The following is a 72,089-nucleotide window of genomic DNA, read 5'->3' as shown; positions in this document are numbered from 1 at the left end:
ACCGGAAACTACTACTGGTCTTCCAGGGAACGATCAAAACGTAGACTGTGGGAGACATAACTCCCATGGCGGAAAGTGCGCATGGTGACTGTTGTATTCAATCCCGTTGCAATTTCTGTGTTTCATCAACACTCTGATACTCCACAGATTACAGAATGCCTCCACATGTGCATCTGAAACTGCTACTGGTCTTCCAGGGAACGATCAAAGCGTAAACTAATTGAAACATTACTCCCATGGAGGAAAGTGCGAATGGTGACTATTGTATTCAATCCCGATGCAATTTCTGTGTTTCATCAACACTCTGATAGTCCACAGATTACGGAAAGCCTACACATGTGCATCGGAAACTACTACTGGTCTTCCAGGGAACGATCAAAACGTAGACTGTTTGAGACATTACTCCCGTGTAGGAATGTGCGCATGGTGACAGTTGTATTCAATCCCGATGCAATTTCAGTGTTTCATGAACACTCTGATACTCCACAGATTACAGAATGCCTCCAGATGTGCATCGGAAATTACTACTGGTCTTCCAGGGAACGATCAAAGCGTAGACTGTTTGATACATTACTCCCATGGTGGAAAGTGCGCATGGTGACTGTTGTATTCAATCCCGTTGCAATTTCTGTGTTTCATCAACACTCTGATATTCCACAGATTACGGAAACACTCCATATGTGCTTCGGAAACTACTACTGGTCTTCCAGGGAACGATCAAAGCGTAGACTGTTAGAGACATTACTCCCATGGAGAAAAGTGCGCATGGTGACTGTTGTATTCAATCCCGATGCAATTTCTGTGTTTCATCAACACTCTGGTAGTCCACAGATTACAGAATGCCTCCAGATGTGCAATTGAATCTACTACTGGTCCTACAGGGAACGATCAAAGCGTAGACTGTTGAGACATTACTTTTATGGAGGAATGTGCGCATGGTGACTGTTGTATTCAATCCCGATGCAATTTCTGTGTTTCATCAACACTCTGATACTCCACAGATTACAGAATGCCTCCTCATGTGCATCGGAAACTGCTACTGGTCTTCCAGGGAACGATCAAAGCGTAAACTCTTTGAAACATTACTCCCATGGAGGAAAGTGCGCATGGTGATTGTTGTATTCAATCCCGATGCAATTTCTGTGTTTCATCAACACTCTGATAGTCCACAGATTACGGAAAGCCTACACATGTGCATCGGAAACTACTACTGGTCTTCCAGGGAACGATCAAAACGTAGACTGTTTGAAACATTACTCCCGTGTAGGAAAGTGCGCATGGTGACTGTTGTATTCAATCCCGATGCAATTTCAGTGTTTCATCAACACTCAGATATTCATCAGAGTACAGAAAGCCTCCAGATGTGCATCGGAAACTACTACTGGTCTTCCAGGGAACGATCAAAGCGTAGACTGTTTGATACATTACTCCCATGGAGGAAAGTGCGCATGGAGACTGTTGTATTCAATCCCGATGCAATATCTGTGTTTCATCAACACTCTGATACTCCACAGATTACAGAATGCCTCCAGATGTGCATCGGAAACTACTACTGGTCTTCCAGGGAAGGATCAAAGCGTAGACTGTTGAGACATTACTTTTATGGAGGAATGTGCGCATGGTGACTGTTGTATTCATTCCCGATGCAATTTCTGTGATTCATCAACACTCTGATACTACACAGATTACAGAATGCCTCCACATGTGCATCGGAAACTGCTACTGGTCTTCCAGGGAAAGATCAAAGCGTAAACTCTTTGAAACATTACTCCCATGGAGGAAAGTGCGCATGGTGATTGTTGTATTCAATCCTGATGCAATTTCTGTGTTTCATCAACACTATGATAGTCCACAGATTACGGAAACACTCCATATGTGCATCGGAAACTACTACTGGTCTTCCAGGGAACGATCAAATCGTAGACTGTTAGAGACATTACTCCCATGAAGAAAAGTGCGCATGGTGACTGTTGTATTCAATCCCGATGCAATTTCTGTGTTTCATCAACACTCTGGTAGTCCACAGATTACAGAATGCCTCCAGATGTGCAATTGAAACTACTACTGGTCTACCAGGGAACGATCAAAGCGTAGACTGTTTGAGACATTACTCCCATGGAGGAAACTGCGCATAGAGACTGTTGTATTCAATCCCGATGCAATTTCTGTGTTTCATCAACACTCTGATAGTCCACAGAGTACAGAAAGCCTCCAGATGTGCATCGGAAACTACTACTGGTCTTCCAGGGAACGATCAAAGCGTAGACTGTTAGAGACATTACTTTTATGGAGGAAAGTGCGCATGGTGACTGTTGTATTCAATCCCGATGCAATTTCTGTGTTTCATCAACGGTCTGATAGTCCACAAAGAACAGAAAGCCTCCAGATGTGCATCGGAAACTACTACTGGTCTTCCAGGGAACGATCAAACATAGACTGTTAGAGACATTACTCCCATGGAGGAAAGTGCGCATGGTGACTGTTGTATTCAATCCCGATGCAATTTCTGTGTTTCATCAAAACTCTGATAGTCCACAAATTAAAGAATGCCTCCAGATGTGCATCGGAAACTACTACTGGTCTTCCAATGAAAGATCAAAGCGTAGACTGTCTGAGACATTGCTCCCATGGCGGAAAATGCGCATAGTAACTATTGTATTCAATCCCGATGCAATTTCTGTGATTCATCAACACTCTAATAGTCAACAGAATGCCTCCAGATGTGCATCGGAAACTACTACTGGCCTTACAGGGAACGATCAAAGAATAGACTGTTTGAGAATTACTCCCACGGAGGAAAGTGCGCATGGTCACTGTTGTATTCAATCCCGATGCAATTACTGTGTTTCATCAACAGTCTGATAGTCCACAAAGAACAGAAAGCCTCCAGATGTGCATCGGAAGCTACTACTGGTCTTCCAGGGAACGATCAAACGTAGACTGTTAGAGACATTACTCCCATGGAGGAAAGTGCGCATGGTGACTGTTGTATTTAATCCCGATGGAATTACTGTGTTTCATCAACACTCTGATAGTCTACACATTACATAATGCCACCAGATGTGCATCAGAAACTACTAGTGGTCTTCCAGGGAACGATCAAAGCGTAGACTGTTTGAGACATTACTCCCATGGAGGAAACTGCGCATGGAGACTGTTGTATTCAATCCCGATGCAATTTCTGTGTTTCATCAACACTCTGATAGTCCACAGAGTACAGAAAGCCTCCAGATGTGCATCGGAAACTACTACTGGTCTTCCAGGGAACGATCAAAGCGTAGACTGTTTGAGACACTACTCCCACGGAGGAAAGTGCGCATGGTGACTGTTGTATTCAATCCCGATACAATTACTGTGTTTCATCAACACTCTGATACTCCACAGATTATAGAATTTCTTCAGATGTGCATCACTAACTACTACTGGTCTTCCAGGGAACGATCAAAGCGTAGGCTGTTTTAGATATTACTCGCATGGAGGATAGTGCGCATGGTGACTGTTGTATTCAATTCCGACGCAATTTCAGTGTTTCATCAACACTCTGATAGTCCACAAAGAACAGAAAGCCTCCAGATGTGCATCGGAAACTACTACTGGTCTTCCAGGGAACGATCAAACGTAGACTGTTAGAGACATTACTCCCATGGAGGAAAGTCCGCATGGTGACTGTTGTATTTAATCCCGATGGAATTACTGTGTTTCATCAACACTCTGATAACCTACACATTACATAATGCCACCAGATGTGCATCAGAAACTACTAGTGGTCTTCCAGGGAACGATCAAAGCGTAGACTGTTTGAGACATTACTCCCATGGAGGAAAGTGCGCATGGTGACTGTAGTATTCAATCCCGACGCAATTTCAGTGTTTCATCAACACTCTGATACTCCACAGATTACAGAATGCCTCCAGATGTGCATCGGAAACTACTACTGGTCTTTCAGGGAACGATCAAAGCGTAGACTGTTTGATACATTACTCCCATGGAGGAAAGTGCGCATGGTGACTGTTGTATTCAATCCCGTTGCAATTTCTGTGTTTCATCAACACTCTGATATTCCACAGATTACAGAATGCCTCCAGATGTGCATCGGAAACTACTACTGGTATTCCAGGGAACGATCAAAGCGTAGACTGTTGAGACATTACTTTTATGGAGGAATGTGCGCATGGTGACTGTTGTATTCAATCCCGATGCAATTTCTGTGTTTCATCAACACTCTGATACTCCACAGATTACAGAATGCCTCCACATGTGCATCGGAAACTGCTACTGGTCTTCCAGGGAACGATCAAAGCGTAAACTCTTTGAAACATTACTCCCGTGGAAGAAAGTGCCTATGGTGATTGTTGTATTCAATCCCGATGCAATTTCTGTGTTTCATCAACACTATGATAGTCCACAGATTACGGAAACCCTCCATATGTGCATCGGAAACTACTACTGGTCTTCCAGGGAACGATCAAAGCGTAGACTGTTAGAGACATTACTCCCATGGAGAAAAGTGCGCATGGTGACTGTTGTATTCAATCCCGATGCAATTTCTGTGTTTCATCAACACTCTGGTAGTCCACAGATTACAGAATGCCTCCAGATGAGCAATTGAAACTACTACTGGTCTACCAGGGGATGATCAAAGCGTAGACTGTTTGAGACATTACTCCCATGGAGGAAACTGCGCATGGAGACTGTTGTATTCAATCCCGATGCAATTTCTGTGTTTCATCAACACTCTGATAGTCCACAGAGTACAGAAAGCCTCCAGATGTGCATCGGAAACTACTACTGGTCTTCCAGGGAAAGATCAAAGCGTAGACTGTTAGAGACATTAGTCCCATGGAGGAAAGTGCGCATGGTTACTGTTGTATTCAATCCCGATGCTATTACTGTGTTTCATCAACACTCTGATAGTCCACAGATTACAGAATTTCTTCAGATGTGCATCAATAACTACTACTGGTCTTCCAGGGAACGATCAAAGCGTAGGCTGTTGGAGACATAACTCCCATGGCGGAAAGTGCGCATGGTGATTATTGTATTCAATCCCGATGCAATTTCTGTGTTTCATCAACACTCTGATAGTCCACAGATTACAGAATGCCTTCAGATGTGCATCGGAAACTACTACTGGTCTTCCAGGGAACGATCAAAGCGTTGACTGTTTGAGACATTACTCCCATGGAGGAAAGTGCGCATGGTGACTGTTGTATTCAATCCCGATGCAATTTCTGTGTTTCATCAACACTCTGATAGTCCACAAAGAACAGAAAGCCTCCAGATGTGCATCGGAAACTACTACTGGTCTTCCAGGGAACGATCAAACGTAGACTGTTAGAGACATTACTCCCATGGAGGAAAGTGCGCATGGTGACTGTTGTATTTAATCCCGATGGAATTACTGTGTTTCATCAACACTCTAATAGTCAACAGAATGCCTCCAGATGTGCATCGGAAACTACTACTGGTCTTACAGGGAACGATCGAAGAATAGACTGTTTGAGCATTACTCCCACGGAGGAAAGTGCGCATGGTCACTGTTGTATTCAATCCCGATGCAATTATTGTGTTTCATCAACACTCTGATAGTCCACAGAGTACAGAAAGCCTCCAGATGTGCATCAGAAACTACTACTGGTCTTCCAGGGAACGATCAAAGCGTAGACTCTTGATACATTACTCCCATGGAGGAAAGTGCGCATGGTGACTGTTGTATTCAATCCCGATGCAATTTCTGTGTTTCATCAAAACTCTGATAGTCCACAAATTAAAGAATGCCTCCAGATGTGCATCGGAAACTACTACTGGTTTTCCAATGAAAGATCAAAGCGTAGACTGTCTGAGACATTGCTCCCATGGCGGAAAATGCGCATAGTAACTATTGTATTCAATCCCGATGCAATTTCTGTGTTTCATCAACACTCTGATAGTCCACAGAGTACAGAAAGCCTCCAGATGTGCATCGGAAACTACTACTGGTCTTCCAGGGAACGATCAAAGCGTAGACTGTTTGAGACACTACTCCCACGGAGGAAAGTGCGCATGGTGACTGTTGTATTCAATCCCGATACAATGACTGTGTTTCATCAACACTCTGATACTCCACAGATTATAGAATTTCTTCAGATGTGCATCAATAACTACTACTGGTCTTCCAGGGAACGATCAAAGCGTAGGCTGTTTTAGATATTACTCGCATGGAGGATAGTGCGCATGGTGACTGTTGTATTCAATCCCGACGCAATTTCAGTGTTTCATCAACACTCTGATAGTCCACAAAGAACAGAAAGCCTCCAGATGTGCATCGGAAACTACTACTGGTCTTCCAGGGAACGATCAAACGTAGACTGTTAGAGACATTACTCCCATGGAGGAAAGTGCGCATGGTGACTGTTGTATTTAATCCCGATGGAATTACTGTGTTTCATCAACACTCTGATAACCTACACATTACATAATGCCACCAGATGTGCATCAGAAACTACTAGTGGTCTTCCAGGGAACGATCAAAGCGTAGACTGTTTTAGACGTTACTCCCATGGAGGAAAGTGCGCATGGTGACTGTAGTATTCAATCCCGACGCAATTTCAGTGTTTCATCAACACTCTGATACTCCAAAGATTACAGAATGCCTCCAGATGTGCATCGGAAACTACTACTGGTCTTTCAGGGAACGATCAAAGCGTAGACTGTTTGATACATTTCTCCCATGGAGGAAAGTGCGCATGGTGACTGTTGTATTCAATCCCGTTGCAATTTCTGTGTTTCATCAACACTCTGATATTCCACAGATTACAGAATGCCTCCAGATGTGCACCGGAAACTACTACTGGTATTCCAGGGAACGATCAAAGCGTAGACTGTTGAGACATTACTTTTATGGAGGAATGTGCGCATGGTGACTGTTGTATTCAATCCCGATGCAATTTCTGTGTTTCATCAACACTCTGATACTCCACAGATTACAGAATGCCTCCACATGTGCATCGGAAACTGCTACTGGTCTTCCAGGGAACGATCAAAGCGTAAACTCTTTGAAACATTACTCCCGTGGAAGAAAGTGCCTATGGTGATCGTTGTATTCAATCCCGATGCAATTACTGTGTTTCATCAACACTATGATAGTCAACAGATTACGGAAACCCTCCATATGTGCATCGGAAACTACTACTGGTCTTCCAGGGAACGATCAAAGCGTAGACTGTTTGATACATTTCTCCCATGGAGGAAAGTGCGCATGGTGACTGTTGTATTCAATCCCGATGCAATTTCTGTGTTTCATCAACACTCTGGTAGTCCACAGATTACAGAATGCCTCCAGATGAGCAATTGAAACTACTACTGGTCTACCAGCTGATGATCAAAGCGTAGACTGTTTGAGACATTACTCCCATGGAGGAAACTGCGCATGGAGACTGTTGTATTCAATCCCGATGCAATTTCTGTGTTTCATCAACACTCTGATAGTCCACAGAGTACAGAAAGCCTCCAGATGTGCATCGGAAACTACTACTGGTCTTCCAGGGAAAGATCAAAGCGTAGACTGTTAGAGACATTAGTCCCATGGAGGAAAGTGCGCATGGTTACTGTTGTATTCAATCCCGATGCTATTACTGTGTTTCATCAACACTCTGATAGTCCACAGGTTACAGAATTTCTTCAGATGTGCATCAATAACTACTACTGGTCTTCCAGGGAACGATCAAAGCGTAGGCTGTTGGAGACATAACTCCCATGGCGGAAAGTGCGCATGGTGATTATTGTATTCAATCCCGATGCAATTTCTGTGTTTCATCAACACTCTGATAGTCCACAGATTACAGAATGCCTTCAGATGTGCATCGGAAACTACTACTGGTCTTCCAGGGAACGATCAAAGCGTTGACTGTTTGAGACATTACTCCCATGGAGGAAAGTGCGCATGGTGACTGTTGTATTCAATCCCGATGCAATTTCTGTGTTTCATCAACACTCTGATAGTCCACAAAGAACAGAATGCCTCCAGATGTGCATCGGAAACTACTACTGGTCTTCCAGGGAACGATCAAACGTAGACTGTTAGAGACATTACTCCCATGGAGGAAAGTGCGCATGGTGACTGTTGTATTTAATCCCGATGGAATTACTGTGTTTCATCAACACTCTGATAGTCTACACATTACATAATGCCACCAGATGTGAATCAGAAACTACTAGTGGTCTTCCAGGGAACGATCAAAGCGTAGACTGTTTGAGAGATTACTCCCATGGAGGAAAGTGCGCCTGGTGACTGTTGTATTCAATCCCGATGCAATATCTGTGTTTCATCAACACTCTGATAGTCCACAAATTACAGAATGCCTCCAGATGTGCATCGGAAACTACTACTGGTCTTCCAGGGAAAGATCAAAGCGTAGACTGTCTGAGACATTGCTCCCATGGCGGAAAATGCGCATAGTGACTATTGTATACAATCCCGATGCAATTTCTGTGTTTCATCAACACTCTAATAGTCAACAGAATGCCTCCAGATGTGCATCGGAAACTACTACTGGTCTTACAGGGAACGATCGAAGAATAGACTGTTTGAGCATTATTCCCACGGAGGAAAGTGCGCATGGTCACTGTTGTATTCAATCCCGATGCAATTACTGTGTTTCATCAACACTCTGATAGTCCACAGAGTACAGAATGCCTCGAGATGTGCATCGGAAACTACTACTGGTCGTACAGGGAACGATCAAATCATAGACTGTTTGAGAATTACTCCCATGGAGGAAAGTGCTCATGGTGACTGCTGTATTCTATCCCGAGGCAATTTCTGTGTTTCATCAACACTCTGATAGTCCACAGATTACAGAAAGCCCCCAGATGTGCATCGGAAACTACTACTGGTCTTCCATCGAACGATCAAAGCGTAGACTGTTTGTTACATTACTCCCATGGAGGCAAGTGCGCATGGTGACTGTTGTATTCAATCCCGATGCAATATCTGTGTTTCATCAACACTCTGATATTCCACAGATTACAGAATGCCTCCAGATGTGCATCGGAAACTACTACTGGTCTTCCAGGGAACGACCAAATCGTAGACTGTTGAGACATTACTTTTATGGAGGAATGTGCTCATGGTGACTGTTGTATTCAATCCCGATGCAATTTCTGTGTTTCATCAACACTCTGATACTCCACAGATTACAGAATGCTCCATATGTGCATCGGAAACTGCTACTGGTCTTCCAGGGAACGATCAAAGCGTAAACTCTTTGAAACATTACTCCCATGGAGGAAAGTGCGCATGGTGACTGTTGTATTCAATCCCGATGCAATTTGTGAGTTTCATCAACACTCTGATAGTCCACAAATTACGGAAAGCCTCCATATGTGCATCGGAAACTACTACTTCTCTTCCAGGGAACGATCAAAGCGTAGACTGTTAGAGAAATTACTCCCATGGAGTAAAGTGCGCATGGTGACTGTTGTATTCAATCACGATGCAATTTCTGTGTTTCATCAACACTCTGGTAGTCCACAGATTACAGAATGCCTCCAGATGTGCAATTGAAACTACTACTGGTCTACCAGGGAACGATCAAAGCGTAGACTGTTTGAGACATTACTACCATGAAGGAAACTGCGCATGGAGCCTGTTGTATTCAATCCCGATGCAATTTCTGTGTTTCATCAACACTCTGATAGTCCACAGACTACAGAAAGCCTCCAGATGTGCATCGGAAACTTCTACTGGTCTTCCAGGGAACGATCAAATCGTATACTGTTAGAGACATTACTCCCATGGAGGAAAGTGCGCATGGTGACTGTTGTATTCAATCCCGATGCAATTACTGTGTTTCTTCAACACTCTGATAGTCCACAGATTACAGAATTTCTTCAGATGTGCATCAATAACTACTACTGGTCTTCCAGGGAACGATCAAAGCGTAGGCTGTTTTAGATATTAATCGCATGGAGGATATTGCGCATGGTGGCTGTTGTATTCAATCCCGATGCAGTTTCAGTGTTTCATCAACACTCTGATAGTCCACAGATTACAGAATGCCTCCAGATGTGCATCGGAAGCTACTACTGGTCTTCCAGGGAACGATCAAAGCGTAGACTGTTGGAGACATTACTCCCATGGCGGAAACTGCGCATGGAGACTGTTGTATTCAATCCCGATGCAATTTCTGTGTTTCATCAACAATCTGATAGTCCACAGAGAACAGAAAGCCTCCAGATGTGCATCGGAAACTACTACTGGTCATCCAGGGAACGATCAAATCGTAGACTGTTAGAGACATTACTCCCATGGAGGAAAGTGCGCATGGTGACTGTTGTATTCAATCCCGATGCAATTACTGTGTTTTATCAACACTCTGATAGTCCACAGATTACAGAATTTCTTCAGATGTGCATCAATAACTACTACTGGTCTTCCAGGGAACGATCAAAGCGTAGGCGGTTTTAGATATTAATCGCATGGAGGATAGTGCGCATGGTGACTGTTGTATTCAATCCCGATGCAGTTTCTGTGTTTCATCAACACTCTGATAGTCCACAGATTACAGAATGCGTCCAGATGTGCACCGGAAACTACTACTGGTCTTCCAGGGAACGATCAAAGCGTAGACTGTGGGAGACATAACTCCCATGGCGGAAAGTGCGCATGGTGACTGTTGTATTCAATCCCGTTGCAATTTCTGTGTTTCATCAACACTCTGATACTCCACATATTACAGAATGCCTCCACATGTGCATCTGAAACTGCTACTGGTCTTCCAGGGAACGATCAAAGCGTAAACTAATTGAAACATTACTCCCATGGAGGAAAGTGCGAATGGTGACTGTTGTATTCAATCCCGATGCAATTTCTGTGTTTCATCAACACTCTGATAGTCCACAGATTACGGAAAGCCTACACATGTGCATCGGAAACTACTACTGGTCTTCCAGGGAACGATCAAAACGTAGACTGTTTGAGACATTACTCCCGTGTAGGAAAGTGCGCATGGTGACTGTTGTATTCAATCCCGATGCAATTTCAGTGTTTCATCAACACTCTGATACTCCGCAGATTACAGAATGCCTCCAGATGTGCATCGGAAATTACTACTGGTCTTCCAGGGAACGATCAAAGCGTAGACTGTTTGATACATTACTCCCATGGTGGAAAGTGCGCATGGTGACTGTTGTATTCAATCCCGTTGCAATTTCTGTGTTTCATCAACACTCTGATATTCCACAGATTACGGAAACACTCCATATGTGCTTCGGAAACTACTACTGGTCTTCCAGGGAACGATCAAAGCGTAGACTGTTAGAGACATTACTCCCATGGAGAAAAGTGCGCATGGTGACTGTTGTATTCAATCCCGATGCAATTTCTGTGTTTCATCAACACTCTGGTAGTCCACAGATTACAGAATGCCTCCAGATGTGCATCGGAAACTACTACTGGTCTTCCAGGGAACGATCAAAGCGTTGACTGTTTGAGACATTACTCCCATGGAGGAAAGTGCGCATGGTGACTGTTGTATTCAATCCCGATGCAATTTCTGTGTTTCATCAACACTCTGATAGTCCACAAAGAACAGAAAGCCTCCAGATGTGCATCGGAAACTACTACTGGTCTTCCAGGGAACGATCAAACATAGACTGTTAGAGACATTACTCCCACTGAGGAAAGTGCGCATGGTGACTGTTGTATTTAATCCCGATGGAATTACTGTGTTTCATCAACACTCTGATAGTCTACACATTACATAATGCCACCAGATGTGCATCAGAAACTACTAGTGGTCTTCCAGGGAACGATCAAAGCGTAGACTGTTTTAGACATTACTCCCACAGAGGAAAGTGCGCCTGGTGACTGTTGTATTCAATCCCGATGCAATTTCTGTGTTTCATCAACACTCTGGTAGTCCACAGATTACAGAATGCCTCCAGATGTGCAATTGAAACAACTACTGGTCTACCAGGGAACGATCAAAGCGTAGACTGTTTGAGACATTACTCCCATGGAGGATAGTGCTCATGGTGACTGTTGTATTCAATCCCGATGCAGTTTCTGTGTTTCATCAACACTCTGATAGTCCACAGATTACAGAATGCGTCCAGATGTGCACCGGAAACTACTACTGGTCTTCCAGGGAACGATCAAAGCGTAGACTGTTGGAGACATAACTCCCATGGCGGAAAGTGCGCATGGTGACTATTGTATTCAATCCCGATGCAATTTCTGTGTTTCATCAACACTCTGATAGTCCACAGATTACAGAATGCCTTCAGATGTGCATCGGAAACTACTACTGGTCTTCCAGGGAACGATCAAAGCGTTGACTGTTTGAGACATTACTCCCATGGAGGAAAGTGCGCATGGTGACTGTTGTATTCAATCCCGATGCAATTTCTGTGTTTCATCAACACTCTGATAGTCCACAAAGAACAGAAAGCCTCCAGATGTGCATCGGAAACTACTACTGGTCTTCCAGGGAACGATCAAACATAGACTGTTAGAGACATTACTCCCATGGAGGAAAGTGCGCATGGTGACTGTTGTATTTAATCCCGATGGAATTACTGTGTTTCATCAACACTCTGATAGTCTACACATTACATAATGCCACCAGATGTGCATCAGAAACTACTAGTGGTCTTCCAGGGAACGATCAAAGCGTAGACTGTTTGAGACATTACTCCCATGGAGGAAAGTGCGCCTGGTGACTGTTGTATTCAATCCCGATGCAATTTCTGTGTTTCATCAACACTCTGATAGTCCACAAATTACAGAATGCCTCCAGATGTGCATCGGAAACTACTACTGGTCTTCCAATGAAAGATCAAAGCGTAGACTGTCTGAAACATTGCTCCCATGGCGGAAAATGCGCATAGTGACTATTGTATTCAATCCCGATGCAATTTCTGTGTTTCATCAACACTCTAATAGTCAACAGAATGCCTCCAGATGTGCATCGGAAACTACTACTGGCCTTACAGGGAACGATCAAAGAATAGACTGTTTGAGAATTACTCCCACAGAGGAAAGTGCGCATGGTCACTGTTGTATTCAATCCCGATGCAATTACTGTGTTTCATCAACAGTCTGATAGTCCACAAAGAACAGAAAGCCTCCAGATGTGCATCGGAAGCTACTACTAGTCTTCCAGGGAACGATCAAACGTAGACTGTTAGAGACATTACTCCCATGGAGGAAAGTGCGCATGGTGACTGTTGTATATAATCCCGATGGAATTACTGTGTTCCATCAACACTCTGATAGTCTACACATTACATAATGCCACCAGATGTGCATCAGAAACTACTAGTGGTCTTCCAGGGAACGATCAAAGCGTAGACTGTTTGAGACATTACTCCCATGGAGGAAAGTGCGCTTGGTGACTGTTGTATTCAATCCCGATGCAATTTCTGTGTTTCATCAACACTCTGATAGTCCACAAATTACAGAATGCCTCCAGATGTGCATCGGAAACTACTACTGGTCTTCCAGGTAACGATCAAAACGTAGACTGTTTGAGACATTACTCCCGTGTAGGAAAGTGCGCATGGTGACTGTTGTATTCAATCCCGATGCAATTTCAGTGTTTCATCAACACTCTGATACTCCACAGATTACAGAATGCCTCCAGATGTGCATCAGAAACTACTACTGGTCTTCCAGGGAACGACCAAAGCGTAGGCTGTCTGATACATTACTCCCATGGAGGAAAGTGCGCATGGTGACTGTTGTATTCAATCCCGTTGCAATTTCTGTGTTTCATCAACACTCTGATATTCCACAGATTACAGAATGCCTCCAGATGTGCATCGGAAACTACTACTGGTATTCCAGGGAACGATCAAAGCGTGGACTCTTGAGACATTACTTTTATGGAGGAATGTGCGCATGGTGACTGTTGTATTCAATCCCGATGCAATTTCTGTGTTTCATCAACACTCTGATACTCCACAGATTACAGAATGCCTCCTCATGTGCATCGGAAACTGCTACTGGTCTTCCAGGGAACGATCAAAGCGTAAACTCTTTGAAACATTACTCCCGTGGAGGAAAGTGCGCATGGTGATTGTTGTATTCAATCCCGATGCAATTTCTGTGTTTCATCAACACTATGATAGTCCACAGATTACGGAAACCCTCCATATGTGCATGGGAAACTACTACTGGTCTTCCAGGGAACGATCAAAGCGTAGACTGTTAGAGACATTACTCCCATGGAGAAAAGTGCGCAAGGTGACTGTTGTATTCAATCCCGATGCAATATCTGTGTTTCATCAACACTCTGGTAGTCCACAGATTACAGAATGCCTCCAGATGTGCAATTGAAACTACTACAGGTCTACCAGGGGATGATCAAAGCGTAGACTGTTTGAGACATTACTCCCATGGAGGAAACTGCGCATGGAGACTGTTGTATTCAATCCCGATGCAATTTCTGTGTTTCATCAACACTCTGATAGTCCACAGAGTACAGAACGCCACCAGATGTGCATCGGAAACTACTACTATTCTTCCAGGGAAAGATCAAAGCGTAGACTGTTAGAGACATTAGTCCCATGGAGGAAAGTGCGCATGGTTACTGTTGTATTCAATCCCGATGCAATTACTGTGTTTCATCAACACTCTGATAGTCCACAGATTACAGAATTTCTTCAGATGTGCATCAATAACTACTACTGGTCTTCCAGGGAACGATCAAAGCGTAGGCTGCTGGAGACATAACTCCCATGGCGGAACGTGCGCATGGTGACTATTGTATTCAATCCCGATGCAATTTCTGTGTTTCATCAACTCTCTGATAGTCCACAGATTACAGAATGCCTTCAGATGTTCATCGGAAACTACTACTGGTCTTCAAGGGAACGATCAAAGCGTTGACTGTTTGAGACATTACTCCCATGGAGGAAAGTGCGCATGGTGACTGTTGTATTCAATCCCGATGCAATTTTGTGTTTCATCAACTCTCTGATAGTCCACAAAGAACAGAAAGCCTCCAGATGTGCATCGGAAACTACTACTGGTCTTCCAGGGAACGATCAAACGTAGACTGTTAGAGACATTACTCCCATGGAGGAAAGTGCGCATGGTGACTGTTGTATTTAATCCCGATGGAATTACTGTGTTTCATCAACACTCTGATAGTCTACACATTACATAATGCCACCAGATGTGCATCAGAAGCTACTAGTGGTCTTCCAGGGAACGATCAAAGCGTAGACTGTTTGAGACCTTACTCCCATGGAGGAAAGTGCGCCTGGTGACTGTTGTATTCAATCCCGATGCAATATCTGTGTTTCATCAACACTCTGATAGTCCACAAATTACAGAATGCCTCCAGATGTGCATCGGAAACTACTACTGGTCTTCCAGGGAAAGATCAAAGCGTAGACTGTCTGAGACGTTGCTCCCATGGTGGAAAATGCGCATAGTGACTATTGTATACAATCCCGATGCAATTTCTGTGTTTCATCAACACTCTAATAGTCAACAGAATGCCTCCAGATGTGCATCGGAAACTACTACTGGTCTTACAGGGAACGATCGAAGAATAGACTGTTTGAGCATTACTCCCACGGAGGAAAGTGCGCATGGTCGCTGTTGTATTCAATCCCGATGCAATTACTGTGTTTCATCATCACTCTGATAGTCCACAGAGTACAGAAAGCCTCCAGATGTGCATCAGAAACTACTACTGGTCTTCCAGGGAACGATCAAAGCGTACACTCTTGATACATTACTCCCATGGAGGAAAGTGCGCATGGTGACTGTTGTATTCAATCCCGATGCAATTTCTGTGTTTCATCAACACTCTGATATTCCACAGATTACAGAATGCCTCCAGATGTGCATCGGAAACTACTACTGGTCTCCCAGGGAACGATCAAAGCGTAGACTGTTTGAGACATTACTCCCATGGAGGAAAGTGCGCATGGTGACTGTTGTATTCAATCCCGATGCAATTACTGTGTTTCATCAACACTCTGATAGTCCACAGATTACAGAATTTCTTCGGGATGTGCATCAATAACTACTACTGGTCTTCCAGGGAACGATCAAAGCGTAGGCTGTTTTAGATATTAATCGCATGGAGGATAGTGCGCATGGTGACTGTTGTATTCAATCCCGATGCAGTTTCTGTGTTTCATCAACACTCTGATAGTCCACAGATTACAGAATGCCTCCAGATGTGCATCGGAAACTACTACTGGTCTTCCAGGGAACGATCAAAGCGTAGACTCTTAGAGACATTACTCCCATGGAGGAAATTGCGCATGGTGACTCTTGTATTTAATCCCGATGGAATTACTGTGTTTCATCAACACTCTGATAGTCTACACATTACAGCATGCCACCAGATGTGCATCAGAAACTACTATTGGTCTTCCAGGGAACGATCAAAGCGTAGACTCTTTGAGACATTACTCCTATGGAGGAAAGTGCGCCTGGTGACTGTTGTATTCAATCCCGATGCAATTTCTGTGTTTCATCAACACTCTGATAGTCCACAAATTACAGAATGCCTCGAGATGTGCATCGGAAACTACTACTGGTCGTACAGGGAACGATCAAAGCATAGACTGTTTGAGAATTACTCCCATGGAGGAAAGTGCGCATGGTGACTGCTGTATTCTATCCCGAGGCAATTTCTGTGTTTCATCAACACTCTGATAGTCCACAGATTACAGAAAGCCCCCAGATGTGCATCTGAAACTACTACTGGTCTTCCAGGGAACGATCAAAGCGTAGACTGTTTGAGACATCACTGCCATGGAGGAAACTGCGCATGGTGACTGTTGTATTCAATCCCGATGCAATTTGTGTGATTCATCAACACTCTGATACTCCACAGATTACAGAATGCCTCCAGAAGTGCATCGGAAACTACTACTGGTCTTCCAGGGAACGATCAAAGCGTAGACTGTTTGATACATTACTCCCATGGAGGCAAGTGCGCATGGTGACTGTTGTATTCAATCCCGATGCAATTTCTGTGTTTCATCAACACTCTGATATTCCACAGATTACAGAATGCCTCCAGATGTGCATCGGAAACTACTACTTCTCTTCCAGGGAACGATCAAAGCGTAGACTGTTAAAAAAATTACTCCCATGGAGTAAAGTGCGCATGGTGACTGTTGTATTCAATCACGATGCAATTTCTGTGTTTCATCAACACTCTCGTAGTCCACAGATTGCAGAATGCCTCCAGATGTGCAATTGAAACTACTACTGGTCTACCAGGGAACCATCAAAGCGTAGACTGTTTGAGACATTACTAACATGAAGGAAACTGCGCATGGAGACTGTTGTATTCAATCCCGATGCAATTTCTGTGTTTCATCAACACTCTGATAGTCCACAGAGTACAGAAAGCCTCCAGATGTGCATCGGATACTACTACTGGTCTTCCAGGAAACGATCAAATCGTAGACTGTTAGAGACATTACTCCCATGGAGGAAAGTGCGCATGGTGACTGTTGTATTCAATCCCGATGCAATTACTGTGTTTCATCAACACTCTGATAGTCCACAGATTACAGAATTTCTTCAGATGTGCATCAATAACTACTACTCGTCTTCCAGGGAACGATCAAAGCGTAGGCTGTTTTAGATATTAATCGCATGGAGGATAGTGCGCATGGTGACTGTTGTATTCAATCCCGATGCAGTTTCTGTGTTTCATCAACACTCTGATAGTCCACAGATTACAGAATGCCTCCAGATGTGAATCGGAAGCTACTACTGATCTTCCAGGGAACGATCAAAGCGTAGACTGTTGGAGACATTACTCCCATGGCGGAAACTGCGCATGGAGACTGTTGTATTCAATCCCGATGCAATTTCTGTGTTTCATCAACACTCTGATAGTCCACAGAGAAAAGAAAGCCTCCAGAAGTGCATCGGAAACTACTACTGGTATTCCAGGGAACGATCAAAGCGTAGACTGTTAGAGACGTTACTCCCATAGAGGAAAGTGCGCATGGTGACTGTTGTATTTAATCCCGATGGAATTACTGTGTTTCATCAACACTCTGATAGTCTACATATTAGCATGCCACCAGATGTGCATCAGAAACTACTAGTGGTCTTCCAGGGAACGATCAAAGCGTAGACTGTTTAAGACATTACTCCTATGGAGGAAAGTGCGCCTGGTGACTGTTGTATTCAATCCCGATGCAATTTCTGTGTTTCATCAACACTCTGATAGTCCACAAATTACAGAATGCCTCCAGGTGTGCATTGGAAACTACTACTGGTCTTCCAGGGAAAGATCAAAGCGTAGACTGTCTGAGACATTACTCCCATGGCGGAAAGTGCGCATAGTGACTATTGTATTCAATCCCGATGCAATTTCTGTGTTTCATCAACACTCTAATAATCAACAGAATGAATCCAGATGTGCATCGGACTCTACTACTGGTCTTACAGGGAACGGTCAAAGAATAGACGGTTTGAGAATTACTCCCATGGAGGAATGTGCGCATGGTGACTGTTGTATTCAATCCCGATGCAATTACTGTGTTTCATCAACACTCTGATAGTCTACAGAGTACAGAAAGCCTCCAGATGTGCATCGGAAACCACTACTGGTCTTCCAGGGAACGATCAAAACGTAGACTGTTAGAGACATTACTCCCATGGAGGAAAGAGCGCATGGTGACTGTTGTATTCAATCCCGATGCAATTTCTGTGTTTCGTCAACACTCTGATAGTCCACAGAGTACAGAATGCCTCGAGATGTGCATCGGAAACTACTACTGGTCTTACCGGGAACGATCAAAGCATAGACAGTTTGAGAATTACTCCCATGGAGGAAAGTGCGCATGGTGACTGCTGTATTCTATCCCGAGGCAATTTCTGTGTTTCATCAACACTCTGATAGTCCACAGATTACAGAAAGCCCCCAGATGTGCATCTGAAACTACTACTGGTCTTCCTGGGAACGATCAAAGCGTAGACTGTTTGAGAATTACTCCCATGGAGGAAAGTGCGCATGGTGACTGTTGTATTCAATCCCGATGCAATTTCTGTGTTTAATCAACACTCTGGTAGTCCACAGATTACAGAATGCCTCCAGATGTGCAATTGAAACTACTACTGGTCTACCAGGGAACGATCAAAGCGTAGACTGTTTGAGACATTACTCCCATGGAGGAAACTGCGCATGGAGACTGTTGTATTAAATCAAGATGCAATTTCTGTGTTTCATCAACACTCTGATAGTCCACAGGGTACAGAAAGCCTCCAGATGTGCATCGGAAACTACTACTGGTCTTCCAGGAAACGATCAAAGCGTAGACTGTTAGAAACATTACTCCCATGGAGGAAAGTGCGCATGGTGACTGTTGTATTTAATCCCGATTGAATTACTGTGTTTCATCAACACTCTGATAGTCTACACATTACAGAATGCCACCAGATGTGCATCAGAAACTACTAGTGGTCTTCCAGGGAAAGATCAAAGCGTAGACTGTCTGAGACATTACTCCCATGGCGGAAAGTGCGCATAGTGATTATTGTATACAATCCCGATGCAATTTCTGTGTTTCATCAACACTCTGATAGTCCACAGATTACAGAATGCCTTCAGATGTGCATCGGAAACTACTACTGGTCTTCCAGGGAACCATCAAAACGTAGACTGTTTGAGACATTACTCCCATGGAGGAAACTGCGCATGGAGACTCTTGTATTCAATCCCGATGCAATTTCTGTGTTTTATCAACACTCTGATACTCCACAGATTACAGAATGCCTCCAGATGTGCATCGGAAACTACTACTGCTCTTCCAGGGAATGATCAAAGCGTAGACTGTCTGAGACATCACTCCCATGGAGAAAACTGCGCATGGTGTCTGTTGTATTCATTCACGATGCAATTTCTGTGTTTCATCAACACTCTGATAGTCCACAGATTACAGAATGCCACCAGATGTGCATCGGAAACTACTACTGGTCTTACAGGGAACGATCAAAGCATAGTCTGTTTGAGAATTACTCCCATGGAGGAAAGTGCGCATGGTGACTGTTGTATTCAATCCCGATGCAATTTCTGTGTTTCATCAACATTCTGATAGTCCACAGATTACAGAATGCATCCAGATGTTCATCGTAAACCTCTACTGGTCTTCCAGGGAACCATTAAAACGTAGACTGTTTGAGACATTACTCCCATGGAGGAAACTGCACATGGAGACTCTTGTATTCAATCCCGATGCAATTTCTATGTTTCATCAACACTCTGATACTCCACAGATTACAGAAAGCCCCCAGATGTGCATCTGAAACTACTACTGGTCTTCCAGGGAACGATCAAAGCGTAGACTGTTTGAGACATCACTCCCATGGAGGAAACTGCGCATGGTGTCTGTTGTATTCATTCCAGATGCAATTTCTGTGTTTCATCAACACTCTGATAGTCCACAGATTACAGAATGCCACCAGATGTGCATCGGAAACTACTACTGGTCTTACAGGGAACGATCAAAGCATAGACTGTTTGAGAATTACTCCCATGGAGGAAAGTGCGCATGGTGACTGTTGTATTCAATCCCGATGCAATTTCTGTGTTTCATCAACACTCTGATACTCCACAGATTACAGAATGCCTCCACATGTGCATCGGAATCTACTACTGGTCTTCCAGGGAAAGATCAAAGTGTAGACTGTCTGAGACATTACTCCCATGGTGGAAAGTGCGCATAGTGACTATTGTATACAATCCCGATGCAATTACTGTGTTTCATCAACACTCTGATAGTCCACAGATTACATAATGCCTCCAGGTGTTCATCGTAAACCTCTACTGGTCTTCCAGGGAACCATCAAAACGTAGATTGTTTGAGACATTACTCCCGTGGAGGAAACTGCGCATGGAGGATCTTGTATTCAATCCCGATGCAATTTCTGTGTTTCATTAACACTCTGATACTCCACAGATTACAGAATGCCTCCAGATGTTCATCGGAAACTACTACTGGTCTTCCAGGGAACGATCAAAGCGTAGACTGTTTGATACATTACTCCCATGGAGGAAAGTGCGCATGGCGACTGTTGTATTCAATCCCGATGCAATTTCTGTGTTTCATCAACACTCTGATATTCCACAGATTACAGAATGCCTCCATATGTGCATCGGAAACTACTGCTGGTCTTCCAGGGAACGATCAAAGCGTAGACTGTTGAGACATTACTTTTATGGAGGAATGTGCGCATGGTGACTGTTGTATTCAATCCCGATGCAATTTCTGTGTTTCATCAACACTCTGATAGTCCACAGATTACAGAATGCGTCCAGATGTGCATCGGAAACTACTACTGGTCTTCCAGGGAAAGATCAAAGCGTAGACTGTCTGAGACATTACTCCCATGGAGGAAAGTGCGCATAGTGACTATTCTATACAATCCCGATGCAATTTCTGTGTTTCATCAACACTCTGATAGTCCACAGATTACAGAATGCCTTCAGATGTCATCGGAAACTACTACTGGTCTTCCAGGGAACCATCAAAACGTAGACTGTTTGAGACATTACTCCCATGGAGGAAACTGCGCATGGAGACTCTTGTATTCAATCCCGATGCAATTTCTGTGTTTCATCAACACTCTGATACTCCACAGATTACAGAATTCCTCCAGATGTGCATCGGAAACTACTACTGGTCTTCCAGGGAAAGATCAAAGCGTAGACTGTCTGAGACATTACTCCCATGGCGGAAAGTGCGCATAGTGACTATTGTATACAATCCCGATGCAATTTCTATGTTTCATCAACACTCTGATAGTCCACAGATGACAGAATGCCTCCAGATGTTCATCGTAAACGTCTACTGGTCTTCCAGGGAACCATCAAAACGTAGACTGTTTGAGACATTACTCCCATGGAGGAAACTGCGCATGGAGACTCTGGTATTCAATCCCGATGCAATTTCTGTGTTTCATCAACACTCTGATACTCCGCAGATTACAGAATGCCTCCACATGTGCATCGGAAACTGCTACTGGTCTTCCAGGGAACGATCAAAGCGTAAACTCTTTGAAACATTACTCCCATGGAGGAAAGTGCGCATGTTGACTGTTGTATTCAATTCCGATGCAATTTCTGTGTTTCAATAACACTCTGATAGTCCACAGATTACGGAAAGCCTCCATATGTGCATCGGAAACTACTACTGGTCTTCCAGGGAACGATCAAAGCGTAGACTGTTTGATACATTACTCCCATGGAGGAAAGTGCACATGGCGACTGTTGTATTCAATCCCGATGCAATTTCTGTGTTTCATCAACACTCTGATATTCCACAGATTACAGAATGCCTCCAGATGTGCATCGGAAACTACTACTGGTCTTCCAGGGAACGATCAAAGCGTAGACTGTTGAGACATTACTTTTATGGAGGAATGTGCGCATGGTGACTGTTGTATTCAATCCCGATGCAATTTCTGTGTTTCATCATACACTCAGATAGTCCACAAATTACAGAATGCCTCCAGATGTGCATCGGAAACTACTACTGGTCTTCCAGGGAAAGATCAAAGCGTAGACTGTCTGAGACATTACTCCCATGGTGGAAAGTGCGCATAGTGACTATTGTATACAATCCCGATGCAATTTCTGTGTTTCATCAACACTCTGATAGTACACAGATTACAGAATGCCTCCAGATGTTCATCGTAAACCACTACTGGTCTTCCAGGGAACCATCAAAACGTAGACAGTTTGAGACATTACTCCCATGGAGGAAACTGCGCATGGAGACTGTTGTATTCAATCCCGATGCAATTTCTTTGTTTCATCAACACTCTGATACTCCACAGATTACAGAATGCCTCCAGATGTGCATCGGAAACTACTACTGGTCTTCCAGGGAACGATCAAAGCGTAGACTGTTTGATACATTAATCCCATGGAGGAATGTGCGCATGGAGAATCTTGTATTCAATCCCGATGCAATTTCTGTGTTTCATCAACACTCTGATACTCCACAGATTACAGAATGCCTCCAGATGTGCATCGGAAACTACTACTGGTCTTCCAGGGAACGATCAAAGCGTAGACTGTTTGATACATTACTCCCATGGAGGAAAATGCGCATGGCGACTGTTGTATTCAATCCCCATGCAATTTCTGTGTTTCATCAACACTCTGATATTCCACAGATTACAGAATGCCTCCAGATGTGCATCGGAAACTACTACTGGTCTTCCAGGGAACGATCAAAGCGTAGACTGTTGAGACATTACTTTTATGGAGGAATGTGCGCATGGTGACTGTTGTATTCAATCCCGATGCAATTTCTGTGTTTCATCATACACTCTGATAGTCCACAAATTACAGAATGCCTCCAGATGTGCATCGGAAACTACTACTGGTCTTCCAGGGAAAGATAAAAGCGTAGACTGTCTGAGACATTACTCCCATGGAGGAAAGTGCGCATAGTGACTATTGTATACAATCCCGATGCAATTTCTGTGTTTCATCAACACTCTGATAGTCCACAGATTACAGAATGCCTCCAGATGTGCATCGGAAACTACTACTGGTCTTCCAGGGAAAGATCAAAGCGTAGACTGTCTGAGACATTACTCCCATGGAGGAAAGTGCGCATAGTGACTATTCTATACAATCCCGATGCAATTTCTGTGTTTCATCAACACTCTGATAGTCCACAGATTACAGAATGCCTTCAGATGTCATCGGAAACTACTACTGGTCTTCCAGGGAACCATCAAAACGTAGACTGTTTGAGACATTACTCCCATGGAGGAAACTGCGCATGGAGACTCTTGTATTCAATCCCGATGCAATTTCTGTGTTTCATCAACACTCTGATACTCCACAGATTACAGAATTCCTCCAGATGTGCATCGGAAACTACTACTGGTCTTCCAGGGAAAGATCAAAGCGTAGACTGTCTGAGACATTACTCCCATGGCGGAAAGTGCGCATATTGACTATTGTATACAATCCCGATGCAATTTCTGTGTTTCATCAACACTCTGATAGTCCACAGATTACAGAATGCCTCCAGATGTTCATCGTAAAACTCTACTGGTCTTCCAGGGAACCATCAAAACGTAGACTGTTTGAGACATTACTCCCATGGAGGAAAGTGCACATGGCGACTGTTGTATTCAATCCCGATGCAATTTCTGTGTTTCATCAACACTCTGATATTCCACAGATTACAGAATGCCTCCACATGTGCATCGGAAACTGCTACTGGTCTTCCAGGGAACGATCAAAGCGTAAACTCTTTGAAACATTACTCCCATGGAGGAAAGTGCGCATGTTGACTGTTGTATTCAATCCCGATGCAATTTCTGTGTTTCAATAACACTCTGATACTCCACAGATTACAGAATGCCTCCAGATGTGCATCGGAAACTACTACTGGTCTTCCAGGGAACGATCAAAGCGTAGACTGTTTGATACATTAATCCCATGGAGGAAAGTGCGCATGGAGAATCTTGTATTCAGTCCCGATGCAATTTCTGTGTTTCATCAACACTCTGATACTCCACAGATTACAGAATGCCTCCAGATGTGCATCGGAAACTACTACTGGTCTTCCAGGGAACGATCAAAGCATAGACTGTTTGATACATTAATCCCATGGAGGAAAGTGCTCATGGCGACTGTTGTATTCAATCCCGATGCAATTTCTGTGTTTCTTCAGCACTCTGATAGTCCACAGATTACAGAATTTCTTCAGGTATGCATCAATAACTACTACAGGTCTTCCAGGGAACGATCAAAGCATAGGCTGTTTTAGATATTACTCGCATGGAGGATAGTGCGCATGGTGACTGTTGTATTCAATCCCGGTGCAATTTCTGTGTTTCATCAACGCTCTGATAGTCAACAGATTACAGAATGCCTCCAGATGTGCATCGGAAACTACTACTGGTCTTCCAGGGAACGATCAAAGCGTAGACTGTTTGATACATTACTCCCATGGAGGAAAGTGCGCATGGCGACTGTTGTATTCAATGCCGATGCAATTTCTGTGTTCTATCAACACTCTGATACTCCACAGATTACAGAATGCCTCCACATGTGCATCGGAAGCTGCTACTGGTCTTAAAGGGAACGATCAAAGCGTAGACTGTTAGAAACATTACTCCCATGGAGGAAAGTGCGCATGGTGACTGTTGTATTCAATCCCGATGCAATTACTGTGTTTCATCAACACTCTGATAGTCCACAGATTACAGAATTTCTTCAGATTTGCATCAATAACTACTACAGGTCTGCTAGGGAACGATCAAAGCGTAGGCTGTTTTAGATATTACTCGCATGGAGGATAGTGCGCATGGTGACTGTTGTATTCAATCCCGGTGCAATTTCTGTGTTTCATCAACACTCTAATAGTCCACAGATTACAGAATGCCTCCAGATGTGCATCGGAAACTACTACTGGTCTTCCAGGGAACGATCAAAGCGTAGACTGTTGGAGACATTACTCCCATGGCGGAAAGTGCGCATGGTGACTATTGTATTCAATCATGATGCAATTTCTATGTTTCATCAACACTCTGATAGTCCACAGATTACAGAATGCCTTCAGATGTGCATCAGAAACTACTACTGGTCTTCTAGGGAACGATCAAAGCGTTGACTGTTTGAGACATTACTCCCATGGAGGAAAGTGCGCATGGTGACAGTTGTATTCAATCCCGATGCAATTTCTGTGTTTCATCAACACTCTGATAGTCCACAGAGAACAGAAAGCCTCCAGATGTCATCGGAAACTACTACTGGTCTTCCGGGGAACGAGCAAAGCGTAGACTGTTAGAGACATTACTCCCATGGAGGAAAGTGCGCATGGTGACTGTTGTATTTAATCCCGATAGAATTACTGTGTTTCATCAACACTCTGATAGTCTACACATTACAGAATTCCACCAGATGTGCATCAGAAACTACTAGTGGTCTTCCAGGGAACGATCAAAGCGTAGACTGTTTGAGACATTACTCCCATGGAGGAAAGGGCGCCTGGTGACTGTTGTATTCAATCCCGATGCAATTTCTGTGTTTCATCATACACTCTGATAGTCCACAAATTACAGAATGCCTCCAGATGTGCATCGGAAACTACTACTGGTCTTCCAGGGAAAGATCAAAGCGTAGACTGTCTGAGACATTACTCCCATGGCGGAAAGTGCGCATAGTGACAATTGTATACAATCCCGATGCAATTTCTGTGTTTCATCAACACTCTGATAGTCCACAGATTACAGAATGCCTTCAGATGTGCATCGGAAACTACTACTGGTCTTCCAGGGAACGATCAAAGCGTAGACTGTTGAGACATTACTTTTATGGAGGAAAGTGCACAAGGTGACTGTTGTATTCAATCCGAATGCAATTTCTGTGTTTCATCAACACTCTGATAGTCCACAGAGAACAGAAAGCCACCAGATGTGCATCGGAAACTACTACTGGTCTTCCAGGGAACGAGCAAATCGTAGACTGTTAGAGACATTACTCCCAAGGAGGAAAGTGCGCATGGTGACTGTTGTATTTAATCCTGATAGAATTACTGTGTTTCATCAACACTCTGATAGTCTACACATTACAGAATGCCACCAGATGTGCATCAGAAACTACTACTGGTCTTCCAGTGAACGATCAAAGCGTAGACCGTTTGAGACATTACTCCCATGGAGGAAAGTTCGCATGGTGACTGTTGTATTCAATCTCGATGCAATTTCTGTGTTTCATCAACAGTCTGATAGTCACAGATTACAGAGTGCCACCAGATGTGCATCGGAAACTACTACTGGTCTTCCACGGAACGATCAAATCGTAGAATGTTAGAGACATTACTCCCATGGAAGAAAGTGCTCATGGTGACTGTTGTTTTCAATCTCGATGCAATTTCAGTGTTTCATCAACAGTCTGATAGTCCACAGAGTACAGAAAGCCTCCAGATGTGCATCGGAAACTACTACTGGTCTTCCAGGGAACGATCAAAGCGTAGACTGTTAGAGACATTACTCCCATGGAGGAAAGTGTGCATGGTGACTGTTGTATTCAATCCCGATGCAATTACTGTGTTTCATCAACACTCTGATAGTCCACAGATTACAGAATTTCTTCAGATGTGGATCAATAACTACTACTGGTCTTCCAGGGAACGATCAAAGCGTAGGCTGTTTTAGATATTAATCGCATGGAGGATAGTGCGCATGGTGACTGTTGTATTTAATCCCGATGGAATTACTGTGTTTCATCAACACTCTGATAGTCTACACATTACAGAATGCCAATAGATGTGCATCAGAAACTACTAGTGGTCTTCCAGGGAACGATCAAAGCGTAGACTGTTTGAGACATTACTCCCATGGAGGAAAGTGCGCCTGGTGACTGTTGTATTCAATCCCGATGCAATTTCTGTGTTTCATCAACACTCTGATAGTCCACAGAGAACAGAAAGCCTCCAGATGTGCATCGGAAACTACTACTGGTCTTCCAGGGAACGATCAAAGCGTAGACTGTTAGGGACATTACTACCATGGAGGAAAGTGCGCATGGTGACTGTTGTATTTAATCCCGATGGAATTACTGTGTTTCATCAACACTCTGATAGTCTACACATTACAGAATGCCACCAGATGTGCATCAGAAACTACTAGTGGTCTTCCAGGAAACGATCAAAGCGTAGACTGTTTGAGACATTACTCCCATGGAGGAAAGTGCGCCTGGTGACTGTTGTATTCAATCCCGATGCAATTTCTGTGTTTCATCAACACTCTGATAGTTCACAAATTACAGAATGCCTCCAGATGTGCATCGGAAACTACTACTGGTCTTCCAGGGAAAGATCAAAGCGTAGACTGTCTGAGACATTACTCCCATGGCGGAAAGTGCGCATAGTGACTATTGTATTCAATCCCGATGCAATTTCTGTGTTTCATCAACACTCTAAAAGTCAAAAGAATGCCTCCAGTTGTGAATCGGAAACTACTACTGGTCTTACAGGGAACGGTCAAAGAATAGACTGTTTGAGAATTACTCCCATGGAGGAAAGTGCGCATGGTGACTGTTGTATTCTATCCCGATGCAATTACTATGTTTCATCAACACTCTGATAGTCCACAGATTACGGAAAGCCTCCATATGTGCATCGGAAACTACTACTGGTCTTCCAGGGAACGATCAAAGCGTAGACTGTTAGAGACATTATTACCATTTAGTTAAGTGCGCATGGAGACTGTTGTATTCAATCCCGATGAAATTACTGTGTTTCATCATCACTCTGATAGTCCACAGATTACAGAATTTCTTCAGATATGCATCAATAATTACTACTGGACTTCCAGGGAACGATCAAAGCGTAGGCTGTTTTAGATATTACTCGAATTGAGGATAGTGCGCATGGTGACTGTTGTCTTCAATCCCGATGCAATTTCTGTGTTTCATCAACACTCTGACAGTCCACAGATTACAGAAAGCCTCCAGATGTGCATCGGAAACTACTACTGGTCTTCCAGGGAACGATCAAAGCGTAGACTGTTGGAGACATTACTCCCATGGAGGAAAGTGCGCATGGTGACTATTGTATTCAATCCCGATGCAATTTCTGTGTTTCATCAACACCCTGATAGTCCACAGATTACAGAATGCCTTCAGATGTGCATCGGAAACTACTACTGGTCTTACAGGGAACGATCAAAGCATAGACTGTTTGAGAATTACGCATGGAGACTGTTGTATTCAATCCCGATGCAATTTATTTGTTTCATGAACACTCTGATAGTCCACAGAGAACAGAAAGCCTCCAGATGTTCATCGTAAACTACTACTGGTTTTCCAGGGAACGATCAAAGCGAGGACTGTTAGAGACATTACTCCCATGGAGGAAAGTGGGCATGGTGACTGTTGTATTCAATCCCGATGCAATATCTGTGTTTCATCAACACCCTTATAGTCCACAGACTACAGAATGCCTCCAGATGAGCATCGGAAACTACTACTGGTCATCCACGGAACGATCAAAGCGTATACTGTTTGAGATATTACTCCCATGGAGGAAAGTGCGCATGGTGACTGTTGTATTCAATCCCGATGCAATTTCTGTGTTTCATCAACACTCTGATAGTCCACAAAATATAGAATGCCTCCAGATGTTCATCGGAATCTACTACTGGTCTTCCAGGGAAAGATCAAAGCATAGACAGTTTGAAAATTACTCCAATTGTAGGAAAGTGCGCATGGTGACTGTTGTATTCAATCCCGATGCAATTTCTGTGTTTCATCAACACTCTGATAGTCCACAAATTATAGAATGCCTCCAGATGTTCATCGGAAACTACTACTGGTCTTCCAGGGAAAGATCAAAGCATAGACTGTTTGAGAATTACTCCCATTGTAGGAAAGTGCGCATGGTGACTGTTGTATTCAATCCCGATGCAATTTCTGTGTTTCATCAACACTATGATTGTCCACAAACTACAGAATGCATCCAGATGTTCATCGGAAACTACTACTGGTCTTCCAGGGAACGATCAAAGCGTAGACTGTTTGAGACATTACTTTTATGGAGGAATGTGCGCATGGTGACTGTTGTATTCAATCCCGATGCAATTTCTGTGTTTCATCAACACTGTAATAGTCCACAGATTACAGAATGCCTCGAGATGTGCATCGGAAACTACTACTGGTCTTACGGGGAACGATCAAAGCGTAGACTGTTGGAGACAATACTCCCATGAAGGAAACTGCGCATGGAGACTGTTGTATTCAATACCGATGCAATTTCTGTGTTTCATCAACACTCTGATAGTCCACAGAGAACAGAAAGCCTCCAGATGTGCATCGGAAACTACTACTGGTCTTCCAGGGAACGATCAAAGCGTAGACTGTTAGAGACATTACTCCCAAGGAGGAAAGTGTGCATGATGCCTGTTGTATTTAATCCCGATGGAATTACTGTGTTTCATCGACACCCTGATAGTCTACACATTACAGAATGCCACCAGATGTGCATCAGAAACTACTAGTGGTCTTCCAGGGAACGATCAAAGCGTAGACTGTTTGAGACATTACTCCCATGGAGGAAAGTGCGTCTGGTGACTGTTGTATTCAATCCCGATGCAATTTCTGTGTTTCATCAACACTCTGATAGTCCACAAATTACAGAATGCCTCTAGATGTGCATCGGAAACTACTACTGGTCTTCCAGGGAAAGATCAAAGCGTAGACTGTCTGAGACATTACTCCCATGGCGGAAAGTGCGCATAGTGACTATTGTATTCAATCCCGATGCAATTTCTGTGTTTCATCAACACTCTAATAATCAACAGAATGCCTCCAGATGTGCATCGGACTCTGCTACTGGTCTTACAGGGAACGGTCAAAGAATAGACTGTTTGAGAATCACTCCCATGGAGAAAAGTGCGCATGGTGACTGTTGTATTCAATCCCGGTGCAATTACTGTGTTTCATCAACACTCTGATAGTCTACAGAGTACAGAAAGCCTCCAGATGTGCATCGGAAACTACTACTGGTCTTCCAGGGAACGATCAAAGCGTAGACTGTTAGAGACATTACTCCCATGGAGGAAAGAGCGCATGGTGACTGTTGTATTCAATCCCGATGCAATTTCTGTGTTTCATCAACACTCTGATAGACCACAGAGTACAGAATGCCTCGAGATGAGCATCGGAAACTACTACTGGTCTTACAGGGAACGATCAAAGCATAGACTGTTAGAGAATTACTCCCATGGAGGAAGGTGCGCATGGTGACTGCTGTATTCTATCCCGAGGCAATTTCTGTGTTTCATCAACACTCTGATAGTCCACAGATTACAGAGAGCCCCCAGATGTGCAACTGAAACTACTACTAGTCTTCCAGGGAACGATCAAAGCGTAGACTGTTTGAGACATCCCTCCCATGGAGGAAACTGCGCATGGTGTCTGTTGTATTCATTCCCGATGCAATTTCTGTGTTTCATCAACATTCTGATAGTCCACAGATTACAGAATGCCTCCAGATGTTCATCGTAAACCTCTACTGGTCTTCCAAGGAACCATCAAAACGTAGACTCTTTGAGACATTACTCCCATGGAGGAAACTGCGCATGGAGAATCTTGTATTCAATCCCGATGCAATTTCTGTGTTTCATCAACACTCTGATACTCCACAGATTACAGAATGCCTCCAGAAGTGCATCAGAAACTACTACTGGTCTTCCAGGGAACGATCAAAGCGTAGACTGTTTGATACATTACTCCCACGGAGGAAAGTGCGCATGGTGACTGTTGTATTCTATCCCGATGCAATCTCTGTGTTTCAGCAACACTCTGATATTCCACAGATTACAAAATGCCTCCAGAAGTGCATCGGAAACTACTACTGGTCTTCCAGGGAACGATCAAATCGTAGACTGTTGAGTCATTACTTTTTGGAGGAATGTTGGCATGTTGACTGTTGTATTCAATCCCGATGCAATTTCTGTGTTTCATCAACACTCTGATACTCCACAGTTTACGGAAAGCCTCCATATCTGCATCAGAAACTACTACTGGTCTTCCAGGGAACGATCAAAGCGTAGACTGTTAGAGACATTATTCCCATTTAGTAAAGTGCGCTTGGTGACTGTTGTATTCAATCCCGATGCAATTTCTGTGTTTCATCAACACTCTGGTAGTCCACAGATTACAGAGTGCCTCCTGATGTGCAATTGAAACTACTACTGGTCTACCAGGGAACGATCAAATCGTAGACTGTTTGAGACATTACTCCCATGGAGGAAACTGCGCATGGAGACTGTTGTATTCTATCCCGATGCAATTTCTGTGTTTCATCAACACTCTGATAGTCCACAGATTACAGAGAGCCCCCAGATGTGCATCTGAAACTACTACTAGTCTTCCAGGGAACGATCAAAGCGTAGACTGTTTGAGACATCACTCCCATGGAGGAAACTGCGAATGGTGTCTGTTGTATTCATTCCCGATGCAATTTCTGTGTTTCATCAACACTCTGATAGTCCACAGATTACAGAATGCCACCAGATGTGCATCGGAAACTACTACTGGTCTTACAGGGAACGATCAAATCATAGACTGTTTGAGAATTACTCCCATGGAGGAAAGTGCGCATGGTGACTGTTGTATTCAATCCCGATGCAATTTCTGTGTTTCATCAACATTCTGATAGTCCACAGATTACAGAAAGCCTCCAGATGTTCATCGTAAACCTCTACTGGTCTTCCAAGGAACCATCAAAACGTAGACCGTTTGAGACATTACTCCCATGGAGGAAACTGCGCATGGAGAATCTTGTATTCAATCCCGATGCAATTTCTGTGTTTCATCAGCACTCTGATACTCCACAGATTACAGAATGCCTCCAGATGTGCATCGGAAACTACTACTGGTCTTCCAGGGAACGATCAAAGCGTAGACTGTTTGATACATTACTCCCATGGAGGAAAGTGCGCATGGTGACTGTTGTATTCAATCCCGATGCAATTTCTGTGTTTCATCAACAGTCTGATAGTCACAGATTACAGAGTGCCACCAGATGTGCATCGGAAACTACTACTGGTCTTCCACGGAACGATCAAATCGTAGAATGTTAGAGACATTACTTCCATGGAAGAAAGTGCTTATGGTGACTGTTGTTTTCAATCTCGATGCAATTTCTGTGTTTCATCAACAGTCTGATAGTCCACAGAGTACAGAAAGCCTCCAGATGTGCATCGGAAACTACTACTGGTCTTCCAGGGAACGATCAAAGCGTAGACTGTTAGAGACATTACTCCCATGGAGGAAAGTGTGCATGGTGACTGTTGTATTCAATCCCGATGCAATTACTGAGTTTCATCAACACTCTGATAGTCCACAGATTACAGAATTTCTTCAGATGTGGATCAATAACTACTACTGGTCTTCCAGGGAACGATCAAAGCGTAGGCTGTTTTAGTTATTAATCGCATGGAGGATAGTGCGCATGGTGACTGTTGTATTTAAACCCAATGGAATTACTGTGTTTCATCAACACTCTGATAGTCTACACATTACAGAATGCCACCAGATGTGCATCAGAAACTACTAGTGGTCTTCCAGGGAACGATCAAAGCGTAGACTGTTTGAGACATTACTCCCATGGAGGGAAGTACTCGTGGTGACTGTTGTATTCAATCCCGATGCAATTTCTGTGTTTCATCAACACTCTGATAGTCAACACATTACAGAATGGCACCAGATGTGCATCAGAAACTACTAGTGGTCTTCCAGTTAACGATCAAAGCGTAGACTCTTTGAGACATTACTCCCATGGAGGAAAGTGCGCCTGGTGACTGTTGTATTCAATCCCGATGCAATTTCTGTGTTTCATCAACACTCTGATAGTCCACAAATTACAGAATGCCTCCAGATGTGCATCGGAAACTACTACTGGTCTTCCAGGGAGAGATCAAAGCGTAGACTGTCTGAAACATTACTCCAATGGCGGAAAGTGCGCATAGTGACTATTGTATTCAATCCCGATGCAATTTCTGTGTTTCATCAACACTCTAAAAGTCAAAAGAATGCCTCCAGATAAAAATCGGAAACTACTACTGGTCTTACAGGGAACGGTCAAAGAATAGACTGTTTGAGAATTACTCTGATGGAGGAAAGTGCGCATGGTGACTGCTGTATTCTATACTGAGGCAATTTCTGTGTTTCATCAACACTCTGATAATCCACAGATTACAGAAAGCCCCCAGATGTGCATCTGAAACTACTACTGGTCTTCCAGGGAACGATCAAAGCGTAGACTGTTTGAGACATCACTCCCATGGAGGAAACTGTGCATGGTGACTGTTGTATTCAATCCCGATGCAATTTCTGTGTTTCATCAACACTCTGATAGTCCACAGATTACAGAATGAGACCAGATGTGCATCGGAAACTACTACTGGTCTTACAGGGAACGATCAAAGCATAGACTATTTGAGAATTACTCCCTTTAAAGAAAGTGCGCATGGTGACTGTTGTATTCAATCCCGATGCAATTTCTGTGTTTCATGAACATTCTGATAGTCCACAGATTACAGAATGCCTCCAGATGTGCATCGGAAACTACTACTGGTCTTCCAGGGAACGATCAAAGCGTAGACTGTTTGATACATTACTCCCATGGAGGAAAGTGCGCATGGTGACTGTTGTATTCTATCCCGATGCAATCTCTGTGTTTCAGCAGCACTCTGATATTCCACAGATTACAAAATGCCTCCAGATGTGCATCGGAAACTACTACTGGTCTTCCAGGGAACGATCAAAGCGTAGACTGTTGAGACATTACTTTTATGGAGGAATGTGCGCATGGTGACTGTTGTATTCAATCCCGATGCAATTTGTGTGTTTCATCAACACTCTGATACTCCACAGATTACAGAATGCCTCCAAATGTGCATCGGAAACTGCTACTGGTCTTCCAGGGAACGATCAAAGCGTAAACTCTTTGAAACATTACTCCCATGGAGGAAAGTGCGTATGTTGACTGTTGTATTCAATCCCGATGCAATTTCTGTGTTTCATCAACACTCTGATAGTCCACAGATTACGGAAAGCCTCCCTATGTACATCGGATACTACTACTGGTCTTCCAGGGAACGATCAAAGCGTAGACTGTTAGAGACATTATTCCCATTTAGTAAAGTGCGCATGGTGACTGTTGTATTCAATCCCGATGCAATGTCTGTGTTTCATCAACACTCAGGTAGTCCACAGATTACAGAATGCCTCCTGATGTGCAATTGAAACTACTACTGGTCTACCAGGGAACGATCAAATCGTAGACTGTTTGAGACATTACTCCCATGGAGGAAACTGCGCATGGAGACTGTTGTATTCAATCAAGATGCAATTTCTGTGTTTCATCAACACTCTGATAGTTCACAGAGTACAGAAAGCCTCCAGATGTGCATCGGAAACTACTACTGGTCTTCCAGGGAACGATCAAAGCGTAGACTGTTGGACTCTTTACTCCCATGGAGGAATGTGCGCATGGAGACTGTTGTATTCAATCCCGATGCAATTACTGTGTTTCATCATCACTCTGATAGTCCACAGATTACAGAATTTCTTCAGATATGCATCAATAATTACTACTGGTCTTCCAGGGAACCATCAAAGCGTAGGCTGTTTTAGATATTACTCGAATGGAGGATAGTGCGCATGGTGACTGTTGTATTCAATCCCGATGCAATTTCTGTGTTTCATCAACACTCTGATAGTCCACAGATTACAGAATGCCTCCAGATGTGCATCGGAAACTACTACTGGTCTCCCAGGGAACGATCAAAGCGTAGACTGTTGGAGACATTACTCCCATGGCGGAAAGTGCGCATGGTGACTATTGAATTCAATCCCGATGCAATTTCTGTGTTTCATCAACACTCTGATAGTCCACAGATTACAGAATGCCTTCAGATGTGCATTGGAAACTACTACTGGTCTTACAGGGAACGATCAAAGCATTGACTGTTTGAGAATTACGCATGGAGACTGTTGTATTCAATCCCGATGCAATTTATTTGTTTCATGAACACTCTGATAGTCCACAGAGAACAGAAAGCCTCCATATGTTAATCGTAAACTACTACTGGTTTTCCAGGGAACCATCAAAGTGTAGACTGTTAGAGACATTACTCCCATGGCGGAAAGTGCGCATGGTGACTATTGTATTCAATCCCGATGCAATTTCTGTGTTTCATCAACACTCTGATGGTCCACAAATTATAGAATGCCTCCAGATGTTCATCGGAAACTACTACTGGTCTTCCAGGGAAAGATCAAAGCATAGACTGTTTGAGAATTACTCCCATTGTAGGAAAGTGCGCATGGTGACTGTTGTATTCAATCCCGATGCAATTTCTGTGTTTCATCAACACTCTGATAGTCCACAATTTATAGAATGCCTCCAGATGTTCATCGGAAACTACTACTGATCTTCCAGGGAAAGATCAAAGCATAGACTGTTTGAGAATTACTCCCATTGTAGGAAAGTGCGCATGGTGGCTGTTGTATTCAATCCCGTTGCAATTTCTGTGTTTCATCAACACTATGATTGTCCACAAACTACAGAATGCCTCCAGATGTTCATCGGAAACTACTACTGGTCTTCCAGGGAACGATCAAAGCGTAGACTGTTTGAGGCATTACTTTTATGGAGGAATGTGCGCATGGTGACTGTTGTATTCAATCCCGATGCAATTTCTGTGTTTCATCAACACTGTAATAGTCCACAGATTACAGAATGCCTCGAGATGTGCATCGGAAACTACTACTGGTCTTACAGGGAACGATCAAAGCGTAGACTGTTGGAGAGATTACTCCCATGGCGGAAACTGCGCATGGAGACTGTTGTATTCAATCCCGATGCAATTTCTGTGTTTCATCAACACTCTGATAGTCCACAGAGAACAGAAAGCCTCCAGATGTGCATCGGAAACCACTACTGGTCTTCCAGGGAACGATCAAAGCGTAGACTGTTAGAGACATTACTCCCATGGAGGAAAGTGCGCATGATGACTGTTGTATTTAATCCCGATGGAATTACTGTGTTTCATCAACACTCTGATAGTCTACACATTACAGAATGCCACCAGATGTGCATCAGAAACTACTAGTGGTCTTCCAGGGAACGATCAAAGCGTAGACTGTTTGAGACATTACTCCCATGGAGGAAAGTGCGCCTGGTAACTGTTGTATTCAATCCCGATGCAATTTCTGTGTTTCATCAACACTCTAATAATCAACAGAATGCCTCCAGATGTGCATCGGACTCTACTACTGGTCTTACAGGGAACGGTCAAAGAATAGACTGTTTGAGAATTACTCCCATGGAGGAAAGTGCGCATGGTGACTGTTGTATTCAATCCCGATGCAATTACTGTGTTTCATCAACACTCTGATAGTCTACAGAGTACAGAAAGCCTCCAGATGTGCATCGGAAACTACTACTGGTCTTTCAGGGAACGATCAAAGCGTAGACTGTTAGAGACATTACTCCCATGGAGGAAAGAGCGCATGGTGACTGTTGTATTCAATCCCGATGCAATTTCTGTGTTTCATCAACACTCTGATAGCCCACAGAGTACAGAATGCCTCGAGATGTGCATCGGAAGCTACTACTGGTCTTACAGGGAACGATCAAAGCATAGACTGTTAGAAAATCACTGCCATGGAGGAAGGTGCGCATGGTGACTGCTGTATTCTATCCCGAGGCAATTTCTGTGTTTCATCAACACTCTGATAGTCCACAGATTACAGAGAGCCCCCAGATGTGCATCTGAAACTACTACAAGTCTTCCAGGGAACGATCAAAGCGTAGACTGTTTGAGACATTACTCCCATGGAGGAAACTGCGCATGGTGACTGTTGTATTCATTCCCGATGCAATTTCTGTGTTTCATCAACATTCTGATAGTCCACAGATTACAGACTGCCTCCAGATGTTCATCGTAAACCTCTACTGGTCTTCCAAGGAACCATCAAAACGTAGACTCTTTGAGACATTACTCCCATGGCGGAAACTGCGCATGGAGAATCTTGTATTCAACCCCGATGCAATTTCTGTGTTTCATCAACACTCTGATACTCCACAGATTACAGAATGCCTCCAGATGTGCATCGGAAACTACTACTGGTCTTCCAGGGAACGATCAAACCGTAGACTGTTTGATACATTACTCCCACGGAGGAAAGTGCGCATGGTGACTGTTGTATTCTATCCCGATGCAATCTCTGTGTTTCAGCAACACTCTGATATTCCACAGATTACAAAATGCCTCCAGATGTGCATCGGAAACTACTACTGGTCTTCCAGGGAACGATCAAAGCGTAGACTGTTGAGACATTACTTTTATGGAGGAATGTGCGCATGGTGACTGTTGTATTCAATCCCGATGCAATTTCTGTGTTTCATCAACACTCTGGTAGTCCACAGATTACAGAATGTCTCCTGATGTGCAATTGAAACTACTACTGGTCTACCAGGGAACGATCAAATCGTAGACTGTTTGAGACATTACTCCCATGGAGGAAACTGCGCATGGAGACTGTTGTATTTAATCAAGATGCAATTTCTGTGTTTCATCAACACTCTGATAGTTCACAGAGTACAGAAAGCCTCCAGATGTGCATCGAAAACTACTACTGGTCTTCCAGGGAACGATCAAAGCATAGACTGTTAGACACATTACTCCCATGGAGGAAAGTGCGCATGGTGACTGTTGTATTCAATCCCGATGCAATTACTGTGTTTCATCATCACTCTGGTAGTCCACAGATTACAGAATTTCTTCAGATATGCATCAATAATTACTACTGGCCTTCCAGGGAACGATCAAAGCGTAGGCTGTTATAGATATTACTCGAATGGAGGATAGTGCGCATGGTGACTGTTGTATTCAATCCCGATGCAATTTCTGTGTTTCATCAACACTCTGATAGTCCACAGATTACAAAATGCCTCCAGATGTGCATCGGAAACTACTACTGGTCTTCCAGGGAACGATCAAAGCGTAGACTGTTGGAAACATTACTCCCATGGCGGAAAATGCGCATGGTGACTATTGTATTCAATCCCGATTCAATTTCTGTGTTTTATCAACACTCTGATAGTCCACAGATTACAGAATGCCTTCAGATGTGCATCGGAAACTACTACTGGTCTTACAGGGAACGATCAAAGCATAGACTGTTTGAGAATTACACCCATGGAGGAAAGTGCGCATGGAGACTGTTGTATTCAATCCCGATGCAATTTATTTGTTTCATGAACACTCTGATAGTCCACAGAGAACAGAAAACCTCCAGATGTTCATCGTAAACTACTACAGGTCTTCCAGGGAACGATCAAAGCGTAGACTGTCTGAGACATTACTCCCATGGAGGAAAGTGCGCATGGTGACTGTTGTATTCAATCCCGATGCAATATCTGTGTTTCATCAACACTCTTATAGTCCACAGACTACAGAATGCCTCCAGATGTGCATCGGAAACTACTACTGGTCTTCCACGGAACGATCAAAGCGTATACTGTTTGAGACATTACTCCCATGGAGGAAAGTGCGCATGGTGACTGTTGTTTTCAATCCCGATGCAATTTCTGTGTTTCATCAACACTCTGATTGTCCACAAACTACAGAATGCCTCCAGATGTTCATCGGAAACTACTACTGGTCTTCCAGGGAACGATCAAAGTGTAGACTGTTTGAGACATTACTTTTATGGAGGAATGTGCGCATGGTGACTGTTGTATTCAATCCCGATGCAATTTCTGTGTTTCATCAACACTATAATAGTCCACAGATTACAGAATGCCTCGAGATGTGCATCGGAAACTACTACTGGTCTTCCAGGGAAAGATCAAAGCGAGGACTGATAGAGACATTACTTCCATGGAGGAAAGTGCGCATGGTGACTGTGGTATTCAATGCCGATGCAATTGCTGTGTTTCATCAACACTCTGGTAGTCTACACATTACAGAATGCCACCAGATCTGCATCGGAAACTACTACTGGTCTTCTAGAGAACGATCAAAGCGTTGACTGTTTGAGACATTACTCCCATGGAGGAAAGTGCGCATGGTGACTGTTGTATTCAATCCCGATGCAATTTCTGTGTTTCATCAACACTCTGATAGTCCACAGAGAACAGAAAGCCTCCAGATGTGCATCGGAAACTACTACCGGTCTTCCAGGGAACGAGCAAAGCGTAGACTGTTAGAGACATTACTCCCATGGAGGAAAGTGCGCATGGTGACTGTTGTATTTAATCCCGATAGAATTACTGTGTTTCATCAACACTCTGATAGTCTACACATTACAGAATGCCACCAGATGTGCATCAGAAACTACTAGTGGTCTTCCAGGGAACGATCAAAGCGTAGACTGTTTGAGACATTACTCCCATGGAGGAAAGTGCGCCAGGTGACTGTTGTATTCAATCCCGATGCAATTTCTGTGTTTCATCATACACTCTGATAGTCCACAAATTACAGAATGCCTCCAGATGTGCATCGGAAACTACTACTGGTCTTTCAGGGAACGATCAAAGCGTAGACTGTTAGAGACATTACTCCCATGGAGGAAAGAGCGCATGGTGACTGTTGTATTCAATCCCGATGCAATTTCTGTGTTTCATCAACACTCTGATAGCCCACAGAGTACAGAATGCCTCGAGATGTGCATCGGAAGCTACTACTGGTCTTACAGGGAACGATCAAAGCATAGACTGTTAGAAAATCACTGCCATGGAGGAAGGTGCGCATGGTGACTGCTGTATTCTATCCCGATGCAATTTCTGTGTTTCATCAACACTCTGGTAGTCCACAGATTACAGAATGTCTCCTGATGTGCAATTGAAACTACTACTGGTCTACCAGGGAACGATCAAATCGTAGACTGTTTGAGACATTACTCCCATGGAGGAAACTGCGCATGGAGACTGTTGTATTTAATCAAGATGCAATTTCTGTGTTTCATCAACACTCTGATAGTTCACAGAGTACAGAAAGCCTCCAGATGTGCATCGAAAACTACTACTGGTCTTCCAGGGAACGATCAAAGCATAGACTGTTAGACACATTACTCCCATGGAGGAAAGTGCGCATGGTGACTGTTGTATTCAATCCCGATGCAATTACTGTGTTTCATCATCACTCTGGTAGTCCACAGATTACAGAATTTCTTCAGATATGCATCAATAATTACTACTGGCCTTCCAGGGAACGATCAAAGCGTAGGCTGTTATAGATATTACTCGAATGGAGGATAGTGCGCATGGTGACTGTTGTATTCAATCCCGATGCAATTTCTGTGTTTCATCAACACTCTGATAGTCCACAGATTACAAAATGCCTCCAGATGTGCATCGGAAACTACTACTGGTCTTCCAGGGAACGATCAAAGCGTAGACTGTTGGAAACATTACTCCCATGGCGGAAAATGCGCATGGTGACTATTGTATTCAATCCCGATTCAATTTCTGTGTTTTATCAACACTCTGATAGTCCACAGATTACAGAATGCCTTCAGATGTGCATCGGAAACTACTACTGGTCTTACAGGGAACGATCAAAGCATAGACTGTTTGAGAATTACACCCATGGAGGAAAGTGCGCATGGAGACTGTTGTATTCAATCCCGATGCAATTTATTTGTTTCATGAACACTCTGATAGTCCACAGAGAACAGAAAACCTCCAGATGTTCATCGTAAACTACTACAGGTCTTCCAGGGAACGATCAAAGCGTAGACTGTCTGAGACATTACTCCCATGGAGGAAAGTGCGCATGGTGACTGTTGTATTCAATCCCGATGCAATATCTGTGTTTCATCAACACTCTTATAGTCCACAGACTACAGAATGCCTCCAGATGTGCATCGGAAACTACTACTGGTCTTCCACGGAACGATCAAAGCGTATACTGTTTGAGACATTACTCCCATGGAGGAAAGTGCGCATGGTGACTGTTGTTTTCAATCCCGATGCAATTTCTGTGTTTCATCAACACTCTGATTGTCCACAAACTACAGAATGCCTCCAGATGTTCATCGGAAACTACTACTGGTCTTCCAGGGAACGATCAAAGTGTAGACTGTTTGAGACATTACTTTTATGGAGGAATGTGCGCATGGTGACTGTTGTATTCAATCCCGATGCAATTTCTGTGTTTCATCAACACTATAATAGTCCACAGATTACAGAATGCCTCGAGATGTGCATCGGAAACTACTACTGGTCTTCCAGGGAAAGATCAAAGCGAGGACTGATAGAGACATTACTTCCATGGAGGAAAGTGCGCATGGTGACTGTGGTATTCAATGCCGATGCAATTGCTGTGTTTCATCAACACTCTGGTAGTCTACACATTACAGAATGCCACCAGATCTGCATCGGAAACTACTACTGGTCTTCTAGAGAACGATCAAAGCGTTGACTGTTTGAGACATTACTCCCATGGAGGAAAGTGCGCATGGTGACTGTTGTATTCAATCCCGATGCAATTTCTGTGTTTCATCAACACTCTGATAGTCCACAGAGAACAGAAAGCCTCCAGATGTGCATCGGAAACTACTACCGGTCTTCCAGGGAACGAGCAAAGCGTAGACTGTTAGAGACATTACTCCCATGGAGGAAAGTGCGCATGGTGACTGTTGTATTTAATCCCGATAGAATTACTGTGTTTCATCAACACTCTGATAGTCTACACATTACAGAATGCCACCAGATGTGCATCAGAAACTACTAGTGGTCTTCCAGGGAACGATCAAAGCGTAGACTGTTTGAGACATTACTCCCATGGAGGAAAGTGCGCCAGGTGACTGTTGTATTCAATCCCGATGCAATTTCTGTGTTTCATCATACACTCTGATAGTCCACAAATTACAGAATGCCTCCAGATGTGCATCGGAAACTACTACTGGTCTTTCAGGGAACGATCAAAGCGTAGACTGTTAGAGACATTACTCCCATGGAGGAAAGAGCGCATGGTGACTGTTGTATTCAATCCCGATGCAATTTCTGTGTTTCATCAACACTCTGATAGCCCACAGAGTACAGAATGCCTCGAGATGTGCATCGGAAGCTACTACTGGTCTTACAGGGAACGATCAAAGCATAGACTGTTAGAAAATCACTGCCATGGAGGAAGGTGCGCATGGTGACTGCTGTATTCTATCCCGAGGCAATTTCTGTGTTTCATCAACACTCTGATAGTCCACAGATTACAGAGAGCCCCCAGATGTGCATCTGAAACTACTACAAGTCTTCCAGGGAACGATCAAAGAGTAGACTGTTTGAGACATCACTCCCATGGAGGAAAGTGCGCATGGTGTCTGTTGTATTCATTCCCGATGCAATTTCTGTGTTTCATCAACACTCTGATAGTCCACAGATTACAGAATGCCACCAGATGTGCATCGGAAACTACTACTGGTCTTATAGGGAACGATCAAATCATAGACTGTTTGAGAATTACTCCCATGGAGGAAAGTGCGCATGGTGACTGTTGTATTCAATCCCGATGCAATTTCTGTGTTTCATCAACATTCTGATAGTCCACAGATTACAGACTGCCTCCAGATGTTCATCGTAAACCTCTACTGGTCTTCCAAGGAACCATCAAAACGTAGACTCTTTGAGACATTACTCCCATGGCGGAAACTGCGCATGGAGAATCTTGTATTCAACCCCGATGCAATTTCTGTGTTTCATCAACACTCTGATACTCCACAGATTACAGAATGCCTCCAGATGTGCATCGGAAACTACTACTGGTCTTCCAGGGAACGATCAAACCGTAGACTGTTTGATACATTACTCCCACGGAGGAAAGTGCGCATGGTGACTGTTGTATTCTATCCCGATGCAATCTCTGTGTTTCAGCAACACTCTGATATTCCACAGATTACAAAATGCCTCCAGATGTGCATCGGAAACTACTACTGGTCTTCCAGGGAACGATCAAAGCGTAGACTGTTGAGACATTACTTTTATGGAGGAATGTGCGCATGGTGACTGTTGTATTCAATCCCGATGCAATTTGTGTGTTTCATCAACACTCTGATATTCCACAGATTACAGAATGCCTCCACATGTGCATCGGAAACTGCTACTGGTCTTCCAGGGAACGATCAAAGCGTAAACTCTTTGAAACATTACTCCCATGGAGGAAAGTGCGCATGTTGACTGTTGTATTCAATCCTGATGCAATTTCTGTGTTTCATCAACACTCTGATTGTCCACAGATTACGGAAAGCCTCCATATGTGCATCGGAAACTACTACTGGTCTACCAGGGAACGATCAAAGCGTAGACTGTTAGAGACATTATTCCCATTTAGTAAAGTGCGCATGGTGACTGTTGTATTCAATCCCGATGCAATTTCTGTGTTTCATCAACACTCTGGTAGTCCACAGATTACAGAATGTCTCCTGATGTGCAATTGAAACTACTACTGGTCTACCAGGGAACGATCAAATCGTAGACTGTTTGAGACATTACTCCCATGGAGGAAACTGCGCATGGAGACTGTTGTATTTAATCAAGATGCAATTTCTGTGTTTCATCAACACTCTGATAGTTCACAGAGTACAGAAAGCCTCCAGATGTGCATCGAAAACTACTACTGGTCTTCCAGGGAACGATCAAAGCATAGACTGTTAGACACATTACTCCCATGGAGGAAAGTGCGCATGGTGACTGTTGTATTCAATCCCGATGCAATTACTGTGTTTCATCATCACTCTGGTAGTCCACAGATTACAGAATTTCTTCAGATATGCATCAATAATTACTACTGGCCTTCCAGGGAACGATCAAAGCGTAGGCTGTTATAGATATTACTCGAATGGAGGATAGTGCGCATGGTGACTGTTGTATTCAATCCCGATGCAATTTCTGTGTTTCATCAACACTCTGATAGTCCACAGATTACAAAATGCCTCCAGATGTGCATCGGAAACTACTACTGGTCTTCCAGGGAACGATCAAAGCGTAGACTGTTGGAAACATTACTCCCATGGCGGAAAATGCGCATGGTGACTATTGTATTCAATCCCGATTCAATTTCTGTGTTTTATCAACACTCTGATAGTCCACAGATTACAGAATGCCTTCAGATGTGCATCGGAAACTACTACTGGTCTTACAGGGAACGATCAAAGCATAGACTGTTTGAGAATTACACCCATGGAGGAAAGTGCGCATGGAGACTGTTGTATTCAATCCCGATGCAATTTATTTGTTTCATGAACACTCTGATAGTCCACAGAGAACAGAAAACCTCCAGATGTTCATCGTAAACTACTACAGGTCTTCCAGGGAACGATCAAAGCGTAGACTGTCTGAGACATTACTCCCATGGAGGAAAGTGCGCATGGTGACTGTTGTATTCAATCCCGATGCAATATCTGTGTTTCATCAACACTCTTATAGTCCACAGACTACAGAATGCCTCCAGATGTGCATCGGAAACTACTACTGGTCTTCCACGGAACGATCAAAGCGTATACTGTTTGAGACATTACTCCCATGGAGGAAAGTGCGCATGGTGACTGTTGTTTTCAATCCCGATGCAATTTCTGTGTTTCATCAACACTCTGATTGTCCACAAACTACAGAATGCCTCCAGATGTTCATCGGAAACTACTACTGGTCTTCCAGGGAACGATCAAAGTGTAGACTGTTTGAGACATTACTTTTATGGAGGAATGTGCGCATGGTGACTGTTGTATTCAATCCCGATGCAATTTCTGTGTTTCATCAACACTATAATAGTCCACAGATTACAGAATGCCTCGAGATGTGCATCGGAAACTACTACTGGTCTTCCAGGGAAAGATCAAAGCGAGGACTGATAGAGACATTACTTCCATGGAGGAAAGTGCGCATGGTGACTGTGGTATTCAATGCCGATGCAATTGCTGTGTTTCATCAACACTCTGGTAGTCTACACATTACAGAATGCCACCAGATCTGCATCGGAAACTACTACTGGTCTTCTAGAGAACGATCAAAGCGTTGACTGTTTGAGACATTACTCCCATGGAGGAAAGTGCGCATGGTGACTGTTGTATTCAATCCCGATGCAATTTCTGTGTTTCATCAACACTCTGATAGTCCACAGAGAACAGAAAGCCTCCAGATGTGCATCGGAAACTACTACCGGTCTTCCAGGGAACGAGCAAAGCGTAGACTGTTAGAGACATTACTCCCATGGAGGAAAGTGCGCATGGTGACTGTTGTATTTAATCCCGATAGAATTACTGTGTTTCATCAACACTCTGATAGTCTACACATTACAGAATGCCACCAGATGTGCATCAGAAACTACTAGTGGTCTTCCAGGGAACGATCAAAGCGTAGACTGTTTGAGACATTACTCCCATGGAGGAAAGTGCGCCAGGTGACTGTTGTATTCAATCCCGATGCAATTTCTGTGTTTCATCATACACTCTGATAGTCCACAAATTACAGAATGCCTCCAGATGTGCATCGGAAACTACTACTGGTCTTCCAGGGAACGATCAAAGCGTAGGCTGTTTTAGATATTACTCGCATGGAGGATAGTGCGCATGGTGACTGTTGTATTCAATCCCGATGAAATTTCTGTGTTTCATCAACACTCTGATAGTCCACAGATTACAGAATGCCTCCAGATGTGCATCGGAAACTACTACTGGTCTTCCAGGGAACGATCAAAGCGTAGATTGTTGGAGACATTACTCCCATTGCGGAAAGTGCGAATGGTGACTATTGTATTCAATCCCGATGCAATTTCTGTGTTTCATCAACACTCTGATAGTCCGCAGATTACAGAATGCCTTCAGATGTGGATCGGAAACTACTACTGGTCTTCCAGGGAACGATCAAAGCGTTGACTGTTTGAGACATTACTCCCATGGAGGAAAGTGCGCATGGTGACTGTTGTATTCAATCCCGATGCAATTTCTGTGTTTCATCAACACTCTGATAGTCCACAGAGAACGGAAAGCCTTTAGATGTGCATCGGAAACTACTACTGGTCTTCCAGGGAACGAGCAAAGCGTAGACTGTTAGAGACATTACTCCCATGGAGGAAAGTGCGCATGGTGACTGTTGTATTTAATCCCGATAGAATTACTGTGTTTCATCAACACTCTGATAGTCTACACATTTCAGAATGCCACCAGATGTGCATCAGAAACTACTAGTGGTCTTCCAGGGAACGATCAAAGCGTAGACTGTTTGAGACATTACTCCCATGGAGGAAAGTGCGCCTGGTGACTGTTGTATTCAATCCCGATGCAATTTCTGTGTTTCATCATACACTCTGATAGTCCACAAATTACAGAATGCCTCCAGATGTGCATCGGAAACTACTACTGGTCTTCCACGGAACGATCAAAGCGTATACTGTTTGAGACATTACTCCCATGGAGGAAAGTGCGCATGGTGACTGTTGTATTCAATCCCGATGCAATTTCTGTGTTTCATCAACACTCTGATAGTCCACAGAGAACAGAAAGCCTTTAGATGTGCATCGGAAACTACTACTGGTCTTCCAGGGAACGATCAAAGTGTAGACTGTTTGAGACATTACTTTTATGGAGGAATGTGCGCATGGTGACTGTTGTATTCAATCCCGATGCAATTTCTGTGTTTCATCAACACTGTAATAGTCCACAGATTACAGAATGCCTCGAGATGTGCATCGGAAACTACTACTGGTCTTCCAGGGAAAGATCAAAGCGACGACTGATAGAGACATTACTCCCATGGAGGAAAGTGCGCATGGTGACTGTGGTATTCAATGCCGATGCAATTGCTGTGTTTCATCAACACTCTGGTAGTCTACACATTACAGAATGCCACCAGATCTGCATCGGAAACTACTACTGGTCTTCTAGAGAACGATCAAAGCGTTGACTGTTTGAGACATTACTCCCATGGAGGAAAGTGCGCATGGTGACTGTTGTATTCAATCCCGATGCAATTTCTGTGTTTCATCAACACTCTGATAGTCCACAGAGAACAGAAAGCCTCCAGATGTGCATCGGAAACTACTACCGGTCTTCCAGGGAACGAGCAAAGCGTAGACTGTTAGAGACATTACTCCCATGGAGGAAAGTGCGCATGGTGACTGTTGTATTTAATCCCGATAGAATTACTGTGTTTCATCAACACTCTGATAGTCTACACATTACAGAATGCCACCAGATGTGCATCAGAAACTACTAGTGGTCTTCCAGGGAACGATCAAAGCGTAGACTGTTTGAGACATTACTCCCATGGAGGAAAGTGCGCATGGTGACTGTTGTATTCAATCCCGATGCAATTTCTGTGTTTCATCAACACTCTGATAGTCCACAGAGAACAGAAAGCCTTTAGATGTGCATCGGGAACTACTACTGGTCTTCCAGGGAACGAGCAAAGCGTAGACTGTTAGAGACATTACTCCCATGGAGGAAAGTGCGCATGGTGACTGTTGTATTTAATCCCGATAGAATTACTGTGTTTCATCAACACTCTGATAGTCTACACATTACAGAATGCCACCAGATGTGCATCAGAAACTACTAGTGGTCTTCCAGGGAACGATCAAAGCGTTGACTGTTTGAGACATTACTCCCATGGAGGAAAGTGCGCCTGGTGACTGTTGTATTCAATCCCGATGCAATTTCTGTGTTTCATCATACACTCTGATAGTCCACAAATTACAGAATGCGTCCAGATGTGCATCGGAAACTACTACTGGTCTTCCAGGGAAAGATCAAAGCGTAGACTGTCTGAGACATTACTCCCATGGCGGAAAGTGCGCATAGTGACTATTGTATTCAATCCCGATGCAATTTCTGTGTTTCATCAACACTCTGATAGTCCACAGATTACAGAATGCCTTCAGATGAGCATCGGAAACTACTACTGGTATTACAGGGAACGATCAAAGCATAGACTGTTTGAGAATTACCCCCATGGAGGAAAGTGCGCATGGAGACTGTTGTATTCAATCCCGATGTAATTTATTTGTTTCATGAACACTCTGATAGTCCACAGAGAACAGAAAGCCTCCAGATGTTCATCGTAAACTACTACAGGTCTTCCGGGGAACGATCAAAGCGTAGACTGTCTGAGACATTACTCCCATGGAGGAAAGTGCGCATGGTGACTGTTGTATTCAATCCCGATGCAATATCTATGTTTCATCAACACTCTTATAGTCCACAGACTACAGAATGCCTCCAGATGTGCATCGGAAACTACTACTGCTCTTCCACGGAACGATCAAAGCGTATACTGTTTGAGACATTACTCCCATGGAGGAAAGTGCGCATGGTGACTGTTGTATTCAATCCCGATGCAATTTCTGTGTTTCATCAACACTGTAATAGTCCACAGATTACAGAATGCCTCGAGATGTGCATCGGAAACGTCTACTGGTCTTCCAGGGAAAGATCAAAGCGAGGACTGATAGAGACATTACTCCCATGGAGGAAAGTGCGCATGGTGACTGTGGTATTCAATGCCGATGCAATTGCTGTGTTTCATCAACACTCTGGTAGTCTACACATTACAGAATGCCACCAGATCTGCATCGGAAACTACTACTGGTCTTCTAGAGAACGATCAAAGCGTTGACTGTTTGAGACATTACTCCCATGGAGGAAAGTGCGCATGGTGACTGTTGTATTCAATCCCGATGCAATTTCTGTGTTTCATCAACACTCTGATAGTCCACAGAGAACAGAAAGCCTCCAGATGTGCATCGGAAACTACTACCGGTCTTCCAGGGAACGATCAAAGCGTTGACTGTTTGAGACATTACTCCCATGGAGGAAAGTGCGCATGGTGACTGTTGTATTCAATCCCGATGCAATTTCTGTGTTTCATCAACACTCTGATAGTCCACAGAGAACAGAAAGCCTTTAGATGTGCATCGGAAACTACTACTGGTCTTCCAGGGAACGAGCAAAGCGTAGACTGTTAGAGACATTACTCCCATGGAGGAAAGTGCGCATGTTGACTGTTGTATTTAATCCCGAGAGAATTACTGTGTTTCATCAACACTCTGATAGTCTACACATTACAGAATGCCACCAGATGTGCATCAGAAACTACTAGTGGTCTTCCAGGGAACGATCAAAGCGTAGACTGTTTGAGACATTACTCCCATGGAGGAAAGTGCGCCTGGTGACTGTTGTATTCAATCCCGATGCAATTTCTGTGTTTCATCATACACTCTGATAGTCCACAAATTACAGAATGCCTCCAGATGTGCATCGGAAACTACTACTGGTCTTCCAGGGAAAGATCAAAGCGTAGACTGTCTGAGACATTACTCCCATGGCGGAAAGTGCGCATAGTGACTATTGTATTCAATCCCGATGCAATTTCTGTGTTTCATCAACACTCTGATAGTCCACAGATTACAGAATGCCTTCAGATGTGCATCGGAAACTACTACTGGTCTTACAGGGAACGATCAAATCATAGACTGTTTGAGAATTACCCCCATGGAGGAAAGTGCGCATGGAGACTGTTGTATTCAATCCCGATGCAATTTATTTGTTTCATGAACACTCTGATAGTCCACAGAGAACAGAAAGCCTCCAGATGTTCATCGTACACTACTACAGGTCTTCCAGGGAACGATCAAAGCGTAGACTGTCTGAGACATTACTCCCATGGAGGAAAGTGCGCATGGTGACTGTTGTATTCAATCCCGATGCAATATCTGTGTTTCATCAACACTCTTATAGTCCACAGACTACAGAATGCCTCCAGATGTGCATCGGAAACTACTACTGGTCTTCCACGGAACGATCAAAGCGTATACTGTTTGAGACATTACTCCCATGGAGGAAAGTGCGCATGGTGACTGTTGTATCCAATCCCGATGCAATTTCTGTGTTTCATCAACACTCTGATTGTCCACAAACTACAGAATGCCTCCAGATGTTCATCAGAAACTACTACTGGTCTTCCAGGGAACGATCAAAGTGTAGACTGTTTGAGACATTACTTTTATGGAGGAATGTGCGCATGGTGACTGTTGTATTCAATCCCGATGCAATTTCTGTGTTTCATCAACACTGTAATAGTCCACAGATTACAGAATGCCTCGAGATGTGCATCGGAAACTACTACTGGTCTTCCAGGGAAAGATCAAAGCGAGGACTGATAGAGACATTACTCCCATGGAGGAAAGTGCGCCTGGTGACTGTGGTATTCAATGCCGATGCAATTGCTGTGTTTCATCAACACTCTGGTAGACTACACATTACAGAATGCCACCAGATCTGCATCGGAAACTACTACTGGTCTTCTAGAGAACGATCAAAGCGTTGACTGTTTGAGACATTACTCCCATGGAGGAAAGTGCGCATGGTGACTGTTGTATTCAATCCCGATGCAATTTCTGTGTTTCATCATACACTCTGATAGTCCACAAATTACAGAATACCTCCAGATGTGCATCGGAAACTACTACTGGTCTTCCAGGGAAAGATCAAAGCGTAGACTGTCTGAGACATTACTCCCATGGCGGAAAGTGCGCATAGTGAATATTGTATACAATCCCGATGCAATTTCTGTGTTTCATCAACACTCTGATAGTCCACAGAGAACAGAAAGCCTCCAGATGTGCATCGGAAACTACTACTGGTCTTCCAGCGAACGATCAAAGCGTAGACTGTTAGACACATTACTCCCATGGAGGAAAGTGCGCATGGTGACTGTTGTATTCAATCCCGATGCAATTACTGTGTTTCATCATCACTCTGATAGTCCACAGATTACAAAATTTCTTCAGATATGCATCCATAATTACTACTGGTCTTCCAGGGAACGATCAAAGCGTAGGCTGTTTTAGATATTACTAGCATGGGGGATAGTGCGCATGATGACTGTTGTATTCAATCCCGATGCAATTTCTGTGTTTCATCAACACTCTGATAGTCCACAGATTACAGAATGCCTCCAGATGTGCATCGGAAACTACTACTGGTCTTCCAGGGAACGATCAAAGCGTAGATTGTTGGAGACATTACTCCCATGGCGGAAAGTGCGCATGGTGACTATTGTATTCAATCCCGATGCAATTTCTGTGTTTCATCAACACTCTGATAGTCCGCAGATTACAGAATGCCTTCAGATGTGGATCGGAAACTACTACTGGTCTTCCAGGGAACGATCAAAGCGTTGACTGTTTGAGACATTACTCCCATGGAGGAAAGTGCGCATGGTGACTGTTGTATTCAATCCCGATGCAATTTCTGTGTTTCATCAACACTCTGATAGTCCACAGAGAACAGAAAGCCTTTAGATGTGCATCGGAAACTACTACTGGTCTTCCAGGGAACGAGCAAAGCGTAGACTGTTAGAGACATTACTCCCATGGAGGAAAGTGCGCATGGTGACTGTTGTATTTAATCCCGATAGAATTACTGTGTTTCATCAACACTCTGATAGACTACACATTACAGAATGCCACCAGATGTGCATCAGAAACTACTAGTGGTCTTCCAGGGAACGATCAAAGCGTAGACTGTTTGAGACATTACTCCCATGGAGGAAAGTGCGCCTGGTGACTGTTGTATTCAATCCCGATGCAATATCTGTGTTTCATCAACACTCTTATAGTCCACAGACTACAGAATGCCTCCACATGTGCATCGGAAACTACTACTGGTCTTCCACGGAACGATGAAAGCGTATACTGTTTGAGACATTACTCCCATGGAGGAAAATGCGCATGGTGACTGTTGTATTCAATCCCGATGCAATTTCTGTGTTTCATCAACACTCTGATAGTCCACAAATTATAGAATGCCTCCAGATGTTCATCGGAAACTACTACTGGTCTTCCAGGGAGAGATCAGAGCATAGACTCTTTGAGAATTACTCCCATTGGAGGAAAGTGCGCATGGTGACTGTTCTATTCAATCCCGATTCAATTTCTGTGTTTCATCAACTCTCTGATAGTCCACAGAGTACAGAAAGCCTCCAGATGTGCATCGGAAACTACTACTGGTCTTCCAGGGAAAGATCAAAGCGAGGACTGTTAGAGACATTACTCCCATGGAGGAAAGTGCGCATGGTGACTGTGGTATTCAATCCCGATGCAATTACTGTGTTTCATCAACACTATGATAGTCTACACATTACAGAATGGCACCAGATCTGCATCGGAAACTACTACTGGTCTTCTAGAGAACGATCAAAGCGTTGACTGTTTGAGACATTACTCCTATGGAGGAAAGTCTGCATGGTGACTGTTGTATTCAATCCCGATGCAATTTCTGTGTTTCATCAACACTCTGATAGTCCACAGAGAACAGAAAGCCTCCAGATGTGCATCGGAAACTACTACCGGTCTTCCAGGGAACGAGCAAAGCGTAGACTGTTAGAGACATTACTCCCATGGAGGAAAGTGCGCATGGTGACTGTTGTATTTAATCCCGATAGAATTACTGTGTTTCATCAACACTCTGATAGTCTACACATTACAGAATGCCACCAGATGTGCATCAGAAACTACTAGTGGTCTTCCAGGGAACGATCAAAGCGTAGACTGTTTGAGACATTACTCCCATGGAGGAAAGTGCGCCAGGTGACTGTTGTATTCAATCCCGATGCAATTTCTGTGTTTCATCATAAACTCTGATAGTCCACAAATTACAGAATGCCTCCAGATGTGCATCGGAAACTACTACTGGTCTTCCAGGGAAAGATCAAAGCGTAGACTGTCTGAGACATTACTCCCATGGCGGAAAGTGCGCATAGTGACTATTGTATTCAATCCCGATGCAATTTCTGTGTTTCATCAACACTCTGATAGTCCACAGATTACAGAATGCCTTCAGATGTGCATCGGAAACTACAACTGGTCTTACAGGGAACGATCAAAGGATAGACTGTTTGAGAATTACTCCCATGGAGGAAAGTGCGCATGGAGACTGTTGTATTCAATCCCGATGCAATTTCTGTGTTTCATCAACACTATGATATTCCACAGATTATAGAATGCCTCCAGATGTGCATCAGAAACTACTAGTGGTCTTCCAGGGAACGATCAAAGCGTAGACTGTTGAGACATTACTTTTATGGAGGAAAGTGCGCATGGTGACTGTTGTATTCAATCCCGATGCAATTTCTGTGTTTCATCAACACTCTGATAGTCCACAGATTACAGAATGCCTTCAGATGTGCATCGGAAACTACTACTGGTCTTACAGGGAACGATCAAAGCATTGACTGTTTGAGAATTACGCATGGAGACTGTTGTATTCAATCCCGATGCAATTTATTTGTTTCATGAACACTCTGATAGTCCACAGAGAACAGAAAGCCTCCAGATGTTAATCGTAAACTACTACTGGTTTTCCAGGGAACGATCAAAGTGTAGACTGTTAGAGACATTACTCCCATGGCGGAAAGTGCGCATGGTGACTATTGTATTCAATCCCGATGCAATTTCTGTGTTTCATCAACACTCTGATAGTCCACAAATTATAGAATGCCTCCAGATGTTCATCGGAAACTACTACTGGTCTTCCAGGGAAAGATCAAAGCATAGACTGTTTGAGAATTACTCCCATTGTAGGAAAGTGCGCATGGTGACTGTTGTATTCAATCCCGATGCAATTTCTGTGTTTCATCAACACTCTGATAGTCCACAATTTATAGAATGCCTCCAGATGTTCATCGGAAACTACTACTGATCTTCCAGGGAAAGATCAAAGCATAGACTGTTTGAGAATTACTCCCATTGTAGGAAAGTGCGCATGGTGGCTGTTGTATTCAATCCCGATGCAATTTCTGTGTTTCATCAACACTATGATTGTCCACAAACTACAGAATGCCTCCAGATGTTCATCGGAAACTACTACTGGTCTTCCAGGGAACGATCAAAGCGTAGACTGTTTGAGGCATTACTTTTATGGAGGAATGTGCGCATAGTGACTGTTGTATTCAATCCCGATGCAATTTCTGTGTTTCATCAACACTGTAATAGTCCACAGATTACAGAATGCCTCGAGATGTGCATCGGAAACTACTACTGGTCTTACAGGGAACGATCAAAGCGTAGACTGTTGGAGAGATTACTCCCATGGCGGAGACTGCGCATGGAAACTGTTGTATTCAATCCCGATGCATTTACTGTGTTTCATCAACACTCTGATAGTCCACAGAGAACAGAAAGCCTCCATATGTGCATCGGGAACCACTACTGGTCTTCCAGGGAACGATCAAAGCGTAGACTGTTAGAGACATTAATCCCATGGAGGAGAGTGCGCATGATGACTGTTGTATTTAATCCCGATGGAATTACTGTGTTTCATCAACACTCTGATAGTCTACACATTACAGAATGCCACCAGATGTGCATCAGAAACTACTAGTGGTCTTCCAGGGAACGATCAAAGCGTAGACTGTTTGAGACATTACTCCCATGGAGGAAAGTGCGCCTGGTGACTGTTGTATTCAATCCCGATGCAATTTCTGTGTTTCATCAACACTCTGATAGTCCACAAATTACAGAATGCCTCCAGATGTGCATCGGAAACTACTACTGGTCTTCCAGGGAAAGATCAAAGCGTAGACTGTCTGAGACATTACTCCCATGGAGGAAAGTGCGCATGGTGACTGTTGTATTCAATCCCGATGCAATTTCTGTGTTTCATCAACATTCTGATAGTCCACAGATTACAGACTGCCTCCAGATGATCATCGTAAACCTCTACTGGTCTTCCAAGGAACCATCAAAACGTAGACTCTTTGAGACATTACTCCCATGGAGGAAAGTGCGCATGGAGACTGTTGTATTCAATCCCGATGCAATTTATTTGTTTCATGAACACTCTGATAGTCCACAGAGAACAGAAAACCTCCAGATGTTCATCGTAAACTACTACAGGTCTTCCAGGGAACGATCAAAGCGTAGACTGTCTGAGACATTACTCCCATGGAGGAAAGTGCGCATGGTGACTGTTGTATTCTATCCCGATGCATTCTCTGTGTTTCAGCAACACTCTGATATTCCACAGATTACAAAATGCCTCCAGATGTGCATCGGAAACTACTACTGGTCTTCCAGGGATCGATCAAAGCGTAGACTGTTGAGACATTACTTTTATGGAGGAATGTGCGCATGGTGTCTGTTGTATTCAATCCCGATGCAATTTGTGTGTTTCATCAACACTCTGATATTCCACAGGTTACAGAATGCCTCCACATGTGCATCGGAAACTGCTACTGGTCTTCCAGGGAACGATCAAAGCGTAAACTCTTTGAAACATTACACCCATGGAGGAAAGTGCGCATGTTGACTGTTGTATTCAATCCTGATGCAATATCTGTGTTTCATCAACACTCTGATAGTCCACAGATTACGGAAAGCCTCCATATGTGCATCGGAAACTACTACTGGTCTACCAGGGAACGATCAAAGCGTAGACTGTTAGAGACATTATTCCCATTTAGTAAAGTGCGCATGTTGAATGTTGTATTCAATCCCGATGCAATTTCTGTGTTTCATCAACACTCTGGTAGTCCCCAGATTACAGAATGTCTCCTGATGTGCAATTGAAACTACTACTGGTCTACCAGGGAACGATCAAATCGTAGACTGTTTGAGACATTACTCCCATGGAGGAAACTGCGCATGGAGACTGTTGTATTTAATCAAGATGCAATTTCTGTGTTTCATCAACACTCTGATAGTTCACAGAGTACAGAAAGCCTCCAGATGTGCATCGAAAACTACTACTGGTCTTCCAGGGAACGATCAAAGCATAGACTGTTAGACACATTACTCCCATGGAGGAAAGTGCGCATGGTGACTGTTGTATTCAATCCCGATGCAATTACTGTGTTTCATCATCACTCTGGTAGTCCACAGATTACAGAATTTCCTCAGATATGCATCAATAATTACTTCTGGCCTTCCAGGGAACGATCAAAGCGTAGGCTGTTATAGATATTACTCGAATGGAGGATAGTGCGCATGGTGACTGTTGTATTCAATCCCGGTGCAATTTCTGTGTTTCATCAACACTCTGATAGTCCACAGATTACAAAATGCCTCCAGATGTGCATCGGAAACTACTACTGGTCTTCCAGGGAACGATCAAAGCGTAGACTGTTTGAGACATTACTCCCATGGCGGAAAATGTGCATGGTGACTATTGAATTCAATCCCGATTCAATTTCTGTGTTTCATCAACACTCTGATAGTCCACAGATTACAGAATGCCTTCAGATGTGCATCGGAAACTACTACTGGTCTTACAGGGAACGATCAAAGCATAGACTGTTTGAGAATTACACCCATGGAGGAAAGTGCGCATGGAGACTGTTGTATTCAATCCCGATGCAATTTATTTGTTTCATGAACACTCTGATAGTCCACAGAGAACAGAAAACCTCCAGATGTTCATCGTAAACTACTACAGGTCTTCCAGGGAACGATCAAAGCGTAGACTGTCTGAGACATTACTCCCATGGAGGAAAGTGTGCATGGTGACTGTTGTATTCAATCCAGATGCAATATCTGTGTTTCATCAACACTCTTATAGTCCACAGACTACAGAATGCCTCCAGATGTGCATCGGAAACTACTACTGGTCTTCCACGGAACGATCAAAGCGTATACTGTTTGAGACATTACTCCCATGGAGGAAAGTGCGCATGGTGACTGTTGTATTCAATCCCGATGCAATTTCTGTGTTTCATCAACACTCTGATAGTCCACAAACTACAGAATGCCTCCAGATGTTCATCGGAAACTACTACTGGTCTTCCAGGGAACGATCAAAGTGTAGACTGTTTGAGCCATTACTTTTATGGAGGAATGTGCGCATGGTGACTGTTGTATTCAATCCCGATGCAATTTCTGTGTTTCATCAACACTGTAATAGTCCACAGATTACAGAATGCCTCGAGATGTGCATCGGAAACTACTACTGGTCTTCCAGGGAAAGATCAAAGCGAGGACTGATAGAGACATTACTCCCATGGAGGAAAGTGCGCATGGTGACTGTGGTATTCAATGCCGATGCAATTGCTGTGTTTCATCAACACTCTGGTAGTCTACACATTACAGAATGCCACCAGATCTGCATCGGAAACTACTACTGGTCTTCTAGAGAACGATCAAAGCGTTGACTGTTTGAGACATTACTCCCATGGAGGAAAGTGCGCATGGTGACTGTTGTATTCAATCCCGATGCAATTTCTGTGTTTCATCAACACTCTGATAGTCCACAGAGAACAGAAAGCCTCCAGATGTGCATCGGAAACTACTACCGGTCTTCCAGGGAACGAGCAAAGCGTAGGCTGTTTTAGATATTACTCGCATGGAGGATAGTGCGCATGGTGACTGTTGTATTCAATCCCGATGCAATTTCTGTGTTTCATCAACACTCTGATAGTCCACAGATTACAGAATGCCTCCAGATGTGCATCGGAAACTACTAGTGGTCTTCCAGGGAACGATCAAAGCGTAGATTGTTGGAGACATTACTCCCATGGCGGAAAGTGCGCATGGTGACTATTGTATTCAATCCCGATGCAATTTCTGTGTTTCATCAACACTCTGATAGTCCGCAGATTACAGAATGCCTTCAGATGTGGATCGGAAACTACTACTGGTCTTCCAGGGAACGATTAAAGCGTTGACTGTTTGAGACATTACTCCCATGGAGGAAAGTGCGCATGGTGACTGTTGTATTCAATCCCGATGCAATTTCTGTGTTTCATCATACACTCTGATAGTCCACAAATTACAGAATGCCTCCAGATGTGCATCGGAAACTACTACTGGTCTTCCACGGAACGATCAAAGCGTATACTGTTTGAGACATTACTCCCATGGAGGAAAGTGCGCATGGTGACTGTTGTATTCAATCCCGATGCAATTTCTGTGTTTCGTCAACACTCTGATAGTCCACAGAGAACAGAAAGCCTTTAGATGTGCATCGGAATCTACTACTGGTCTTCCAGGGAACGAGCAAAGCGTAGACTGTTAGAGACATTACTCCCATGGAGGAAAGTGCGCATGGTGACTGTTGTATTTAATCCCGATAGAATTACTGTGTTTCATCAACACTCTGATAGTCTACACATTACAGAATGCCACCAGATGTGCATCAGAAACTACTAGTGGTCTTCCAGGGAACGATCAAAGCGTAGACTGTTTGAGACATTACTCCCATGGAGGAAAGTGCGCCTGGTGACTGTTGTATTCAATCCCGATGCAATTTCTGTGTTTCATCATACACTCTGTTAGTCCACAAATTACAGAATGCCTCCAGATGTGCATCGGAAACTACTACTGGTCTTCCAGGGAAAGATCAAAGCGTAGACTGTCTGAGACATTACTCCCATGGCAGAAAGTGCGCATAGTGACTATTGTATTCAATCCCGATGCAATTTCTGTGTTTCATCAACACTCTGATAGTCCACAGATTACAGAATGCCTTCAGATGTGCATCGGAAACTACTACTGGTCTTACAGGGAACGATCAAAGCATAGACTGTTTGAGAATTACCCCCATGGAGGAAAGTGCGCATGGAGACTGTTGTATTCAATCCCGATGCAATTTATTTGTTTCATGAACACTCTGATAGTCCACAGAGAACAGAAAGCCTCCAGATGTTCATCGTAAACTACTACAGGTCTTCCAGGGAACGATCAAAGCGTAGACTGTCTGAGACATTACTCCCATGGAGGAAAGTGCGCATGTTGACTGTTGTATTCAATCCCGATGCAATATCTGTGTTTCATCAACACTCTTATAGTCCACAGACTACAGAATGCCTCCAGATGTGCATCGGAAACTACTACTGGTCTTCCACGGAACGATCAAAGCGTATACTGTTTGAGACATTACTCCCATGGAGGAAAGTGCGCATGGCGACTGTTGTATTCAATCCCGATGCAATTTCTGTGTTTCATCAACACTCTGATTGTCCACAAACTACAGAATGCCTCCAGATGTTCATCGGAAACTACTACTGGTCTTCGAGGGAACGATCAAAGTGTAGACTGTTTGAGACATTACTTTTATGGAGGAATGTGCGCATGGTGACTGTTGTATTCAATCCCGATGCAATTTCTGTGTTTCATCAACACTGTAATAGTCCACAGATTACAGAATGCCTCGAGATGGGCATCGGAAACTACTACTGGTCTTCTAGGGAAAGATCAAAGCGAGGACTGATAGAGACATTACTCCCATGGAGGAAAGTGCGCATGGTGACTGTGGTATTCAATGCCGATGCAATTGCTGTGTTTCATCAACACTCTGGTAGTCTACACATTACAGAATGCCACCAGATCTGCATCGGAAACTACTACTGGTCTTCTAGAGAACGATCAAAGCGTTGACTGTTTGAGACATTACTCCCATGGAGGAAAGTACGCATGGTGACTGTTGTATTCAATCCCGATGCAATTTCTGTGTTTCATCAACACTCTGATAGTCCACAGAGAACAGAAAGCCTCCAGATGTGCATCGGAAACTACTACCGGTCTTCCAGGGAACGAGCAAAGCGTAGACTGTTAGAGACATTACTCCCATGGAGGAAAGTGCGCATGGTGACTGTTGTATTTAATCCCGATAGAATTACTGTGTTTCATCAACACTCTGATAGTCTACACATTACAGAATGCCACCAGATGTGCATCAGAAACTACTAGTGGTTTTCCAGGGAACGATCAAAGCGTAGACTGTTTGAGACATTACTCCCATGGAGGAAAGTGCGCCAGGTGACTGTTGTATTCAATCCCGATGCAATTTCTGTGTTTCATCATACACTCTGATAGTCCACAAATTACAGAATGCCTCCAGATGTGCATCGGAAACTACTACTGGTCTTCCAGGGAAAGATCAAAGCGTAGACTGTCTGAGACATTACTCCCATGGCGGAAAGTGCGCATAGTGACTATTGTATACAATCCCGATGCAATTTCTGTGTTTCATCAACACTCTGATAGTCCGCAGATTACAGAATGCCTTCAGATGTGGATCGGAAACTACTACTGGTCTTCCAGGGAACGATTAAAGCGTTGACTGTTTGAGACATTACTCCCATGGAGGAAAGTGCGCATGGTGACTGTTGTATTCAATCCCGATGCAATTTCTGTGTTTCGTCAACACTCTGATAGTCCACAGAGAACAGAAAGCCTTTAGATGTGCATCGGAATCTACTACTGGTCTTCCAGGGAACGAGCAAAGCGTAGACTGTTAGAGACATTACTCCCATGGAGGAAAGTGCGCATGGTGACTGTTGTATTTAATCCCGATAGAATTACTGTGTTTCATCAACACTCTGATAGTCTACACATTACAGAATGCCACCAGATGTGCATCAGAAACTACTAGAGGTCTTCCAGGGAACGATCAAAGCGTAGACTGTTTGAGACATTACTCCCATGGAGGAAAGTGCGCCTGGTGACTGTTGTATTCAATCCCGATGCAATTTCTGTGTTTCATCATACACTCTGTTAGTCCACAAATTACAGAATGCCTCCAGATGTGCATCGGAAACTACTACTGGTCTTCCAGGGAAAGATCAAAGCGTAGACTGTCTGAGACATTACTCCCATGGCAGAAAGTGCGCATAGTGACTATTGTATTCAATCCCGATGCAATTTCTGTGTTTCATCAACACTCTGATAGTCCACAGATTACAGAATGCCTTCAGATGTGCATCGGAAACTACTACTGGTCTTACAGGGAACGATCAAAGCATAGACTGTTTGAGAATTACCCCTATGGAGGAAAGTGCGCATGGAGACTGTTGTATTCAATCCCGATGCAATTTATTTGTTTCATGAACACTCTGATAGTCCACAGAGAACAGAAAGCCTCCAGATGTTCATCGTAAACTACTACAGGTCTTCCAGGGAACGATCAAAGCGTAGACTGTCTGAGACATTACTCCCATGGAGGAAAGTGCGCATGTTGACTGTTGTATTCAATCCCGATGCAATATCTGTGTTTCATCAACACTCTTATAGTCCACAGACTACAGAATGCCTCCAGATGTGCATCGGAAACTACTACTGGTCTTCCACGGAACGATCAAAGCGTATACTGTTTGAGACATTACTCCCATGGAGGAAAGTGCGCATGGCGACTGTTGTATTCAATCCCGATGCAATTTCTGTGTTTCATCAACACTCTGATTGTCCACAAACTACAGAATGCCTCCAGATGTTCATCGGAAACTACTACTGGTCTTCGAGGGAACGATCAAAGTGTAGACTGTTTGAGACATTACTTTTATGGAGGAATGTGCGCATGGTGACTGTTGTATTCAATCCCGATGCAATTTCTGTGTTTCATCAACACTGTAATAGTCCACAGATTACAGAATGCCTCGAGATGGGCATCGGAAACTACTACTGGTCTTCTAGGGAAAGATCAAAGCGAGGACTGATAGAGACATTACTCCCATGGAGGAAAGTGCGCATGGTGACTGTGGTATTCAATGCCGATGCAATTGCTGTGTTTCATCAACACTCTGGTAGTCTACACATTACAGAATGCCACCAGATCTGCATCGGAAACTACTACTGGTCTTCTAGAGAACGATCAAAGCGTTGACTGTTTGAGACATTACTCCCATGGAGGAAAGTACGCATGGTGACTGTTGTATTCAATCCCGATGCAATTTCTGTGTTTCATCAACACTCTGATAGTCCACAGAGAACAGAAAGCCTCCAGATGTGCATCGGAAACTACTACCGGTCTTCCAGGGAACGAGCAAAGCGTAGACTGTTAGAGACATTACTCCCATGGAGGAAAGTGCGCATGGTGACTGTTGTATTTAATCCCGATAGAATTACTGTGTTTCATCAACACTCTGATAGTCTACACATTACAGAATGCCACCAGATGTGCATCAGAAACTACTAGTGGTTTTCCAGGGAACGATCAAAGCGTAGACTGTTTGAGACATTACTCCCATGGAGGAAAGTGCGCCAGGTGACTGTTGTATTCAATCCCGATGCAATTTCTGTGTTTCATCATACACTCTGATAGTCCACAAATTACAGAATGCCTCCAGATGTGCATCGGAAACTACTACTGGTCTTCCAGGGAAAGATCAAAGCGTAGACTGTCTGAGACATTACTCCCATGGCGGAAAGTGCGCATAGTGACTATTGTATACAATCCCGATGCAATTTCTGTGTTTCATCAACACTCTGATAGTCCACAGAGAACAGAAAGCCTCCAGATGTGCATCGGAAACTACTACTGGTCTTCCAGCGAACGATCAAAGCGTAGACTGTTAGACACATTACTCCCATGGAGGAAAGTGCGCATGGTGACTGTTGTATTCAATCCCGATGCAATTACTGTGTTTCATCATCACTCTGATAGTCCACAGATTACAAAATTTCTTCAGATATGCATCCATAATTACTACTGGTCTTCCAGGGAACGATCAAAGCGTAGGCTGTTTTAGATATTACTCGCATGGAGGATAGTGCGCATGGTGACTGTTGTATTCAATCCCGATGCAATTTCTGTGTTTCATCAACACTCTGATAGTCCACAGATTACAGAATGCCTTCAGATGTGCATCGGAAACTACTACTGGTCTTACAGGGAACGATCAAAGCATAGACTGTTTGAGAATTACCCCCATGGAGGAAAGTGCGCATGGAGACTGTTGTATTCAATCCCGATGCAATTTATTTGTTTCATGAACACTCTGATAGTCCACAGAGAACAGAAAGCCTCCAGATGTTCATCGTAAACTACTACAGGTCTTCCAGGGAACGATCAAAGCGTAGACTGTCTGAGACATTACTCCCATGGAGGAAAGTGCGCATGTTGACTGTTGTATTCAATCCCGATGCAATATCTGTGTTTCATCAACACTCTTATAGTCCACAGACTACAGAATGCCTCCAGATGTGCATCGGAAACTACTACTGGTCTTCCACGGAACGATCAAAGCGTATACTGTTTGAGACATTACTCCCATGGAGGAAAGTGCGCATGGCGACTGTTGTATTCAATCCCGATGCAATTTCTGTGTTTCATCAACACTCTGATTGTCCACAAACTACAGAATGCCTCCAGATGTTCATCGGAAACTACTACTGGTCTTCGAGGGAACGATCAAAGTGTAGACTGTTTGAGACATTACTTTTATGGAGGAATGTGCGCATGGTGACTGTTGTATTCAATCCCGATGCAATTTCTGTGTTTCATCAACACTGTAATAGTCCACAGATTACAGAATGCCTCGAGATGGGCATCGGAAACTACTACTGGTCTTCTAGGGAAAGATCAAAGCGAGGACTGATAGAGACATTACTCCCATGGAGGAAAGTGCGCATGGTGACTGTGGTATTCAATGCCGATGCAATTGCTGTGTTTCATCAACACTCTGGTAGTCTACACATTACAGAATGCCACCAGATCTGCATCGGAAACTACTACTGGTCTTCTAGAGAACGATCAAAGCGTTGACTGTTTGAGACATTACTCCCATGGAGGAAAGTACGCATGGTGACTGTTGTATTCAATCCCGATGCAATTTCTGTGTTTCATCAACACTCTGATAGTCCACAGAGAACAGAAAGCCTTTAGATGTGCATCGGAATCTACTACTGGTCTTCCAGGGAACGAGCAAAGCGTAGACTGTTAGAGACATTACTCCCATGGAGGAAAGTGCGCATGGTGACTGTTGTATTTAATCCCGATAGAATTACTGTGTTTCATCAACACTCTGATAGTCTACACATTACAGAATGCCACCAGATGTGCATCAGAAACTACTAGAGGTCTTCCAGGGAACGATCAAAGCGTAGACTGTTTGAGACATTACTCCCATGGAGGAAAGTGCGCCTGGTGACTGTTGTATTCAATCCCGATGCAATTTCTGTGTTTCATCATACACTCTGTTAGTCCACAAATTACAGAATGCCTCCAGATGTGCATCGGAAACTACTACTGGTCTTCCAGGGAAAGATCAAAGCGTAGACTGTCTGAGACATTACTCCCATGGCAGAAAGTGCGCATAGTGACTATTGTATTCAATCCCGATGCAATTTCTGTGTTTCATCAACACTCTGATAGTCCACAGATTACAGAATGCCTTCAGATGTGCATCGGAAACTACTACTGGTCTTACAGGGAACGATCAAAGCATAGACTGTTTGAGAATTACCCCCATGGAGGAAAGTGCGCATGGAGACTGTTGTATTCAATCCCGATGCAATTTATTTGTTTCATGAACACTCTGATAGTCCACAGAGAACAGAAAGCCTCCAGATGTTCATCGTAAACTACTACAGGTCTTCCAGGGAACGATCAAAGCGTAGACTGTCTGAGACATTACTCCCATGGAGGAAAGTGCGCATGTTGACTGTTGTATTCAATCCCGATGCAATATCTGTGTTTCATCAACACTCTTATAGTCCACAGACTACAGAATGCCTCCAGATGTGCATCGGAAACTACTACTGGTCTTCCACGGAACGATCAAAGCGTATACTGTTTGAGACATTACTCCCATGGAGGAAAGTGCGCATGGCGACTGTTGTATTCAATCCCGATGCAATTTCTGTGTTTCATCAACACTCTGATTGTCCACAAACTACAGAATGCCTCCAGATGTTCATCGGAAACTACTACTGGTCTTCGAGGGAACGATCAAAGTGTAGACTGTTTGAGACATTACTTTTATGGAGGAATGTGCGCATGGTGACTGTTGTATTCAATCCCGATGCAATTTCTGTGTTTCATCAACACTGTAATAGTCCACAGATTACAGAATGCCTCGAGATGGGCATCGGAAACTACTACTGGTCTTCTAGGGAAAGATCAAAGCGAGGACTGATAGAGACATTACTCCCATGGAGGAAAGTGCGCATGGTGACTGTGGTATTCAATGCCGATGCAATTGCTGTGTTTCATCAACACTCTGGTAGTCTACACATTACAGAATGCCACCAGATCTGCATCGGAAACTACTACTGGTCTTCTAGAGAACGATCAAAGCGTTGACTGTTTGAGACATTACTCCCATGGAGGAAAGTACGCATGGTGACTGTTGTATTCAATCCCGATGCAATTTCTGTGTTTCATCAACACTCTGATAGTCCACAGAGAACAGAAAGCCTCCAGATGTGCATCGGAAACTACTACCGGTCTTCCAGGGAACGAGCAAAGCGTAGACTGTTAGAGACATTACTCCCATGGAGGAAAGTGCGCATGGTGACTGTTGTATTTAATCCCGATAGAATTACTGTGTTTCATCAACACTCTGATAGTCTACTCATTACAGAATGCCACCAGATGTGCATCAGAAACTACTAGTGGTTTTCCAGGGAACGATCAAAGCGTAGACTGTTTGAGACATTACTCCCATGGAGGAAAGTGCGCCAGGTGACTGTTGTATTCAATCCCGATGCAATTTCTGTGTTTCATCATACACTCTGATAGTCCACAAATTACAGAATGCCTCCAGATGTGCATCGGAAACTACTACTGGTCTTCCAGGGAAAGATCAAAGCGTAGACTGTCTGAGACATTACTCCCATGGCGGAAAGTGCGCATAGTGACTATTGTATACAATCCCGATGCAATTTCTGTGTTTCATCAACACTCTGATAGTCCACAGAGAACAGAAAGCCTCCAGATGTGCATCGGAAACTACTACTGGTCTTCCAGCGAACGATCAAAGCGTAGACTGTTAGACACATTACTCCCATGGAGGAAAGTGCGCATGGTGACTGTTGTATTCAATCCCGATGCAATTACTGTGTTTCATCATCACTCTGATAGTCCACAGATTACAAAATTTCTTCAGATATGCATCCATAATTACTACTGGTCTTCCAGGGAACGATCAAAGCGTAGGCTGTTTTAGATATTACTCGCATGGAGGATAGTGCGCATGGTGACTGTTGTATTCAATCCCGATGCAATTTCTGTGTTTCATCAACACTCTGATAGTCCACAGATTACAGAATGCCTCCAGATGTGCATCGGAAACTACTACTGGTCTTCCAGGGAACGATCAAAGCGTAGATTGTTGGAGACATTACTCCCATGGCGGAAAGTGCGCATGGTGACTATTGTATTCAATCCCGATGCAATTTCTGTGTTTCATCAACACTCTGATAGTCCGCAGATTACAGAATGCCTTCAGATGTGGATCGGAAACTACTACTGGTCTTCCAGGGAACGATCAAAGCGTTGACTGTTTGAGACATTACTCCCATGGAGGAAAGTGCGCATGGAGACTGTTGTATTCAATCCCGATGCAATTTATTTGTTTCATGAACACTCTGATAGTCCACAGAGAACAGAAAACCTCCAGATGTTCATCGTAAACTACTACAGGTCTTCCAGGGAACGATCAAAGCGTAGACTGTCTGAGACATTACTCCCATGGAGGAAAGTGCGCATGGTGACTGTTGTATTCAATCCCGATGCAATATCTGTGTTTCATCAACACTCTTATAGTCCACAGACTACAGAATGCATCCAGATGTGCATCGGAAACTACTACTGGTCTTCCACGGAACGATCAAAGCGTATACTGTTTGAGACATTACTCCCATGGAGGAAAGTGCGCATGGTGACTGTTGTATTCAATCCCGATGCAATTTCTGTGTTTCATCAACACTCTGATTGTCCACAAACTACAGAATGCCTTCAGATGTTCATCGGAAACTACTACTGGTCTTCCAGGGAACGATCAAAGTGTAGACTGTTTGAGACATTACTTTTATGGAGGAATGTGCGCATGGTGACTGTTGTATTCAATCCCGATGCAATTTCTGTGTTTCATCAACACTGTAATAGTCCACAGATTACAGAATGCCTCGAGATGTGCATCGGAAACTACTACTGGTCTTCCAGGGAAAGATCAAAGCGAGGACTGATAGAGACATTACTTCCATGGAGGAAAGTGCGCATGGTGACTGTGGTATTCAATGCCGATGCAATTGCTGTGTTTCATCAACACTCTGGTAGTCTACACATTACAGAATGCCACCAGATCTGCATCGGAAACTACTACTGGTCTTCTAGAGAACGATCAAAGCGTTGACTGTTTGAGACATTACTCCCATGGAGGAAAGTGCGCATGGTGACTGTTGTATTCAATCCCGATGCAATTTCTGTGTTTCATCAACACTCTGATAGTCCACAGAGAACAGAAAGCCTCCAGATGTGCATCGGAAACTACTACTGGTCTTCCAGGGAAAGATCAAAGCGTAGACTGTCTGAGACATTACTCCCATGGCGGAAAGTGCGCATAGTGACTATTGTATACAATCCCGATGCAATTTCTGTGTTTCATCAACACTCTGACAGTCCACAGAGAGCAGAAAGCCTCCAGATGTGCATCGGAAAGTACTACTGGTCTTCCAGCGAACGATCAAAGCGTAGACTGTTAGACACATTACTCCCATGGAGGAAAGTGCGCATGGTGACTGTTGTATTCAATCCCGATGCAATTACTGTGTTTCATCATCACTCTGATAGTCCACAGATTACAAAATTTCTTCAGATATGCATCCATAAATACTACTGGTCTTCCAGGGAACGATCAAAGCGTAGGCTGTTTTAGATATTACTCGCATGGAGGATAGTGCGCATGGTGACTGTTGTATTCAATCCCGATGCAATTTCTGTGTTTCATCAACACTCTGATAGTCCACAGATTACAGAATGCCTCCAGATGTGCATCGGAAACTACTACTGGTCTTCCAGGGAACGATCAAAGCGTAGATTGTTGGAGACATTACTCCCATGGCGGAAAGTGCGCATGGTGACTATTGTATTCAATCCCGATGCAACTTCTGTGTTTCATCAACACTCTGATAGTCCGCAGATTACAGAATGCCTTCAGATGTGGATCGGAAACTACTACTGGTCTTCCAGGGAACGATTAAAGCGTTGACTGTTTGAGACATTACTCCCATGGAGGAAAGTGCGCATGGTGACTGTTGTATTCAATCCCGATGCAATTTCTGTGTTTCGTCAACACTCTGATAGTCCACAGAGAACAGAAAGCCTTTAGATGTGCATCGGAAACTACTACTGGTCTTCCAGGGAACGAGCAAAGCGTAGACTGTTAGAGACATTACTCCCATGGAGGAAAGTGCGCATGGTGACTGTTGTATTTAATCCCGATAGAATTACTGTGTTTCATCAACACTCTGATAGTCTACACATTACAGAATGCCACCAGATGTGCATCAGAAACTACTAGTGGTCTTCCAGGGAACGATCAAAGCGTAGACTGTTTGAGACATTTCTCCCATGGAGGAAAGTGCGCCTGGTGACTGTTGTATTCAATCCCGATGCAATTTCTGTGTTTCATCATACACTCTGTTAGTCCACAAATTACAGAATGCCTCCAGATGTGCATCGGAAACTACTACTGGTCTTCCAGGGAAAGATCAAAGCGTAGACTGTCTGAGACATTACTCCCATGGCGGAAAGTGCGCATAGTGACTATTGTATTCAATCCCGATGCAATTTCTGTGTTTCATCAACACTCTGATAGTCCACAGATTACAGAATGCCTTCAGATGTGCATCGGAAACTACTACTGGTCTTACAGGGAACGATCAAAGCATAGACTGTTTGAGAATTACCCCCATGGAGGAAAGTGCGCATGGAGACTGTTGTATTCAATCCCGATGCAATTTATTTGTTTCATGAACACTCTGATAGTCCACGGAGAACAGAAAGCCTCCAGATGTTCATCGTAAACTACTACAGGTCTTCCAGGGAACGATCAAAGCGTAGACTGTCTGAGACATTACTCCCATGGAGGAAAGTGCGCATGGTGACTGTTGTATTCAATCCCGATGCAATATCTGTGTTTCATCAACACTCTTATAGTCCACAGACTACAGAATGCCTCCAGATGTGCATCGGAAACTACTACTGGTCTTCCACGGAACGATCAAAGCGTATACTGTTTGAGACATTACTCCCATGGAGGAAAGTGCGCATGGTGACTGTTGTATTCAATCCAGATGAAATTTCTGTGTTTCATCAACACTCTGATTGTCCACAAACTACAGAATGCCTCCAGATGTTCATCGGAAAGTACTACTGGTCTTCGAGGGAACGATCAAAGTGTAGACTGTTTGAAACATTACTTTTATGGAGGAACGTGCGCATGGTGACTGTTGTATTCAATCCCGATGCAATTTCTGTGTTTCATCAACACTGTAATAGTCCACAGTTTACAGAATGCCTCGAGATGGGCATCGGAAACTACTACTGGTCTTCCAGGGAAAGATCAAAGCGAGGACTGATAGAGACATTACTCCCATGGAGGAAAGTGCGCATGGTGACTGTGGTATTCAATGCCGATGCAATTGCTGTGTTTCATCAACACTCTGGTAGTCTACACATTACAGAATGCCACCAGATCTGCATCGGAAACTACTACTGGTCTTCTAGAGAACGATCAAAGCGTTGACTGTTTGAGACATTACTCCCATGGAGGAAAGTACGCATGGTGACTGTTGTATTCAATCCCGATGCAATTTCTGTGTTTCATCAACACTCTGATAGTCCACAGAGAACAGAAAGCCTCCAGATGTGCATCGGAAACTACTACCGGTCTTCCAGGGAACGAGCAAAGCGTAGACTGTTAGAGACATTACTCCCATGGAGGAAAGTGCGCATGGTGACTGTTGTATTTAATCCCGATAGAATTACTGTGTTTCATCAACACTCTGATAGTCTACACATTACAGAATGCCACCAGATGTGCATCAGAAACTACTAGTGGTCTTCCAGGGAACGATCAAAGCGTAGACTGTTTGAGACATTACTCCCATGGAGGAAAGTGCGCATGGTGACTGTTGTATTCAATCCCGATGCAATTTCTGTGTTTCATCATACACTCTGATAGTCCACAAATTACAGAATGCCTCCAGATGTGCATCGGAAACTACTACTGGTCTTCCAGGGAAAGATCAAAGCGTAGACTGTCTGAGACATTACTCCCATGGCGGAAAGTGCGCATAGTGACTATTGTATACAATCCCGATGCAATTTCTGTGTTTCATCAACACTCTGATAGTCCACAGAGAACAGAAAGCCTCCAGATGTGCATCGGAAACTACTACTGGTCTTCCAGCGAACGATCAAATCGTAGACTGTTAGACACATTACTCCCATGGAGGAAAGTGCGCATGGTGACTGTTGTATTCAATCCCGATGCAATTACTGTGTTTCATCATCACTCTGATAGTCCACAGATTACAAAATTTCTTTAGATATGCATCCATAATTACTACTGGTCTTCCAGGGAACGATCAAAGCGTAGGCTGTTTTAGATATTACTCACATGGAGGATAGTGCGCATGGAGACTGTTGTATTCAATCCCGATGCAATTTCTGTGTTTCATCAACACTCTGATAGTCCACAGATTACAGAATGCCTCCAGATGTGCATCGGAAACTACTACTGGTCTTACAGGGAACGATCAAAGCATAGACTGTTTGAGAATTACCCCCATGGAGGAAAGTGCGCATGGAGACTGTTGTATTCAATCCCGATGCAATTTATTTGTTTCATGAACACTCTGATAGTCCACGGAGAACAGAAAGCCTCCAGATGTTCATCGTAAACTACTACAGGTCTTCCAGGGAACGATCAAAGCGTAGACTGTCTGAGACATTACTCCCATGGAGGAAAGTGCGCATGGTGACTGTTGTATTTAATCCCGATAGAATTACTGTGTTTCATCAACACTCTGATAGTCTACACATTACAGAATGCCACCAGATGTGCATCAGAAACTACTAGTGGTCTTCCAGGGAACGATCAAAGCGTAGACTGTTTGAGACATTACTCCCATGGAGGAAAGTGCGCCAGGTGACTGTTGTATTCAATCCCGATGCAATTTCTGTGTTTCATCATACACTCTGATAGTCCACAAATTACAGAATGCCTCCAGATGTGCATCGGAAACTACTACTGGTCTTCCAGGGAAAGATCAAAGCGTAGACTGTCTGAGACATTACTATCATGGCGGAAAGTGCGCATAGTGACTATTGTATACAATCCCGATGCAATTTCTGTGTTTCATCAACACTCTGATAGTCCACAGAGAACAGAAAGCCTCCAGATGTGCATCGGAAACTACTACTGGTCTTCCAGCGAACGATCAAAGCGTAGACTGTTAGACACATTACTCCCATGGAGGAAAGTGCGCATGGTGACTGTTGTATTCAATCCCGATGCAATTACTGTGTTTCATCATCACTCTGATAGTCCACAGATTACAAAATTTCTTCAGATATGCATCCATTATTACTACTGGTCTTCCAGGGAACGATCAAAGCGTAGGCTGTTTTAGATATTACTCACATGGAGGATAGTGCGCATGGAGACTGTTGTATTCAATCCCGATGCAATTTCTGTGTTTCATCAACACTCTGATTGTCCACAAACTACAGAATGCCTCCAGATGTTCATCGGAAACTACTACTGGTCTTCCAGGGAACGATCAAAGTGTAGACTGTTTGAGACATTACTTTTATGGAGGAATGTGCGCATGGTGACTGTTGTATTCAATCCCG

Source organism: Schistocerca gregaria, chromosome 7 (genome assembly GCF_023897955.1).
Source record: "Schistocerca gregaria isolate iqSchGreg1 chromosome 7, iqSchGreg1.2, whole genome shotgun sequence".
Taxonomy (NCBI): Eukaryota; Metazoa; Arthropoda; class Insecta; order Orthoptera; family Acrididae; genus Schistocerca; species Schistocerca gregaria.
This window is presented reverse-complemented; position numbering follows the sequence as displayed.